The sequence below is a fragment of the Asparagus officinalis genome, chromosome 6, assembly GCF_001876935.1.
Source record: "Asparagus officinalis chromosome 6, Aspof.V1, whole genome shotgun sequence".
NCBI classification, from domain to species: domain Eukaryota; kingdom Viridiplantae; phylum Streptophyta; class Magnoliopsida; order Asparagales; family Asparagaceae; genus Asparagus; species Asparagus officinalis.
The window spans coordinates 4,334,380-4,406,468 of NC_033799.1; the positions used below are offsets into that span (position 1 = coordinate 4,334,380).

At 34.6% G+C, this 72,089-nt stretch overlaps 4 protein-coding genes across 5 annotated transcripts; 3 read left to right on the forward strand and 1 right to left on the reverse strand.

Annotated features, from left to right (window-relative positions):
• Positions 12,568 to 30,823, forward strand: LOC109844783. The gene is made up of 5 exons (XM_020413913.1): positions 12,568 to 12,696; positions 24,556 to 24,686; positions 27,096 to 27,240; positions 30,037 to 30,130; positions 30,205 to 30,823. The coding sequence occupies exons 1-5, from the start codon at positions 12,568 to 12,570 to the stop codon at positions 30,555 to 30,557; spliced, it is 852 nt and encodes a 283-aa protein (XP_020269502.1). The 3' UTR covers positions 30,558 to 30,823.
• On the forward strand, positions 32,799 to 33,817 carry LOC109846383. The gene is made up of 2 exons (XM_020415614.1): positions 32,799 to 32,931; positions 33,312 to 33,817. The coding sequence occupies exons 1-2, from the start codon at positions 32,806 to 32,808 to the stop codon at positions 33,588 to 33,590; spliced, it is 405 nt and encodes a 134-aa protein (XP_020271203.1). The 5' UTR covers positions 32,799 to 32,805; the 3' UTR covers positions 33,591 to 33,817.
• On the forward strand, positions 54,258 to 56,380 carry LOC109844835 (transcription factor bHLH112-like). Of its 2 annotated transcripts, none has more exons than XM_020413982.1 (7): positions 54,258 to 54,536; positions 54,631 to 54,904; positions 54,990 to 55,079; positions 55,218 to 55,283; positions 55,422 to 55,487; positions 55,575 to 55,619; positions 55,865 to 56,380. In XM_020413982.1, exons 1-7 carry the CDS (start codon positions 54,412 to 54,414, stop codon positions 55,997 to 55,999), a joined length of 801 nt encoding a protein of 266 aa, XP_020269571.1. In that variant the 5' UTR covers positions 54,258 to 54,411; the 3' UTR covers positions 56,000 to 56,380. The 2 variants fall into 2 exon arrangements, with proteins under 2 accessions (XP_020269571.1, XP_020269572.1); XM_020413983.1 differs by having other exon boundaries at positions 55,422 to 55,481.
• On the reverse strand, positions 56,965 to 64,309 carry LOC109845209 (NAD(P)H dehydrogenase (quinone) FQR1-like). The gene is made up of 4 exons (XM_020414429.1): positions 64,287 to 64,309; positions 59,949 to 60,042; positions 58,895 to 59,157; positions 56,965 to 57,417 (listed from the first exon to the last, which is right to left on the reverse strand). Exons 1-4 carry the CDS (start codon positions 64,307 to 64,309, stop codon positions 57,186 to 57,188), a joined length of 612 nt encoding a protein of 203 aa, XP_020270018.1. The 3' UTR covers positions 56,965 to 57,185.

The following is a 72,089-nucleotide window of genomic DNA, read 5'->3' on the forward strand; positions in this document are numbered from 1 at the left end:
AAGACGGAGAAAACAATTCCCATGACACCACAGTAGAATGGCGTAATGGAGCGCATGAACAGAACTTTGAATGAACGTGCCAGAAGCATGAGGATACATGCTGGCTTGCCCAAGTTCCTATGGGCTGAAGCTATTAATACTGCAGCCTACCTAATCAATCATGGGCCCTCAGTTCTCTTGGACGGTGGGATACCGGAAGAAGCTTGGAGCAAAAAAGAGGTAAACATTTTGCATTTAAGAGTTTTTGGTTGTATCTCTTATGTACACATAGATTTTGCTGAAAGAAATAAAGATGCCAAATCTAACAAATGTGTTTTTGTTGGTTATGGTGGTGATGAGTTTGGTTACCGGTTTTGGGATTATGAAAATCGAAAGATCATCAGAAGCAGAGATGTCATATTCAATGAGAATGTGATGTACAAGACAGATCAGGTGCAGAATCAAGTAGCTCCAGTACAAAAGCTGAAATCAAGGAATTTATTGAATTTGAGGAGATTTCTAAAAATGATGTTCAGACTAGTCCTGAAGAAGTTCAAGAAGAACCAAGCATGCCAAAAGTGAGACGCTCCTCCAGAATTCCTAAGCCAATCCAGCGTTATTCGCCTTCTTTGCACTACTTGTTGCTGACTGACAGTAGTGAACCAGAGTGTTATGATGAAACAATGCAGGTGAAGGATTCAGTCAAGTAGGAGTCTGCTATGCAAGATGGGATGGACTCGCTTATGTCAAATCAGACGTGGACTTAGCTGAATTACCACCATATAAGAATGCTCTTCATAACAAGTGGATTTACAGGATCAAAGAAGAGTATGATGAGAACAAGCGCTACAAGGCAAGATTGGTTGTCAAAGGCTTTCAAAAAAAGGAATGTATTGACTACAATAAAATTTTCTCTCCGGTCGTGAAACTGACTACAATCAGATTGGTGTTGAAAATTATAGTTGCTGAGAATTTATATCTTGAGCAGTTAGATGTAAAAATAGCTTTCCTTCATGGTGATTTGGAGGAAAAGATCTATATGAAGCAACCAGAAGGCTTCATAAAGGAAGACAAGAAAAATCTAGTATGTCGTTTGAAGAAGAGCTTGTACGAATTAAAACAAGCTCCCAGGCAGTGGTACAAGAAGTTTGACAGCTTTATGGGTAGTAACGGTTTTACTAGATTCCAAGCAGATCATTGTTTCTATCTCAAGAGGTTTGACAATAGCTTCATTATTTTATTGCTCTACGTTGATGACATGCTCGTTACATGGTCAGATCTGCAAGAGATTATAAATTTGAAGCAAAAATTATCAAAATGGTTCGCAATGAAAGATCTTGGCGCTGCAAAGCAGATTCTTTGAATGAGGATCAATAGAGACATTAAGTCTGGGACTTTGATGTTATTACAGGCTGAGTACATCAGCAAAGTACTCTCCAAGTTTAATATGCAAGATGCTAAACCAGTGAGTACACCTTTAGGTATTCATTTCAGACTTTCCAAAAAGCAGTCACCAAAGACAGAGGAAGAGCATGCACACATGGCGAAGGTCTCGTACGCCTCAGCAATTGGAAGTCTGATGTATGTCATGGTTTGTACAAGGCCATATATTGCTCAAGCAGTGGGAACTATTAGCAGGTACATGAATAATCCAGGCAAGGTACACTAGGGAGCAGTCAAATGGATCCTCAGATATCTACGGGGCACCACACGTAAAGTACTTTGTTTCAAAGGTGGAGATACAATACTAACAGGTTATATAGATGTTGATTTAGCAGGAAATATTGATGTCAAAAAGAGCATTACAGGGTATGTCTATACTCTAGGAGATATTACAGTGAGTTGGGTTTCTCAATTGCAGAAGATAGTTGCTCTCTCCATAACTAAAGCAGAATATGTCGTTGTTACAGAAACCAGCAAGGAAATGGTTTAGCTTCAAAGCTTCTTGGATGAATTAAGCAAGAAACAAGAAGACAATGTCTTATATTGCGACAGTTAAAGTGCTATTCATCTGGCGAAGAATCCGTCTTTTCATTCCAGAATGAAGCACATATAGATGCGGTGTCATTTTATCCGGTCACTTTTGGAAAATAAAATTTTAAAACTTGAAAAGATCAGTGAAGCTCAAAATCTGGTAGACATGCTGACAAAGACGGTGACTACTGACAAACTGAAGCTGTGTTCTGCTTCAGTTAGCCTGCAATAGTATTATGTGACGCCCCTGGGTTCACACAAGGCTACAATCTAAGGTAAAACCAGAGATGTCAAACCTTCCATGCACCCACACTGTGCATAAATACGTTTCATCAATCACAACAATATCCTCTAGTGGAACAAAATAGAAGTGCAGGTACAAAACAGGAAAAATAAAGGGAATAAATGCAATAGACATAATATAGAAGAGATATCTCATAAATAAAAAAGAATCATGTCTCAACTATAATACATCTGATATCTTAATAATGAAAATATCTCAATATGAATCAACTAAAAATCGTACTAAGGCACATTGTCTTTACAATATGAAAATAAAACTCTAATGTCTAGATAAAACTCAAAACTACAGTAGAGTCTCTACAAATAAAAATACGCGACGACGATTATGCCAGAACTCCGTCACTCTGCGGCTCTCCGAAACTCCAAACTACCTGAAAAATAATTTAAGAAAAAACAACAACAAGAGTGTCAGAGCGCTGTAGCAAGATTACCTCCATCCGCCCCCAGGGGAGGGGCTGCTAGATGGAGTGAATGCTCTATCTATTAAGCATACTCTACCTAAATTTATTTTTCTCGTATCTAAATGGGATTAACATTTAGAAACCTACAACACGAGACGTAGTACGTCGAGCGAAGTAATCCAAATAAGAAAACCCTCATGTATATACCATAAGTCTTAAACTGTAGATATCTAAATATTGATACCGAACTAAGAAAAGATAATCTAATGGAACCAATAATTAAAAATCCACAACACGAGCGAAATAATCCAAACAAGGAAACCCTCATATATATACAATATGTCTCAAGTTGTGAATCTCTAATCATTGATTCCAACTAAGAAGTAAAGAAAGCAGTAAAAGAATTAAGACATCAACACATCGTATTTATAATATCTTCCACTATCATTGGGGAGATAGAATAAAATACCAACATATAATTTTGTATATTTTTAAAAGCAACGTATCTCGGTCATATAGTTTAGTGATAGGTCGTATTCATAACCGACATCTGCCACACTTAGGCTATCAAGTAATTGTCTCAGTGTGACGAACTATCCCGTAGGTATCCTGAACTGTGTACACGGCTCATTAGTCTCATCGTGATCTTAGTGCATAACATGAGTGTGGGACAGACTACCAAATAGGCATCCTAGAAATACGGCTCACGAGCCTCATCGTACCCTAGTACGGGACAAACAGCTAGATCAAGCCTCCTAAAATCCGACTTAATGGCATGTACATGTTGAATATCGACGCACTACCTCATGTAGTACTGAACTGAGCTCATCAACGATATCCACCTCATATATAAATTGTGTATATCTGGTATGTCGATGCACTATCTTATATAGTACTGAGCTGTGCTCATCAACGACATCCAACATGTGTATGAACGATATCTAATTCAAATATGATCAAATCAAAACTCATCATAATCCTCTTGGGATTCTTAAATGCGTAACATAATATATTCATGACTATACGTGTAATATCAAGCGGCTCAAAACTCCACGAACGCATCTTAAAATGGCGCAACACAGCTCCACAAAACGACCATGAAAATAGACATGACTTCTGTTAGTAAAACGAGCATATCTTTATCTAGGAAAACTATTTTTATAAATGGTTTTCTGTTTTAAAAACTAGATTTACACATCTTTCAAATGGAATAAGTTTGGTTCAGTTTGGAGTTCATTTATTATCCCAAGTCTTCAGTTAAACATTATACATGTGCAGCAGTTTTTCTACAGGATATGTTGTTAGTAAAAAAACATATCTTTTTCTATACAAACTTTTTTTAAGAATGGTTTTCTGTTTTAGAAACTATATACATATAACTTTCATTTTGAACTAGTTTGGTTAAATTTGGAGTTTATTTGCTATTTCAAAATCTTAGTTAAAGATTATACAAGTGCTGTAGTTTTCTGCAGAAAAAATATATTTAGTACATCTCTTAAATTTCTCATATATAAACGAAATTATGAATAACCCTAATGATCATGATTATGATACTATCATAAACAGCAAGAAAAGATTACTAATCTAGTATTGGTTTAAGTTTTAACATAAAAAACTGATTTTTAACATCACAAGTTAAGATTTAAACATGAAAACACATATTAAACATCTAAACCAGTTATTTAACTATATGGATGGGTTTAGATGAAGATAATCTTGCCTCAAACATATTTCTAAGTCTCTGAAATAAACAGCAAGTAATCCATGACCACCAACAACCCGTTCTCCCTTATCACACGTCGAAGATCTCGCCCTCGTGTCGGTATTGTGCTTCACAAAGCTCTCAAAATTCATAAAAAATATCTAGGGTTTTTGAGGGGAGAGGGTGGCTGCTAGGGTTTATAGATATGATAAAAAAGAATAATTTTTATAAAAAATACAGGTATTTATAGAGGCAAACCCGAAACAAACTTGTTTGACCCAAACTAGGAAACCTAGTCTGACTAGGAAAACAAGCTTCTGTATTTTGACCATAACTTTCACGTTAGACCTCGGAATGATGTGATATAAGATTTTTTGGAAATATATTGAAGATACCTACAACTTTGGTCTTTTAAGTTTTTCCATATTCTAAATTCTTAGGTATGTAAAATGCATATACTTTTAACTAATCGTTTTTTCCATATTCAGGCCCATGTACATGTGCATGATATCACTTCTATATTCACATATATACATTGAATTGATCTCAAATAAATTCCTAGCATACTCAAACATTAATAAATATTCATAATATAACATATTTATTATTATTTATTATAAAATATTTAATTTTTTTGGGTTTTACATTCTTTCCCCCTTAAAAGAATTTCGTCCCCAAAATTCTGCAAACTTATCTTAGATATTAATAATACATTAACATAAAAATCTTCAGATATAAAACATTGTAATATCTACACTTAACGATCTAGAATGCGAATATTCACACTTAACCCATAATTAAACGCAACTAGTACGTCTGGCGAAAAATCCAAACAAGGAACCCCACATATATATACCATGTGTTCCGAATGATTAGAAGTTAAGTGTTAACACCCCCATTCTAGCGTTAAATATAAATTTAATCATATGGGTAATCATGAACACCAATCAAAATCAATCAACTTACATGTTCAAACAGGTGCGGGTAGTCGCAATGCATAACATCTTCGCGCTCCCAAGGATCCTCATCGATATCTATATTTAACTATCTAGAATACAAATATTCTTACTTAACCCCTAACTAAGCGGAACAAGTACGTCGGGCAAAAAATCCAAACAAGGAACCCCCATATATATACCATATGTTTCGAATAATTAGGAGCTAAGTGCTTATACCATAATTCTAGCGTTAAGTATAGATATGAGCATATAGATAATCACAAACATAGACAAAATATATACAAACAATTTACTTGCTCAAATAAATGCAAGTAAATATGTGCAAATCGTCGCGATGCATATCCTCATAGCGCCCCAAGAAACTTCCTCACTTTCTGATTCCATTGAACTTTAACTAAAGATATCACTTTGTTTCTAAGTCTCTTGTCCTTCTTGGCAAGAATACACACGGGAATTACAATAATAGTCATATCATCAAGAATCTCAACCTCTGGCGTGTCTAACACTCGCTGCTGCTCCTCGTCACGTAAATAATTTTTAAGTATCAAAACATGGAAGATATCGTGTATACTCGACATCGATGCCGGAAGATCTAGCCGATATGAAACGTCTCCAAAGCGCTTCACTCTCCTGAATCGTGAACTTCCTTGATTGGCGATATTTTCAACAATACATAGTCCCCAACCTGGAACTCTAATGGTCATCGTTTCTAATCTGCATAACTCTTCTGACGACTCTGCGCTGCCAAATGCGCTCCTGAATTATTGCTACTTTTTCTATAGTCTGTCTCACTAATTCCGGTCCAAACAATAGGTTGTCCTCTGGTTTTGCCCAGCAACTAGGCGATCTACAAGGCCTCCCGTACAACGTCTCATACCGTGCCATACCAATTGTCACTTGGTAACTGTTGTTATAAGTGAATTCAATCAATGGGATGTGGTCCTCCCAACTGCCCTGGAAATCTCACTTGGTAACTGTTGTTATAAGTGAATTCAATCAATGGGATGTGGTCCTCCCAACTGCCCTGGAAATCTATAACACAAGCCCGCAACATATCATCAATGGGATGTGGTCCTCCCAACTGCCCTGGAAATCTATAACACAAGCCCGCAACATATCCTCTAACCATTGATTGACTCTCTTCATTTTTCCATCTATCTGGTGGTGAAAACCATAAGAATACGACAACTGGCTACTGGAAGAATTCTGGAAGCTCCTCCAAAAGTGCGAAGTGAAAACTGAACCTTAGTCTGATACAATCGTCTCTGGAACTCCATGTAATCTCACTTTCTCTTGGATGAATATCCTCGCATAAGTCTCCGCCGTGTAAGTTGTCTTTACTGGTATGAAATATGCTGACTTCGTCAACTGATCCACTATTACCTAAATTGAATCATTCCCCTTCTTCGATCTTGGTAATCCTACAATAAAGTTCATATAAATATCTGCAAACTTCCACTCCGGAATGGGTGATAAGACCTTCGTCAATTAGAGAGCTGGTGTATATCCGAAGAGAACTCAGTTTGATCTTATCCTCTTGGTAGAGATGTGTTAGTCTTTGAGTCGTCCTTGTGGTTTGTCGACTAGGTAGTCGAGTGAACTTCTGATCGAGTAAACAGTTGAGTAAGTGGTCGGGCGGACTCTTGAGGAGTCGTCTCGGTTATGAAGGGTCGACCGATTCCGCATTTCGTGTCGGCATGGATAACACGTAGCTTGACGGGTCGACAGAGTTGTCCTTGGCTGGGCTGTAGGCCGCTAAGCTGGTTAGGGCCATATCTTTTAGACCTACGATGACATTATTTCTCCGATACCTTTATCTTCAGATGGTGCATTACCATAACACTGCAGTTTGAGCCTAAAAATAAATTCTTTTGACCCCGAAACTCTTTTAGAGTGCTTCCTAAGCAATCTGAAAATATATTATAATAGTGTTCTTTGAATGGAATTAAAAGTAATTATCTGTTGAAGTTGCACATCTCAATTTCGCTGAAATTATCCAATTTTCTTGGATTATCTGGCTTTGCGTAATCCGATTTCTCTCAAGAAGCATTAGAGATTACCTTTGCACTAATAATCTCATCAACTTTGGAAACTTGAGCAAACTCTCTGAACTTTTCTCACTTAATCCTTCTGCCTAACACCGTAAATGAAATGTGTCATATGACAAGCACCTAACTTAGCCTAAAGGAGGTTTTGTGAGACATCTATTATAGTTGTGGGGGGGTTTGCTAATTAAACCCAAAAAGTTTTGGTCTTGGACCTGGGCCCTTACATGGACAAATATACAGATGTTTGCTCTTACCATCTCCAATGGCAAGGCAAATATTGCCTTTCTCTCTCCTTCCACCTCACTTTATTCTCCCTCCACATCACTTGTCTTTTCCAATTGCCTTTCAACTCCACAACAACTAGTTTTTCAAAAGTTTTTCACTTTATCTTTCCTCCACTTGCTGACACGCGGGGCCCTTGGTGAAATTTAACCGGTAGGCAAATTTTGCCTTTTCTCTCCCCTACTTTTCATTTGCCTATCCACTTGCTTAGCCATTGCACCAAATAATTGTCCCAATTGTTAGCCATTGCACTTGGTCTAGGGCAAGGTGGGTCTTGTATTGAAATGCTAATGGGCATGTTCACCAAAATATTATCCCTTTTAAAAAAAATAAATGTTAAATTCAATGGCAAAGAATAGGAGGAATTCTGGTGATCCTTGTGGGGAGTTGGGTTTATTGGGTTTACATCTTTTATTAGTTTTTTGTACCATCTTTGTATTTTCCTTGGGGTTTTCGTTTAGGGCCTGTTCGTTTGCCTAAAAAAAAGGGAAATCAAAGAAATGGAAAACTATTAAAATAAAGAATTGTTTTTGGAGTGTTTGGTTGGCTAAAAAAGAAGGAAATCAAAGAAATAAAATTGAAATGATGTTAGTTGTCACCTTATTATTGGATGATGTTTGTGATTTTTTAAGAAAACTAGTTTTGGAGTGTTCGGTTGGCGAAAAAAAAAAGGAAATGAATTATAAGAAACCTATTTCCTGTAGTTTCTTGTTTTCTTTTGTTCGATTCATTCTTAAAAATAAGAAATGAAATGAGATGAGATAAGTTGTCATTGTATTATTGGGTGATGTGAAGAAAGATTAAGAAAAGTGTTTTCATAACTTTTTGGGATGAAAATGAAGAAATGAAATGTTAATGAGATGAGGTGAATTGTTATAATATTTTATTGGATGATGTGAGTGATTTGAAATGATGAGAAGAGATGAGTTGAGTGATGTTTGGATGAAAATAATATTTTATTAGATGTGATGGATGAGTTGTTAGATGAAAATAATATTTTATTAGATGTGATGGATGAGTGGTTAGATGAAAATCATATTTTATTAGATGATGTGGATGAGTTGTTGGATGGAAATAATATTTTATTGGATGTTGTGGGTGAGTTTTAGGGATGGAAATGGAGGAAATGGTGAGTTTTGAGATTTTCACCATTTCCATTTCCATTTCTTGGTTTTTAGAAAACAAACCAACAAGCCCTTAGTAGCAAAAGAAAGCAACATGTACCAAATTCTTGCAACAAATCAATGCGCCAAAAGAATTTAATGCCCCAAGAGAATGTCGTCCTCAAATTCAATGAACTAAGATATCATTCGTGTGTAGAGTAGAGGCATCCAATATTATTAGTTCCTTGCATCGCTCTCATTGATCCATGTTTCTATAAATGTGAAGAAAATAATCAAATATGGATCGGATTCAGCGTTGAGCGGTAGATAACGGACAAGGCCATGTGCAGCCCATTGCTCGGACCAAAAGCGTGTGCTCCCAAGAGAGATTGTAGATTTGTAGGCAGGACTGATGCGTGAAGGATATGGCACATGTTTTAACTTTGAAGTCCTTAGAATCTATATACTACTAGTATTCAACCCGTGCTAAGCACGGCATCTTTGAACCTTATTTTTGTGTGCAACTTTTCCTCATCTCATTTTATTTATTTTTGCACGATAAATTTATCTTAAACATACTTATGAATATTATAACAACTTACTTAACATAGATAGGTATTTGTGGACATTATAACAACCTACTTCAGCTTAACTCAGATGGACAAATGAAAAAGAGTGATAAATAATTGGGCTCTGATAAGGAGATATCATATTGACTCACAAAAATACTGGATTAATTTAACATGATAGGTTTTAGAGAATATTAATTTGCTAATAGACTTATATTGATGACATCCTCTCGGACTCTGAGATCTTGATCAGTACTTTGAAAACACGATGTTGCACTGCCGAATAGATACATAGTAAGGCAATTAGTTTATAGATACTGAGATTATTCCATTTCCTTTAAAGTACATTTGAAAATTACAGAAATATTGATTGTTAGATTGATTGAAATTTGTCATTTGTATTTTTGTATTGTAACTCTTATTTCCAATATAAGTTTAAACCATTTATAATATAAAGATATATTTGATTGTTAGATTAAATAGATTGGTATATTTAATTTTTTATCAATTATTGATTTACAAAATTGTCAGATTCTAAGGACTGGATGAATGAGAGATTGCTGTATGAAATAATAATTTGATTGCTGATATTTTCATCAGTCTGAGATTTTTTTTTTGGTCATTTTAGGATAAAAGTTTATCTATATATTTTTTATATCTCAAACATGTCTTTATTTGAGCAGAATAATAGTTGGCCTGCCATCGACAGAGAACAGGGAACTGATTTTGAAGACATTGCTGTCAAATGAAAAGGTAGACGAAGGGCTCGACTATAAGGAACTGGCTACCATGACAGAAGGATACATTGGTAGTGATCTCAAGCTAAGGGCCATGAGATGTGGGACAGAAGAAGGTTTTTACACCTAACCTCATCTGTCTGTCCAATTGCAAAATAAGAGACAATTGTATTGTATATAAGAATTGAAGTAAATGTATGTCTTAAGAGATTAATTGTGCATTGCTAAGATATTTGTTTTGATATAATTACATATTTGATGCAAATATAGTCCGCCCTTTGTTGTTAAAGTTTTGAACATTCAAATATTATATTATGTTAAGAATGAAATGAAGACAGAATACATCCATATGCTATGTAAAGTTCGAATAAACTATGATCGGGTGGCATGGAATGAAGACTAAATAACCGTTTGGACAAAGTTTGTCCAAACGGTTATAAACGTTTGGACTAAACTCTGCCCAAACGGTTTAATCAACTACATGATATTGTTGGTAAATTCTTAATCCCATCTATTGACAACTAAGAGTCATAATCAAAATTTATGAATTAAACAAATATATTTGAATTAAACAAATAACAACCACAAAGATTCCAAATCAAAATTTATGGACAAATTTCATTTGTTTCATGTTGTTTCAGCTGTAATTGAACATACTATTTAACTATTTGAACAGATAATTTCGATGATCAAATTTGATATGTTGGATAGATTTGTTAAAATTTTCCTAGAATATAAAAAGTACACTGGTTGGTACCGAATCTTTCTCATATTCACCTCATCATCAACACGACCAATCTGATCATAAATTGCCATTTTCTCCTCATCTCCAAGAATTTAAATCACCTTCTGCAGCAGCTGAAATTTTTACTTAGCTTCTTGGCATATAAAGAAACAAATGAAGTTAAAGAACAGTCCATATGGCTAGGTCGCTTATAGCATAAGAAATGACTAATACAAAATAAATCAGTAAGCACAATATCACCAGGATTCTTATCTGGATGAAGCAGCAAGGCCAACTTGTAATATGCCTTCTTAATTTGCTGTTGGGTTGCTGTTTTCTCCACACATTCTTAAAACTCTCTGATTTCCCATAAATAATGTCAAACCTGTTAGATTTACCTGGGGGGAAAAATGCCAGAAACATGCTTGCTGAAATGTCTCAGAATGGAAACTAAAACCTTCACCCTGCATCGAAAAATGCCAGAAACATGCTTGCTGAAATGTCTCAGAATGGAAACTAAAACCTTCACCCTGCATCACAACTTCTTAGATCAATACATAAAGATACCAACGTCTCAGAATGGAAACTAAAACCTTCACCCTGCATCACAACTTCTTAGATCAATACATAAAGATACCAACATTTCAAATTGCATGAAGAGTAAATATATCAAAGTGAAAATTATATTCTTAAGTACAACTCCTTACTTCCTTCCAGAGGTTTGTTTTAAAACAAATTTAATTTTGATTGAGTTTCAAAATGTTGAGTGACTTAAGAATGTCAAAAACAGAGAACTTTTTGAAGCTGGAAAAGAGCATGTTATGAAAGGTGGAGATGCATTAGCAAATGTTAGGAGTTACTATTGATGAGTAGAGGATCACAATCCATTATATCCACCACAACAACCGAAGAGGCATCATAAAATAACTCAACAAACTTTGTCATAGTAAACAAAGATGCATAATAAATAGGGCAGTAATCATGCTTAACCACATATTCACATTGAAAGTACTCATGTTTTTGCCTTGCATGTTCAAAGAGGCATAATCACAGCTAAAGGGTCTCTCATTTCCCATCACAAAAAGTGCATGCAACAACTTAGCGAACCCATCATGATTCCTAAGGCTACAATTAATATCCTAAAAAGTCAAAAAAATAAAAAAAATATTATTCATTCATTGTTACCAGGCTCGAATCGCATATGAGGTCAGTTTCATTTCTTGACATTCATTTACCTTGTAAAATCAATCAATTCTTATTTGGGTAAGTTTAAAACATATTCAATGTGATAGCAAAAATGATTAATTTTACGCATTTAGAATAAGATTATTAAAAAATGCAATAAAAAAAGAGGTGTAAAATGGAGCAGGATGTGAGGGGAGGAGAAACTCCAGAGCAAAAATGTAATTGACACAAATTAAGGCAAAAAATATGACGAAAACATACAAATTAGGGCAAAACTTTTTTTTTTTACAATAAATTCATGAAAAGAGGAGAAAGGAGTGAGAAGAAGGGGGAAAAAAGCCCTGAGAAGATGAGCGAGCGAGAGCGAGAGGTTCGAGGTGAATACCTTGATTGGAGACTTCTTGGCTGGGAGACGAAGGTTGGGGAACGACCACGCTATGTAACTCTAAGCACTTGTTTTTGGGCCCAAAAAAAGGCTCAATTGCACTTGAATACCCTATAATTTCGCCTACTTGGCACTTTACATGCTCACACCATCATCAGTGCCATCGCCATCACCGCCATCGACACAGCAAGAAGGACATGGAGAAGATTGTTGAAGATGGAAAGGTCGAGGGAGGAGTTCTTGATTCGAATGGGAAGCAAGAAGGACATGGAGAAGATTGTTGAAGATGGAAAGGTCGAGGGAGGAGTTCTTGATTCGAATGGGAGAGTTGAGGATGGGGAATTGGTGGGCAACTGCAAAAATGAAGTGGGGTGGTTTATTTAGGAACGTGGGCGGTATGAGGGGGTGGGGTGGTTTATTTAGGAAGTTTTTATGTTAGCAGAATAAATAAAAAAATGAAGTGAAATACGTGGATAATGATAAATTTTACTGTTCATTAACACTTTTCTGTTGTTCTCCTTTAGTAATAAAGAAGTAGATTACTAAAAGTTGTTACCTTTCAATTCGCCACTTGACAAAAATGCCACTTGGCAAAAATGACACATACCATTTTAAACAACACTTGGCAAACATATCAATTGCTATCTTCTCGCAAGTGCCACTTGTCAAGTTTCTACAAAAGTTCTTCATATTAAATTTGAAATAAAAAATAAAAAATAAAAAGTCCTCCTTGAGGTTTGAACTAACTCTCCCTGTCTTTTCAATTTTCCAAACAAGATGCTTCGTAAACTGTTTGAATGCTTCATAAACTGTTTGAACTATTTGTACTCTTTTTGCTACATCAATTTTTGTATATTAAACAAATCCGTGCATCGCACGGGCCTGAAACTAGTTCCTTTAAAAAAAAATTAACCAAGAAGATTATAGAGTCATCAATCAATTACAACCACCCCTATATAAACTTGGATTTATGGAATTTATGTCGAGAGGATAAAAACACAACATTCACTCCTTAATCATTTTGATAGCATTCAAAGTTATCGTAAGGATTATAATTTTCTAGTCCCGTATGTTCCAGCAGGTTAAGTGCTTATTCTATCGATTGAAGCCTGAATTGAGAACTGTTATTCTTTTTTAAATGAGTTGTAAATTCATTTTCACTAGCTAAAATTTTGAAGTGGTGATGAGAATTAGAAGTTAACAAAGTTTATAGTCAATCATCAGACAAACGTATATATATGTGGATATTGTGAAGCATGCTGATCGTACAAAATTACAACTCATTCTTCACCATAATCACATAAGCTTAGAGGAACTTCACATCATTAATTAAGCCAGAAATTTCATGCATAAGCTATTAATTTAACTAAATATCTTCTTCATATTTGAGTATAGTTCGGCATTGAAAATAATAAGAAACATATGTGAATAAAGATAAAAGTTGGGATTAATCAATCTCTAATGGCTTAAAACATTTGAGTTAAATTTTGATTCTTAAATTCTATTGACTTTTTCACATTTGAACATTAAAAAAAATCTATGATTTATTCATTAGTTCCTTCAAAAATAACTTAACGCTCCACAGAATGGGTATAATAATAATTCTTTTAAAAATACCCCCATTTCTAAACTGAAGTCATGATTTCTATGAATATATATAAATAGAACAAACCGATCAGCTTAAACAAAGTACCAAACGCTAATTCCCCATTTGTTGCTCCATATCTAGCTAACTCTATAACATTATCAACTTTTTACAACAAACCCCCTACAACTACCAACATTTTCTATTCAGCCCTCCTAGTGACCCTAATGTAGGCGAACACTGCAGCAAAAGTTGCAGTGGCCAACCCCCCAATGATAACCTCACCGCCGGCGATCGACTTATCATGCTTTTCCGACTGGCGATAACTCTCTGGTGCACCGACATGCATCGGGCTCGATGAAGGCAACCGCACCAAGTCCAAACCTGGTATGGGCCTGGTAGCTACTGAGAGGCTGAGGAGGAGGAGGAGGAGAGATGCGAGGAGGAGGAAGAAGATGAAACGAGCCATTGTTGCAAAACTGGAATTTGGTAGAGGGGGTTTTTATAGAGGATTTGGTATTAGCTAGTGATGATGACAGATTAAATATTGCAAGCTGGCAAGTCCTTTGTTGTTATTTGAGAGTTGCTCGACACATGCACCTTTTATTTTGTAGTGACTTTTTTGGCCTTTTAGTTTTACTTTTTTTTTTTTAAATTTTCTTTTTATTTTTTATTTTTAAATTGTGGGGCAGTAAAGATTGGATCATGGGTGGCTTCAGTATTAAGAAATGGAGTTACAAAGGCTGGAATCTAATTTCTTAAAAGTTTAAAGGTGAAAGCCATGACAGTAATTGTAATAGATGACAATAAAAATAAGCAATTATAAAACTTATTTTGTAATAGATGACAGTAATAGATGTGACTTTTGGTCTCTGATAACAAAATCTTCATTCAAACATTTGTTTTTCTTTAAACGAAAGCGTTGAGATGGACAAAGCAAAATTACCTCAAGAAAAGAAAAAAAAAACATTATTTATAGATGAAGAACTATAGGAGATTCTCATATAGCCATCAATTCAACTGAAATGTTTAAACATAACTCTCCCAAGCAAATCATGTTCAATTCGATTTTCACAAAGTGTAGCAACAAAAATTTGTTTAACTCACACGTTCATGACGTGGGCATTATTATACTAATAGAAATTTTATGAAAATTAGAGTTACAACAAATTTACGTATTAAAACAAAACTCCAAATTTTCTACAAGTTGAATAATTGATCAAAATTTACCTTGAAAATTAAATAATTCGCCAAATTGTTCCCACCTCATCATTTCATTTGAACATGGATAATTTTCATAGACCGAATTTCCGAAATAAAAAAAAATGAAATTTAAAATTCTAACACTATTTTCAGTTGTCACCCATTTATGATCTTTTTTTAATACATTTATCATTTATTTATTTTTCCTTCTATGAAAAAGACATGAAATTTGCTCGTTGTTACGAGTTCATTTATTACAAATTACAACGCGTTTTGCTGAGTACGGCAAACAAGTGGTCAGATCTTGCGACACGTGTCCTGACAATTCGGTGATGGCCTCAACTGCTTATAATACAGAAAATTAGCGAGGGTTATCATGGCTTCACGTGCAAATAAAGCGTCGGCAAATGTGAGTTGACCCAAACTTGTTCATTTTGATTTGATCGGTTTATCACTTGAATGAATCCACCCGACTTTACGGGTGGAATAAAAAGAGCGTGGAAGAGAATTGCAGCTCCAAAAAAAAATAAAAAAAAATATAAAGATAGATTTTTTTTATGGAGGGGATATTTATTCTACTCTTATGATTTTTTTTAAACTAGTATTTATGCACATACACTACACGTGCTTAAATATCATAATTATTTATTTTTAGTTTATTTCCTTACTAAAATTTATTCTTCGATTTCAATTTGCTAGTTTTTACTCACTTGTGCATCTAAAATTTAATATTGTGATTATTTATCTTTTTTAATGTTTGTTTGAATGAGATACACCCAATTTTAAGTTTCATATTAATAATTGAATTGACACAAAACTAACGTGAAGCCAATTTGAATATTCGTGTTATTTGGATCGACATGAAAGGATGTTTTATCTATAGAAATATAGTGTTGCAAAAGTAAAAAAAATACTTGAAAAAATAGCATTATAATAACAAGAGGAATAATTAAAGCCAATAAGCCTAGACAATTGGTTAGAAGTAAATAAAATGACACAAAAGAAAATATGGATTTGATTCCTAATCATTGATAGACTTCATTGAAATCATAAACTAAATAATAATGCTAACTCTATTATAATTTTATATGATAAACGTCCACAAAGTAAGTATATAAAAATATTGAAAACTTCGTGAAAATCTCTTCCAAATATTCCTAATTTTACTCAATAAATTAGGCTATTCTATGCAAGATTAAGAAAATATTGTCTTTTATTCTTTCTGTTTTATTTTTTAATGAGCTGAGATCAAGCCTTTTTCATTTTTAATTTTTTTCTAGGATAATTTTGGAGTGGTGTCTTCATCATCTACGTCAATTGTGACATCAGACTGGACCTGAATTCCTCGTGCTATTATCTTTTCCTGGGCTTATTTATCTTTTATTTTCTCATGTAACTTTACAAATAATTGAATGAGAACAAATGTTAATGGAATAAATGTTAATTATATATATATGATAATTTTTCTATGTTTCTAATTTATTATTTAAGTTAAGTTAGGATTGACCTATTTTTTCTTTGCAATGAATTCTTGTGTTGTGCACCTAATAAGAGTTTCTACTGCATTAAACAGTGTTACATTTGCAATGTCTTAAGTCATTAGAGATCTTACAACATTTATCATTTGGACACTCGTTATTAACGTCTATTTCTACCTTTTTGTTGCGGCCTTTGTAAGTGTAAAGCCATAACTCAAGTCTACTTTAACGGGTAGTTTTTTTTTGCCTTAAATGTGCAATATCGTATCTGTATATTGGCAAATTTTAACTAGGTTTGATTGTGTGAATTATGGAGTAGGTTTTTTAAGACCATACCTCTTTTGAATGTTGTAATGCTTGCATAATATCGCTAAGTTAAGTTTTCGTTGCATTGTAAAGAGTCTTGATGGAGATATTTTTTCCCTTGATAGCTTGTTCTAAATGAGCCCTACATATTAATTTAAAAATATAATATTTGTTATTTATTGTGTTATATGGAACGTGCACATGTCCCCAGCGAATTTGAGATGGATATAAGATGAACTTTATGTTTAGTGGCCTCTAATAAGAATTTTTATAATGAAATATATTATCTTCATATTTAGAGTTCATGAAATCCGATAATGCTATTATGAGCTTATATTTGATCATGTCGTAAAGATTTGATCCTTTGTTCATAGTCATGTTCTTAAATAAAGTTACACGTAGAGGCATGCCACAATATAGTAAAAAAGAAAATATCAATTTTGATTTTTTTTTCCTTAAGCTGTGATAAGTAAGTATCATGGATATATATTTTGTCCACTATAGTGATTTCCCATGTTTTGTCTGGCTTGTTAAGTAATTATTATGTGGATACCTTTTGTCAATTATAGTAATTTTCCTCCTCCTGTATTATTTGTTATATCTCGTAATATAGTTGATTAATAGCTTAACGTTAGTTGCTATTGCAATGTCATATATATCTAATTATATAATAAGTTTATGACTCCTTTAGTATTTGAAGAATAAAATATAAAATTTTATAGGACTTACTAATATTTCTTGTATCTTCTATGAAAAATACTTCTTGATTAGAAAATGTTGTTTAATATGTTCTCCAATTTGAAACCAGTTGGCACTTCTTTGATAGATATGTCTCTTGTTAATATCAATTCAAGTAATTCATGTAAGTTTATGAATTTTGGGTTAAATTCGTTCACTTTTCCATTTTAAATGAATACAACTAGATCATTTGAAGGATATCTCTGAATTTTTTAATAGTTTCTCCATACATAACTCATTGTATTTTTTTACCCTGTGAATATTATTAACATCAAAACATATTTTTTTACCCTGCGAATATTACTAACATTAGAGAATAATGTTTATAAAATATATTCAATTAATACTAAGCTATTATATTATGATCTTTTATCAATTTTAAGTAATTTAGTCTTCTACCAACTAATGCTACCTCTGTATTTTTGATACTCTAACTTATGAGTAAAATTATATGTAATTAATTTTATTTAGACAATGATATTAAATTTTAATCTGCCAATATATTTTTCAAATTTCATCATTTTTTTATAATTTTAAACTTTTGAGGGTGTTTTTATAATTTTTAAAACTTTGGGGGTGTTAATCGTAAATTTTAAATTTTAGGGGGCTACTACTAATTTCTAAATTTATGTTTGTTATTTTAAGTTTTGAAAAGTCAAGATGTTTTGTGTAATTTTGAACTATTAAGGGTGTTTTGTGTAATTTTTAAAACTTTTTAGTTTTTTAACAATAATTCATGTATTATCTTTCTCTATCATCCTTGAGGCTTAATTGATGCGACAAAGAACTTTTTATAGTGGAGAAAAGGGAATCTATGTTCAAATTTGATGGTGATCTCTAGAGTTCATCTATGTTTTTCGCAAGTTTTGAGGGTGTTTGTTTATAATTTAAACTTTTGAGGGTGTTTATATAATTTTTGAAATGCTGAGTGTGTTAATTATAAATTTTAAATTCTTCAGAGGATACTGTTAATTTTCAAATTTCATGTTTGTTATTTCAAGTTTTGATATGTGATGGTGTTTTGTGTAATTTTGATTATTTAAGAGTATTTTATGCAATTTTTGAATTTTTTTGGGTTTTTTGTTATTGTTGTAATATTTTATGTAAATTATTAATCTTTTTTTAATTATTAAGCTATAAGTAATTCACATGTGATTAGGATAGGATATAATTATGAGTGATTAGGATAGGATATAATTATGATTATGATAGATTAAGATTTAAATAAAATATTTAAAAAAGGGAAGGGTAATATTGACCAAGAAAAGATTTTTCCAAAATCATGAAATTGTTTTTTTAGATCTCTACTCGATGATGTAATATTGTTTGTGAGTTTTCTTAATATTCATATTTATGTACCTTTAATTTTCACTTTAACTTTTATTTTATGTGGTTGTGATCGTAAGCAATATAAGTAACAAATCATTCGAAAAGATCAGTTACTCATATGGCAACCAGTTTCCTCAATGACTCATATCTAATAATAATGGGTGATATATAATTTCTTATAAAGTAAAAACAATCTTCTATGTTAATCCCTAATGGATATAGAATAAGAAAACTTATCAGCATTAAGTAAAATCTCTTAATAAGTTTACGAACATAACAACATTCAACTATTAAGTTACTCAATTCTTATTATTTTAAAATTAATTCATCAAATCATTAAAAATAGCTATTACATCCCAATTGTAAGTTTTTTTATATTAACTTCCCAAATCAATAGTTAAAAAAGCAATTAGAGGGAAATTATCCCCTCATATTACTATTATACCATTGATGAATTTGAAGGACTAATTTCAAAATAAATTACAAACTAAAATAGCTAATAATAATTTCAATGCTTTGACGGACTATTTTCAAAATATGAAAGATTTAAGGGACTAATACAAAAAATCTTTTGATCAATCAATTGTTGTTAATAAATAAATTAATTTCATAATTTGGTATCAATTAGTTGGTTGATATTTATACATGCAATGCGTGTTATGTTTACAATGCTAATGCCCTGTAAGATTCTTTCTACTCTTTACTTGTCAACCATTTTTAATTAGATCGGTTTTTTATTATTTAGTTTTGAATGAAAAGAGATTTAATTTAGAAGTTTAATTTTGACTTAATAGCTTTAGTTGGCAACCAATTATAATTAGAATAAGAATACTAATATTTAATAAGATTAGGGATAAAATTGATCAAGTAAAGTTTTCCTAGAACTTCCACTTTTAAAGAGAGTATGATATGATATGATATGATATGATTGCTTATCAACTGACTTGATTTACACATTACAGTTAATCTCTTTAAAGAGATATCTCAAATCTAAATTGCACACTAATCTGAGTTATTATAATAATAGGACTTGTTATTTAAATAGAACACTCCCACAGAATTTCTATTTAAATAACGCGGAAAGAGATTCATACTCCTAACTATGATAAGACTTCTACTCCTAATACAAATAGGAATCATACTCTTAATTGCAACAAGACTTATATTCCTAATTATAACAATACTTATAGTCCTAAAATAAATATTACTTAGCATTCCTAGTTATAACAGGACTCATAACCCTAATTGTAAAATTACAATAGGACTCTACAATATACAATAATTTTCAATCTCCTTACAATCATAGAAGTTTATCTTGGATCACATGTGGGTCCGATTGACTCAATCTCAACAGGCTTGGTTCATACTTGAGTTCACGAGTTCAGTGAACAAGAGGGAAAGAAATAAAAGTCAAATCAAAACATAAATCCCTTAAACTATAGACCTAAACATGAATACAGAATGGTTGAGACCAAACATAAAGCACTAAAATAAAATCATACTCCCTTTAAAAGTACGAGTTTAGGAAAATCTTTTCATGGTTAATATTACTCTTAACTTTTTTTGAATATTACATTATTATTCTAATCTATTTTAATTATCTTATCTTTTTTGAATTGGTAATTAAATAATTTATCCTATTTATAATGATATTTAACATGTATTAGATAAAGGAGATACATTTGATATAATTCAAATCCTTTACTTATTTCAGTTTACAGAGAAATCTAAAAAAACATATGCTAGCCAGCACCTAAAATTTTTTAGACTTTGTAAGAAGTATCCTCTAAGTTTTTTAAATTGTAAAAACACCCCTACAAATTCAAAGTTTTATTAAAACATATTGAAAATTATAAATTTTACTTATTTTAATTTAGTGAGAAATCTGGAAAACATATCCTAAATAGAAACTAAAAGTTTTTTAACTTTGGAGAAAATATTTTATAAGTTTTTAAAATTGTAAAAACACCACTAAAAATTCAAAAATTATAAAAAGCACCTATAAAGATACTAAAAACTTATAAATAACACAAACAAACCCCAAAAATTTATGAAATATACAATAAACACTCTAAACTTTTTACAAATTATAAATTAAAACCCTCAAAATTGTAAAATTTATAAAAATACTGATAATTTCCAACCTAACATTACACTAAAATATAAGAATTGTAAATATTCCCTATATAATTTATAATTTATAGAAAACACCCTTAAAGTTTCAAAAATTACAAATAAAAACTCAAAATTAAAATTTTATAAAAAAAAACATCTTAAGAATTACAAACACATTAGTATATTGAAAACAAATGGATTATAAATAGTCTATAAAAAAATTATGTAGAAATGGCATATATGCTTAAAAAATTACAAAAACCCCTAAAATTTATAATTTTCAAAAAAACACCATGATAATTTATAATGTATAGACACTAAAATGAATAAACAAACTTACTAACAACCCCTAGAAAATTAAAAAATTATAAAAATATTATACTCTCTTTAAAAGTATAGGTTTAGGAAATACTTTTCATGGTCCATATTAGCCTTAACTTTATTGGAAAGAACATAACTAATTAAAAATCTATTAAATTTAAAATTTATAAAAACATCCTAAAAGTTTAGTACATTGCAAATTGCCCTCCAAAGTTTGAAAATTTTCAATGATTTTTTGTAATTCCTTGATTTCAATGTAATATTTAATAGTTTTGTATATTTATAAATTACAAATTTTTAGGGTATTTTTTATAATTTTTAAAACTTTAAAGGTGTTTCTTTTGTAGTTTTCTAACTTATTATTGTGTTTTTAGTGTAATGCATATATTCATCAATTAATAATGATGATGAAGAGTAATTCATTCTTAAGATGTATTTGGGCAAAGTTAAGTACACATCACTCTTCCTAAGCAGTATAGTTTATATATACAAATATTTTCAGACAATCTATATAGTGGTTAAAATAATTTTAACTTTAATGTACTATTTTTTATAAATTATATTTAATGTGAACCCACCATATAATTTTGACTGTTGTCATCATAATTTTAATACGTTTAATTGATTGACTAAATAGATATATAGACCATAGATTACTTTACTTTCTCACATGAACTAATATTTGGTGCTTAATAATTTAAATTATATATATATATATATATAATTATAATTTATTAAAAATGATCATATAATCTTATATAATAAAATTGATTTAATACTAAATAGTAGTATCGTTGTAATAATATTGTTATTAGGGTAAATTCTTTATGAACCAGTATGTTCTTTACAATATATAAGCTATACACTCTAAATTATTGTGTATTTTATAGAGCCAAAAAATTTGAATACAAGCTTCTAACATTTTGCTATAGCAACAACAAAACCCACTTAACATATGTGGATATTCGAGATGAGTTATATGTCCTATATACAATACAATTGCTCTAGGCAAGTAAGTTATAATAGTATTTTTCATTCACATTATTTGGAGCAAGATATGATAGAGACTTTGCATAAATTTTTTTTATATTTAGAGTACATGGGGAAATATATCATAATCTCCCCGATCTAATTTTGTAAAAAATAATTCTTCATACTTTCAATTTTATTTTTATGATACGGAGAATGTTGAACCATAACTTGATGATATTATTCTTTGTAATATTTTTCAAAGAATAAAAGTTGATCAATTCTTCAAGTTCAAGTGTTGTTCCTCAACTACTTCTTTGTAATATTTTTAAGGTGTTTGTAATTTACAGTTTTACTTCGGTTTGATAAAACTTTATTAAAGTTTTACTTTATTTTCTTTTTTATTTTTATTCTATTTTTACCAATTTAAATATTTATGATATTCAACCACGTGCATTGCACGTATATCTCAACCACTAAAATAAAAAAAATCATCAATAAAAAAATTGCGGCAATGATAGTTTGCTATAGAGGATTTTGGGGTTCGAAGCCATGTCAAACGGGTAGACCCAATTTGACATATCATGGAGCTTGAAAATAGATTTTTCGTCTATTCCGGATCATTTTGACACTTGAATCAAAATTCATGGTTTTTTTAATCTTATAAGTGTGTAAATGGACTTTCCTGTTTTCCTCTATTCTAATAAGAAGTATAAAAAATATAAAAAAAAACTAGCACTTTCATAAATATTTGTGTCCTGTACTCTTGACCAGAAGTTTTAAGCTTTTGCTTTCATATCTCGATTTGAAAAGAAAATCAAGGGGGAAAAAAGTGTCTGTAGACTGTAGATGATGCAATTGTTCGCCTATGCATTGTAGAACATCCTAACACATATAATTTTATTTTTATTTTTTATAATAAAGTTATCGGAAATTGAATCTAAGTCTGAGGAAGCCATATCGAAAGGAAAACGCTAGAGACACGTTTTTAAACCACGCTTCCAATAACACTCCTCTATCGTTACAGTGCACTGGGACCAATATGAGAATTTAAAAAAATTCTCATGTCGGCCCCAGTAAATTGTAACAAGAGAGGAGTGTGGTTAAGGGTATGATTTAGGACGTGACTGTAGCATCTCTCATATCAAAACTTCTTAGAGGCTGTTTGGATTGATTTTTTAGATAGGTAAAAGAGGGGAAAGCTGCCAAAAATGTCAGTTTTTTGGCAGCTTTCTCCCAAAATTACCTTTATAGAGATGATTTTGAGGGAAAACTGTCAAAAAGCTGACATTTTTGACAGCTTTCCCCTCTTTTACCTATCCAAAAAATCAATCCAAACAGCCCCTTACCGTCCGGATCACCAGCGATGCTCATGCCACATAATTGGTCAGCTTGAAGCAAAATAGTCAAACTGAAGAGTGCTGCTACGGGAACCCAAAATATAGGACCAAGGGAGGGGACAGATGAGGTGTCCCCTTCCTATTGCATAATGAGTTGGCCATGCCAACTCATTATGCAATAGGGAGGAGACACATCACATGTCCCCTCAATTGGTCGCATATTTTGGGTCCTTAAATCATTTTTTCAAACTGAACCCTATTGCAGAATGAGTTGGTCATGCCAACTCATTATGCAATAGGGAAGGGACACATCCCCTATCCCCTTCATTGATCCCATATTTTGGGTCCTTAAATCATTTTTCCAAACTGAAAATAGTACCCTCAACTTGAAATCTGTATCCCAAAGCATAAATTATCCACCATCATAATTGTAGGGTCTTTTTATATTCTGTGACTGTGAGATTGTACCTATCTAGAACGTTAGTCTGAAATCATTGGGATTAATTAACTACAAATCTAAGGACACCAGGAGGCGCACCCTCTCTCTCACGCCTCTTGGACCCCACATTCGCGGCATCTTTCGGAGTCGGTTTGTTTCCCCCTTTCATCTTCGTCCTCCTCCCATCTAAAATTTTATCCTCTCCTCACTCCTCAGAAACAAAAAAATCTGCCCTTTACAGTTTCCCAAATCTAGGGTTAGGGTCTACTCCCTCGATCGATCAATAAAAAAATGGGAGGAGGAGCTATTAAGACCGCTCGGAGAAGAACGGCGGGGCTTCGCGGGGGTGGTTCATGTGCGCGCGGGTGGGAGCTTGGATGACTGGGAGTTCGGCGGAGGGATGGGAGGGAGAGGCGGTGGTTCGGAGCGCCACCGAGATTGGTGTTTGGACCTGCTCCGACTTTGCAGGAGGCCGAGGAGGCGACGGCGGATCTTAAGGAAGCAATTGAGAAGTGAGATCTCCTTATTTCTGTTTTTGTTTAGGTTATCATTTGAGTAGATGCTCGTGAAATCCTTCTTATTCTCATAATTATATATTCCTAGTACAATTTTGATATGGTATTATTTTGATAGGTGATCATCTAGTACATTAGTTTTAGTTCATGCGCATGCGAACAAAAGATTGCATTTTGCACATGACCGTGTGAGAAAAATAGGATTTTGAACGTGTTGAATGCACACATTGAAATTAGTTGGGATATGCATTTTCTTGTGGAGTTATCGTTTGGGCAAAAAATACCGAATTGGTATATTTTGTTTACCCTAGTGACAATTGATATATATATTATTTTCGGCGATATATTGGTATATTATTTTTTCTCCGGCGACAAATGGGCCTCAAATTTCGCCGGACCCAAATTTTCGGCGAAATTTCTCACGTGACGACTCATGTGGTGCGAACGTGACTGCCTTTTAGCGTCACAAATCAGCTCCAATCCCAAACCCTAGCCCCTCAATCTCCTTCCTCCGCCTCTTCCTCTCCTCCGCTCCTCTTGCCTCTCCGACGCCTCCAGACCTTCAACCTCTTCAAATCCTCCCTTGACTCTCGACCCGCTGCCTCCCTTTACAACATCCTCATCTCCGCCTTCACCAAACACAACCAACACCAACAAGCTCTACAATGGTACCACACCATGATCCAAGATCGAGTCAAGCCCGATGTATACACTTTTAACATCCTCATCGGTAGCTCGAATCGTTTTCGGTAGCGACTTGCGAGATTTTGATCAATGGGCTTTGTAGAGAAGTGAGAGCTTTAGAAATGTGCGAGATTTTGATGGATTTCTTAGCGGAAGGAGCGGTGCATGATGGGTTTGATTGCCTCGTGTTAGTCGGAGCTTTATGCAACTACGGGAATGAGGATAGAGCTGTTGTGACTTGTAGCTCATTAATGGAGAGCTTGAAGAAATGTGGGAAGATAGATGAAGCTATTGAGTTTATTTGAGAGAGTGATGGAGAAGGGGATGGTTTTGAATGGGATTAGTTGTAATTGTTTGACACTGGGAGCCACGCTGGCAGTCATGTTCACATCAAGTGAGACGTCACTTGAGAAATTTTGCCAGAAATTTGGTTCCGACCAAATTTGAGGCCCATTTGTCGCCGGAGAAAAAATAATATACTAATATGTCGCTGGAGAAAAAAATAATATACTAATATGTCGTTGGAAAAAAAATATACCAAACTGTCACTAAGGGTAAACAGAATATGCCGTTTTGATATTTTTGACTTATCATTTGTGATTTGTGAATAGTGTAATGTTTGCAATTTCTAATTGTGTTTTGATTGCTTTCCTGAATCTATGTTAACTAGAACCAAACTTTATGCATGTCCCTTGTCCTGAATCTATGTTTGTTTTGATTGCTTTCCTGTATGCAGCTCATTTTATATATACTCTTTACTGCTCTTTATTGTAAATACTCAATCAGTAATTCTTCCACATGTTAAAGCAATTTAATATATATGATTTAGATTATGATTGCTCTCATATCCAGCTTTCTTGTTTCAGCCCGAATTCATTTGTCTTGGACATCTGTTAGGAGGAAATTAAAATTACTTCCTTTCTACAATTAGTGAAGACTTCAAATTGATAGCTGGTGTTATCTGTGCTTTGTTTCTTGTCTAATTAAGGCGGGTAACAGGATAAATCATACCGTCCTCTCCCTTGTGGGGAAAATTTCCCTTGAACTTGTAGAGTTCCTGGAGCGAGCTAATTCCTCTGCTAATATGCCAAGTTCCTTTTTCGCCTCTGTATTACATTCCTTAGGTTTATGACCACGAGAACAGCATTGTCAGTTTGTATAGAGATGATAACTATTCCTATGTACAGTTGGAATGCATTTTCTCGCATAAATTTGTGCTGTTAAACTGAGATAACTTCGAGGAATATCATAATTATAGGCAATGTTATCCATCAACCATTCCGTATGCGCAGTAATAGTTGTCTCTCATTTTAGCAAATGTGTTTGCATAGTAAATAGCAGACCGATGTTTCATCACGCATAATTGTTTAGCACATTAATTAACTATGATCCTGTTTGCTGTATTTATTTTACTCAGTCATTTAGATTTGACCTGTTCTCAGTTATTTTAGTAAAACTTATGGATATGGTTGAATTACATGGAGATGGCCAAATTGCTAATCAATATTTTCCTGGGTCAAGGCCAGTCAAAATCTTAATTTTCTCATCTGAATATTGAACTGCTTTTGGTAGAAAATGGAATTTCGCATCATGGTTGCTATTTTAATATTCTCCTTGTTCACAAAATTCTTTTCATGTAGGCATTGCAGAAGCCACTTTTAATTGCCAAGTTGCATATTGTTATGAATTTCAGTTGATGAAAAGCTGTTGCTATTTTTTCAGGGTATACTTCTCTTCTGCTATAGCTGAGGACTCCATCAAGGCTAGCCAGGTGTCAAATGTTGGAGAAAGTGCGGCAGTAGTTCCTTCAGTGTCCAAACATGTTGTTCAAGCTTTCTCGTTACTGCAAGGAAGCCCTGAGGCTCAAGTATATATTTTTTATTTTTCTATTGTTATATATTTTTTTATTTGGTGGTGAATATATTGATTGAACCAGATCTTAACTTTTTCAGTGAGATTTTGCTTATATAAATTCATAAAATCTGGTGCATGAATGCATATGCCATCTTGATTCATAGCTTAGAAGTTCCATTATCTTTTTCTTTAGAGCTTATAGTTATTTGGTTGATTGTTACCTTCTAATGAAATACATTTTATCATGAATTGTTGAGTTCTATTGAAGAGCAACGTGGACAGACAGACCTTGATTTCTTTAGTTCAGCTTATGCTAGTATAACTTCATAAAAATGTGACGTTACCGTATGAAGAGTAATCCCTAGATTGTTCAGGGGGTCTATGCTAGTGTGCATTCATAGAATGGCCTGTGTGGATACTTTAACCATACCATCTTGATTCATAGATCAGATATCAACTGTTTGTGTTTTAGACATTTGCGTGATCTTTATTAGAGTATTTTTAGTTGTTAACGCCGCACATGTTATGATGTGAAATTGTTGAACTTTATTCATATGAAATATTAAAAAAGAAAAGTGTGTCTCACTTTCATGCACCTCAATAGGAGTGCATCCCTTTAAATTGTAGCATCCATGCATATCAGATGTAGTTTGTCAATTTGTTCAAAGCAATGTTTCCATCGCATCTGACATTCTGTAGACAGCCACATATTCCCTACATTTTTATAACCAAAATATGCAAAAGAAATTATCTATGCTAGGTAGCATGGACACGGGTGCGGACATGGACACAAATACAGAAACATGACATGATAAATTTGTTAAATGTAGGATACAGGGACATGACTATATATACATATACATACATACATATATATGTACATATATATACATATATCTACATAGATATATATGTACATATACAAACGTACACACACACATATATGAGTAAAGCTCCTATAAACTTAAAGTGGATAGGAGCTCTTTGTGCACTAACTTTTTTGTCCATTGATTTTGCATTGAGATTTGTGCTAACATGTGATACAAACGAAGGCACATATCTCAAAATTTGGTTGAAAAGTGCTCGTATCCATTAAGTTTGTAGGAGCTTTACCTATACACACACACACAAACACACACACACACACACACATATGTATGTGTGTGTGTGTGTGTTTAACATTAGATCAAATATTGAATTAAAATACCTATAACATTTGTATGTTTCTTTCTATTATGTATAACAATTAAGAATCAAGTTAAATCAAACTAATGACAAGGTTTAACAATAAGAGTTTAGGTTTGATCACATGGGATGATACGATGTGTATTTTCTAGGTTATTCAAACACGGGATTTTGAATGCCTTGTCCATGTCCGACATGTGTCGGACACCGATTCTCCGTGGACACGCCATGAACACGTGTGGTTGAAAGCAAAACTCGATATCTCCATTACTTATACCTTGAACTAGTTTCTTTGGTAATATCTCGGGTTCAAAACCAATCGGTTTTTGAACCCGAAAACTAAAATCTATTACTTGAATGTTTAAAAAACACCCATCATATTATCCCATGCGATCAAAACTAAAATTTTGTTGTTAGAACTATTCTTAGTTTGATTTAACTTGATTCTTAATTGTTATACATAATAGAAATAAAAAATACAAATGTTGTAGATATTTTAATTCAATATTTGACCTAATGTAAATTATATATATCTAACATTTTACAAATTTGTTATGTCCCCATATGCTACATTTTGAAAATTTGCCGTGTCCACTGTTCGTGCTACCGGGGGTATTTTTTAAATTCAAGTGATGAGTTTCAGTTTTCGGGTTTAAAAACCTATTGGTTTTGAACCTGTTATTACCAAAGAAACTAGTTTAGGATATAATTAATGAGGAAATCGGGTTTTATTTTGAACCACACCTGTCCATGGCGTGTCTGCGGAGGACACAGAGACGACACTTAAGACGCCGTGTCGGACACGGAGACGACACTTAAGACGACGTGTCTGAGTAACATAGTATCTATACTTAATTTGAACATACTAGTTAACTTTGTCAAAACTTATAGATTGCGTATGTAACTATAGTAAATTGATTGGAAGATGCTTTATCAACAGTTTCTTCGTAGATAACTACTGAAGAAAATTTTCGTAGATCTACTTGCTGAATTTATATTCGCATATACAAGCACATGCTATCATGAATATTAAGTTTTGTACTGATCTTGTTGAAAAAGTAGGCGCAATGAATCTTGTAATTTGTAGGGTTGTAGATGTGAGTGCAAGCATATATAGGATGTAATGTGTTTCTTTTCACATCTGGATGGAAGCATGTGGAGAATCATGTCGAATTCAGCTGCCATCTCGTGTTCAATTGTCTTATAATTCTTATTTTATGAGTTAGTCCCCTGGTTTGGAAGTTAAAACGGAGTGGTCAATTTCAGGAAATTTGGTATTAAAATTGATGAAACATTCTGGGTGTGAGAAGGACATGAAGGGATATGAAGGATGTTAATAAGAGTCTGAAATTCTTATACATTAGAGTAACTTCAATTTCTGTAGTAATGACCTTTAACTGAATTGTAAGCCATTCAAACACAAAATGTGAAAGGTATAATTTCCTGAACAATCAAAATAAGCAGTATTTCTGACATTTATATGTACATTAGTATCTTTGGACCATCACAAGGAAATAAAACAAGCATTGGGAATTGTTTATGTGTTTATTCATTTATTTACTTGTGATATGTGCATATCCTTGAATTATGGAGAAATTTATTAAAATCTCGTTTCAATCTGCAGTCTGTTGTTGCTTCACTTGCTTGTGATAAGAATGTCTGGGATGCCGTTATGAAAAATGATAAGGTTATGGAATTCTACAACAAACATCAGACAGGTGAGCATTTCAATTTACTTATCTATAACACACTCATTCTATATTCCGATTGATTGGGATATTTTTATTTGCAGTCATTCTCTCTTCTGAAACAAACGTTGCTCCTGAAGAATTCACCGAAGAAAATGTAATCAACCTTGAAGGACTATTCGCTGAAACCATGGAATCTCACGAGAAAGAAACATCTGAAGATTCTGCATTCTTCACTGATATCATGCAGAATATCAAAGTGAAGGTCTCCGAAATCGTGAGCAAGATAACTGGATTCCTTCAAGATTTCGTGGGAGGCTTATCTGAGAGCCAGGACACAACAAACCCTAGGACCACTACAAGCACCTGGGATAAGTATGGAGATCTTCCTATTGGTGCTTCCTTCCTAGCATTAGCTGTTGCTGCTATTCTAGTCATTTTGGTTAAGAGGGGATAATTCAGAAACCTCATAGAATGAAATAAAAAACCCGTCGACAATATCTTATATTAGTACTTGTGTGTGGATTCTGAAATTTTGTACATATATATGTTTCTATGGTCTATATTTTTATTCAAGGAATGTGAATCTTTTGTACATGGAATATGTTTCTATCGGAATGTTATGCCGTGAGTTCTGGTATATGGAATACAATCTAGTGTTAATATGTACTCTGATGGTCAGAGAGTTGTGGGCTTGTGGCTAATGATTTATTTAATCAGTTATCTTTTAGTTATCAGATGATTGTTGTAATTGTATTTCGCTGATTAATTCGTTTCTACTGAATGTTCTGCAAATATTTGTTTGTGTTGTGTTGCTTTATGTTATATCATGAACGTGATAATTTCAGCACCAAATGCTGTCCCATTGTATTTTCAGTGAATGTTTTTTTTTTCAACGCATAGTGTTTTTTTTCAATGCAGTCTTAAGTATTCTATAAAATTAAATTCTTGTGGGGGCTAGGATTCAAATCTAAGAACTTGAATTATTACTCATAGGTAGCTTAACAACGCAGCTAGTTCTTGTTGGGTAGAAACTTTTAATTTTGTATATAAATACATTCTGTATCATCGTTGAGGACAGGAGTTTGAGCTAACTTGATTCATAGGTGCATCCCAAGCTTGATTCACAATCCTGAACGCCGTCTCTGCAGCAACATTCAAATTCCCGACAGAAATCGTCCGTTTGCACAGTACGCGATACTTGTTCTTCACAACCTCGAAACTGTCTGTCTTCTTGGATTCAAGAATAGCATGCCATGCCGAATTATCAGAGGGCACAATGGTCATCCTCTGACGAACAGCGAGAATGCGAAGGTCGACGATGAAGTTGTCGGGGCCAGGGAGAAGAGGGTAAAGTTTGTATGCTCTTTGCGCTAGTACTATCGCTTCCACTATCTGGTTTGCTTCGAATCTCTCCTTGGCTTCTGCCCTCGCTCTCTTTTTGCCTCTTCTAGGTTTAACTCGGTTGCAGTAGTAGTACTGTTTTTGACCTTTGGTTTGTTGTTGAGGGCGTTCCGGGCTTGATGCACGAGTTTAAACGCTGGGTGAGTTTGGATGCAGAATTTGCGATACTTGTGTTTTATGGCATGGATGGTGTCGGTGGGTTTTGGTGCCGAGGATGGAGTGATGGGAGGAGTCGTTTGGGGGCGGTGAGGCATAACGGGCTGTGGAGAGAACGCGGAGGGTGACGATGAAGTTGGAGAGGTCAGGGAGAGATGGGTAGGGAGACTGTGCTCATTTCGCAAAGTTGCGTTGCGCCGAATAAGTCATCGGATTTGAATCTTTCCTGGGCTTCCGACATGGATTTATCGGCCTCTTCTCGGTTGAGCTCCATTGAGATGAAGGAAAACGCAGGGCTCAAGAGAGAGAGAGAGAGATTGATAGAGGAGTACGTAGGGTGTTCTGTCAGTCGTCATAACACCCTACATCCTTGATAAGCCACTATGACTTAATTTCTCCATGAACACACAGCAAACAAAATAGTATGCCTCTGCATGATTGAAGCATCATCCAAGCCTACAAGGGCAAAATCATGCTACTATGTGTTTGTACTTCTAGTATCTTTGTACATTGAACTATAATATGAACAAAAGACTAGCTATCAGATCATAATTTTATCTCAAATTATTCAAAGCTGTCCTGGTCATCCATATAAAAGAGGCATTTTTATAGTAAAACGAGGGTTTTTTTATAATTTGGTGATTGGGTTTCAAACTTTCAGATAGTAGGCATGAAATTTTAGTCTAGGTTCCTTCAAACAAACATACCTAGAGGATATTAGTCTTTCCTGCTTTAAAATTTAGAATTTACCGGATATTTTAATTATGTAATTTTTGTAAACATCTTTTGGATAGAGACCTGTCAAAGGATTTTTTTTTTCCGATAAGAAAAAAGAAGAGCACAAGAACACATATTTAGGAATCTAATAACGTTGGAGGTGATCACTAAATCACAATAGATCATGTTTTAGAAAACAATGATAATATCCAGTAGTAATTAATCACACAAGAAAAAGAAAATGCAAGGGCAAAAAAAAAAAAACTAGACTTTATTCATTTTCAAACAAAGATCTAAACCCATAATGAATGAAAACAAAAACAACTTTTAATCGAAGCTAAAAGTATGGATCCGAGTTCTGCCGTCAGCTCAGCTCGAGTACTCATCCTCAGGAATGCCGACAATGGTGCCGGTGGAGTGCCATACGGATGACGAATATAGTTAGCGTTCACAGTAGTAACTCGAACTCGATCCCTGAGCGCATCCCAAGCTTGGTTCACGAGCCTAAACGCAGCCTCAGCAGCAGCGTTCAGATTCCTGTCAGGATTCGTCAGGTCGCAGAGTTCACGATGCTTGTTCTTGACAACCTCGAAGCAGTCGGTGGAGTTGGATCCGAGAACAGCATGCCACAACGAGTCGTTCCTCGGCATGCAGCCAGCGATGAGGACGACGCGGAGGGCGACGATGAAGCTGTCGAGGTGAGGGAGAAAAGGGTAGAGAGTTTTCGCCTTTTGGGCTAGTACCATTGCTTCGAGCAATTGGCTGGCTTTGAATCTTTCCGCGGCTTCTGCCATCGCTTTCTTTGCTCCTTTTAGGCTGGTGCAGTACTCTGTCGAATCTGTGTTCTCCGTTGCATCGATCCTTGGTTTGCTGTTGAGGGCGTCCCAGGCTTGATGCACGAGCTTGAAGGCTGGGTCTGCGGCGGGAGCGTCAGGTCGCAGAGTTCACGATGCTTGTTCTTGACAACCTCGAAGCAGTCGGTGGAGTTGGATCCGAGAACAGCATGCCACAACGAGTCGTTCCTCGGCATGCAGCCAGCGATGAGGACGACGCGGAGGGCGACGATGAAGTTGGAGAGGTGAGGGAGGGATGGGTAGAGACATTGCGCTTTTTTCGCAAGTTGGATTGCGCCCAATACGTCATCGGATTTGAATCTTTCCTCGGCTTCTGCCATAGATTTCTTGGCTTCTTCTTCTCGGCGGAACTCCATTGAGATGAAGAAAAGGGAGGGAAGAGATGATCACGAGAGACAAACAGGCATCAAGGGTATTTATATGAGCACTAAAATTTGGGATCGGTTAGGATTCTTTCAATCAAAGCATAAACTAGAATTAAATTCCTGACAAAGTTCGGATAGAGAATTTGAAGATAACTTGATATCTATCTTAAAAAAAAATAAAAAAAAAATCCTTGAAACTGTCAGTTTATGAAACAAGTACAATTCTTGCTAGTAATTGTAACCCGAGTCTGTTAGGATCCAGATACCCGAGTCTTCTCTGATCAAAAAGAGCTTCAAATTTTCTCATAACTAGTTCTCGTCTATGCATGTCTACGTGACATCACAATGGATTTTGAACAGAGTCCTCAACTTCGCGCCAACGGCTGTGGTACAAAAGACTTCACCCTCAGTAGTCAGCAAGAGGCCGAAGCCTCTGAGCATCACTGCTCAGTCGAAGATCAGCCAGAAATCGACTAACGTTGATTCTGATGCTGTTGAGACCTAACGTCGTGGTTGCTGCAACAAGAGGTTGAGGCTTGCATCGAGATTTCAACGCCGATGTGGGTTGATGTACCGTCCAACTCATCGGTATATGCCAGTTAGATTACATGGGGTTGATTTCGGTGTCGATGAGGGTTGATGTGCTGTGCGGCTCATCGGCATCCTGAATATCATGGGTGACATTTTGATCATAAGGGGATGGGGAGGGATTTGACTGCTAAATCTGATCCTCCTCTGAAAAGCTAATAAGTCGAAGGGAGTTTGAATGTTTTCTGCCTTTTTTTTTTATATTTACTTTGTTTATTTTTGTTAGTGAATTCGGGATAATGATTTAGGATTTTGGATGTCTGGTTTGCTAGGGATGAAGAACTTGTTACGGTCGAAGTTCAATTTTATTTTGTGACAACGTTTTAAACAGATACATTGAAGTTTATTTGTCATCATTGATAATATGTATTTGTGTTTGATATTACCACGTTTTAGTTTAAAAACAAAACAAAACATTTGTTGTTATAACTCAAATTTAAAATCAAGAGTTATTTTGCGATAAATCCCCTGTAACTTTTTCACTCTCCTTACACTCAGAGCAAGAGAATTTTTTTCCTTTATAAGGTAATTTTGTGACTAATTAGTAATTACTGTTCTGATATGATTTCCATCACTTTTTCACTTTCAATCAAATGAGTTTAACACTATGTTCAGTAATTACTGTTCTGATATGATTTCCATCACTTTTTCACTTTCAATCAAATGAGTTTAACACTATGTTCAGTTTAAAAATATCTAGGATTCAATCTTGTTTTCACTTTCAATCAAATGAGTTTAACACTATGTTCAGTTTAAAAATATCTAGGATTCAATCTTGCCTATACTATAGTCTTCTTCTCCCTTAAAAAAACAAACCCCAAAATATCAGATGTGCAAGATTCTCTCAACAAGTATTCTCACGAACAGCTAAACATGCTCTGTCTGAAGATCATGCCAATCATTGGCTTAATAAAAAAAAACTATGAATTATGCACAATTTTATATAATAAATTTGAAAGAATACAACTAATACCGATGACTTGCAAACAAAATGACAACATGGGAAATTATCAATCCTCATGCACTGGTGACAACCTGGCAAATACTTTAAAAAACCAAACATTCTACTACTTGTCACAAGACAATATTAATATGTACATCCTTCAAGCAAACATTTGACACAATGCTCAACTCCAACGAACCAAGATATTGTAATTGTAAATATTTAGGGGAAATTTACACACTTTTATGAGATGGGCACACATATAAGAAACAAAATATTTCCATTGATAAGAGCGGAAAATACAAGAAAAACAGGGACACGCTTGAAAACTGTTGGAACCTCTTCTTTTTTTTTTGTGCTTTGGGGGAGGGGGGGGGGGGGGGGTTTCCACCTCTGCTCCTGAATCCAACTTGGTTATGGTTCAGGTCTGCAATACAAAATATACGATGTACAATTAGTTACATGGTTAAAGAGATAGATAATGGTACTGTATTGTCTTTTACTTTTTCAAAAGAGTGAGCATCTCTAGAGTTATGAAATGAGATCGCCAAAAAATTTCATACTACAACCTCAATTTAGAAAAAAAAACATTGAAAATTATTAGCGATTATGACAAGGGCTTAATGGAAAAATGCCCATAAAATCATCAACGCGACCATTAGCTTAATAAATAAAAACAAGTAAGTCATGGAAAATAAATTAATTGGACAAGTAAATTCAAGACTAAAAGTATTGCAGGCAAAAAATTTAATAAGCTTCACCTTGTAAATAATTCATAAAAGAAAGAACACCCTTTTATACGTTGAAATGCAAATTCAAGATAAAAAATTTAAGCCCCAGAGCAAGAATCCCCAAACCCATAGCCCAACCCTGGAAAACCCCCCGGGCCCCGACATCACTTCAAAATCCGGCACCAGAAACAAAAAAAAAAAAAAACCCTTAATTCAAGCCCCAAACCCCATCAAATCCAAATCAAACCAAAACCCACATCGAATCGGCGCCAACGAGCAAAACCCCTCAATCAAAATCCGATCTTTACCTCGATCCTCCTTACAATCCGGCGGGTTCTCGAAGACCGAGACCGACATCTGCTTGTGAGCCATCCCGATGTCCAACAGGATGACCCCGGATTTGGGGTCGGAGACGAGGATCTCCCTGATGGGCAGCCAGAGAAAGAGCTCCTCCTGGGTCAAGCCCCTGACCCCCTTCAGGCCGCCGAAGGTGAGGTTGGCGTTGATCTGCTGATCGAACCGGACGGGGCTCCGGTCGTACTCGGCGATGCAGGGGCTGTCGAGGTTGACGGTGAGGAGGGCGGTGGCGGGGTCGAGGGAGAAGAGCGGACGTTTTGGGAGGAGGCCGGCGGGAGGCCGTGCGAGCGCGAGGAGAGAGTGGACGGAGTCGTGGAGAAAGCCAGGGAGGAAAGAGAGGGAGGAGAGAGAGAGGAAGGCCTGGCCATTTGGGGGGGGGGGGTGGATCGAAGAGGGAATTGAAATTTGAGCCTTGGAGCGGAGAATCGAAGAGAGAGAAGAGAGAGGAGGCTGCTTCTCTGTTTTTTTTTTTTTTTGGCCTTTTTCGTTCTGGAGCTTTTTAGTTGAGTAAGTAGTTGGTGGGATTGAGGAGTTACAAATATGCCCCTCGAAGGAAGAAGTTAGTATGACAGTAATGTTGTTGTTTGTTAAATAGAACAATTTTTCAAAACAGCCTTATTTTAATTTTTTTTTAAATTGATCGTTTTTTATTTACTAAAACCGGTCCGTTTTTTGTCACGTTAGTCTAATTATTTTCTTATAATTTTTTAGGGTTTAAGGTTTCTAATTGGGATTTAACACCCTCCTAACCCCGATTATTTAGGAAAGTGATTAAGTTGACGTGACATAAAACGAGTCAGTTTTGATAAAAAAAAAATCGGTCGATTTAAAAAAAAAAATTGAAACGGGGCTATTTTGAAAAATTCTTCTTTGTTAATATTATGATGATGCCACAAATGCATATTCAAAGTTAATCATCTTTAATAATATTTTTCATCAAAACCAAATAGTTAAACAGGTTCGGTATTTTTTTAAAAAAATAAAAAGTGAGCTAGATATGAATATATCATAGAAGCAAGAAGGGGATGGATATAATAATTTTTTGCTAGACGCACAGTTTAGGAATGACTAGCACATGTTGCATTCTTACTATTAATTCCGCTATTTTATTTAAAAGTTATAGATAGATATTGTATTTTCAATTTGATTTTTTTCCAAAACTTATTATACTTTTATTTGAGTTTTCTTTGGTAATATAAAATACAGCAAACAAAACTTTCATGTTTGTTCACAGTTTTAGTTTGTGTATCACAGACCTGACACAAATCTAGACTATTAATCGTGATCTAAATACGTCCATGATCTGCATTATAAGGAATTTTTTTTAAAAATAGACTGATTTTGCTAAATCAGTCATTTTTCTAAATATTTAGCAAAATCGACTTCTTTTTTGCCAACATGTCAAAAAGAGATCAATTTTAAAAAACACCTCCCAGAAAACATACGGGACTACTAGTCCCGTATTTTTTCAGTGTGCTAATCACGGAGTAGTGCTTTCAGAAAACATACGAGACTGCTAGTCCCGTATGTTTTCTAGGAGATTAGTGCCTTTGAAAACATACAGGACTACTAGTAACGCATGCTTTCAGCTGGACGTTTTTTTAAAATCGACCTCTTTTTGGTCTGGCCAAAAAGATGTCGATTTTGGTAAATATTTAGTAAAAAGATCGATTTTACTAAATATTTAACAAAATCGTTCTATTTAAAAAAAAATCCGCATTATAAAGTATAAATGTGTAGAAAGCACAAGTGTACACTCCTGCTCTTTCACTCTGTGCAACAAGTATATATGAAGCAAGGATAAAAGGAGTTAGCTCAATCGTCCCAAGATAACACTTGTCATAATATCTTGAGCGGCGGCTAAGTTTTTTTTTAAAACGGGAGTTTTTGGGGTATGTTAGAATATGAAATTATAATCTTTGAAGCTTATCATAACGTCAGAGTTTTGGTCTAATGGTTAGAAGCGGTGGACTCAATTTAAGATAATATCAAAACAATCCAGATTCAAATCTCACGGTCCACAAACTTAAAACAGATTTTTTAAAAATTAATACCGTCGTGTGAGTCTAGGTTTTGACCCATATAAAAGGGCACTCAACCTGCAGGGGTATGTTAAAATTACTATAAAACTACAAACTTCAACTCTCATCATAACTTTAAAAGTTTTGATCTAATAATTAGAGAGAACTTTAAAAATTAGTAATAGCCATTTTGAGATTTGTTAGATATTTTGTTAACAAAAGGCATTTTTGCCTTCATGAATTATAATAAATATTGTAATTAAAACATGCAATTAAAATATGTGTAACGGATATATAATTATGGGGAACGTTATAAAATTTATGACGAACGTTACAGAATTAATTACGGGTTTTGTAACGTCTTTTCCAACCCTATATATATATCCATATGTTGAGCTCAAAATAATAAGAAAAAATATATAACAAGTTTCTCTTGTTTTTCTTCTCTCCCCTACATATTATTTTCATCTACATCTTAGTTTTATTTTATGGGCAACTTCCTTCATCTGAGCTGAAGCTCTGCACTCTCGCCCGAGTGTAGGGGCCGGCCGTTTCCGGGGGTTTTTACCGCTAGGGGGAGGGAACCATCTGCGCCAGGGCGATAGGCGGGTTCTCAATCTTCTAGGGCAGTGAATACACGACTGCTCCCGTTCAGGCCAGTTTTAATTGTTTAATTTTTCGGATTTATCTACATGCTATAATCTTTATTTATTTGATAAATTTCCAACAAGATTAAGATAGATTTCAGAAAGTTCCAATTTAATCCAGATATTTCGTATGACAAACTTGTACTATATATCATATATTTCTTTACAAATTAGGACGTCTCACGTCGGGTTGTACAATTTATCAAGCGAAGCTTCGCTTAGCAGCCCACCCTCTAATTATTTTTTGCCCACAAGAAAAGAATCACATGCAACTAAGAGAGTGGTTGTGAAGATAAAGAAAATGATAGATTTGGTAATGTCTCTAATGAGGTTATGCTCAAGTTTATCAGTTTTTTTTAATTCATTTATATAATTTTTTATTGTATACTTCACACTAATCACATGTTCAAGTTAAGCATATCAAGTTACAGATTTTTAACGATGCCATTTTGGTCTTGAAGAAGGACAAATATTGAGATAAGAATAAAAGGTAGCATATCTTTTCTGAGGCAACATATTATGTTAGTTTCTCCTATTTGATAACATGAAAAACACTAATTTTATTTCAAAGGAAAATTTTCTTAGATGTAATTGTTCTATGTGGATAATCTCATAAAATTCTTTTTGTACGTAAAAATTTTCGTGAGATTAATTATTAGGATAGTTCCTAATCTTTGGTTTAGTTGGAATAAGTGAGTAGGGTGAGGAAGTAGAAGGAGGTTTAGCTTCAATTGTAGAGGGTGCCAAACATTAGACAGCTAAGAGAGAGCTTAGGTGCACTTCTTATCTCATGCGTTAGCATGTTACTATCATTTGGAGATTACAAGATATACATTATGTTATTCCCTTCAAAATGCAAACGCCTCCATATTTATTTGTGTCACTAAGATTTTGCTTATATGATTTTTTAAAAGTAAAACTAGGACGAGATGCCTTGTCAAAAGATATATTGTGCATCTGATACGAGTCGTCGTGCGAGTACCATTTGGTCCCGGAATTACCAAAAGGTGGGTTGAGAAGAAGACAACTAAAACACAAGAACAATTCAACATGACGAAGGAAAATACATTCTCTAGATTATGAAGAATCAATTATTACAAAGAAGAATTTTTCAAAACAGACCCATTCCCCCTTTTTTTTTAAAACCGACCCATTTTTTTTATTTATCAAAACTGACCCAATTTTGTAATTAGCTCCTTAATTACCTTCCTAAACAGTCGGGGTTGCCAACCCCGACTATTTAGGAATGTGTTAAACCCTAATTAGAAGCTTTAAACCCTAAAAATTAATATCCTAAATAGTCGGGGTTGCCAACCCCGACTGTTTAGGAAGGTAATTAAGGAGCTAATTACAAAATCGGGTCGGTTTTGGTAAATAAAAAAAATGGGTCGGTTTTTTTTTAAAAAAGGGGGAACGGGTCTGTTTTGAAAAATTCTTCTTATTACAAATCTCTCCCTCACAATCTCATTAGAATCGAAAACAACATCTCAATCCTCTCTAAACCCTAATACAATGATTAGAATCTCTCTTAATTACCTCTGATTGCTTAGAAACCCTAAAACAATCCTTTATATAGGTGTACAAACGTGGATGGCAATCTGGTAAATAACCAAGCCCAAAATCAACAGGAATTCGTGTGAACAAAAACCCAACCAAACCAGGAAATCGTCGATGAGTCGACTTATGACACATGGGTCGACTCATAAACTGATGAGTCGACTGAGCAGAAACTTTTGACAAAACGGTTGGGTTTCATGAGTCGACTCATGACAGTCATGAGTCGACTCAACCCGATGAGTCGACTCATGTTCATGTATGAGTCGACTCACGAGCTGAAAACTGGATTCTTCGAATCTGCTGCTCGTCGTCTCGTTTCACGCTTCTACCTGCGTTCCACTGTACTGTTTTACACCCATATTCTCATGCTATCATGAGAATCATCTATCCTCAAGCTTCCATGAGGATCGCTAAGCTCCCGAAGAGAAGATACACTCGTATCACGGGTCCCCTCTTTAGGAACTTGAAGTCCCGTTCAAGTTAGAACTTTTGTTGAGGAAACTCTCGAGCTCCTCCATCTTTTCTGCACCATCTGGCCTTGCTAGGAGCCTGGTCTCGACGTCCGATCGGAAACATCTCATCCATCCCGCGTCTCGTCGTAATCACCTTTCGCCCCAAGTTGTAATCTTTTATCGATGGCTTTTCTGGTAGTCTAATGCACAGCGAGACAAACTTCTTGCTTACATTCACCAGTCTCTTCGCTCGCGTCATCGTCCCTAAGCTTGTCTCCCTCGGAAGAGATGCCGAACGAAATATGAACTTTTCACCATCCTTAGTGAAGGTGTACTTCTGAGCCCGCCACTCGTAGATCGCATATCTATCCTATAAGTACGGATTGCCAAGTATAATCTGACAAACATCCAATGGAACGACGTCGCACGTGACCTTGTCAATATACAACTCGTGGAGCATAAATCTGACAGTGCATTGATCAACTACACTCAGTTTCTCCTCCTTCTGAATCTACCCCAATGGATAGGGTTTCAGATGCTTGACCGTCTTCAGACCCAGCTTCTGAACCAATGCCTCGGATATCAAATTCTTCTCGCTGCCCGAATCAACAATGGCATCAACCAAACTGGTCTTCACTTGCAACTTAAAAACAAAGAGTTGCTCTCTCGGGTCATCGTCCTCTTTCGTGATCTGCTTCCCCATCATAAGGTTGAGGCTGCTGTTGGGCTCTGTTATTTCCGGGACTTCTTTCGGACCTTGAGCTATCATGTATGTATTTTTCTCCTCCTTCTTCTTCAACCCTCTTGGCTTGAGATGATGATACTTCTCCCAGCACCGATCAGCTGTGTGCCCTGTCTTCTCGCAGTGACTATAAATCAGTCCTGTCTTCCCTGGATCACCCTTTTTCTTCTCCTCCTTAGATTGAGAACCACTAGACTCGCCTCCCGTCTGTTTGGAGTCTCCCTTAGCCTCGTTGCCCTTCTTTTGCTTGCCCTCGAGGGCAATAGCCTTCACGCTCGCCTCTGCAATTGATTCCACCGTGAATAGCTTCATCTCCTTTCGAATGTAATCGCTCAATCCCGCCATATACTTCATAAACACGGAATATTCCTCTGTCGCAATGTTAAGGACCATCGCCTGCTACTGGAACTCCGTGGTGTATTCTTGAACGGTTTGATTAACCCTTTAGCGCAAGCCGTACCACTTGTACCAACGCTCTTCAAGGAATCCCACCGGGTAGAACCGTTTCCTCAATAACTCCTTGAACTTGTTCCACGACACCGCCTTCTTCTCCTACTTACAGTAGGATTTCCACCACGTCAACTCGTTCCCTGAAAGCTTCAAAGTCGCGAACACAATCTTTTCTTTTGACGAATAGCCATAAAGAGTAAAATATGTCTCCAACCGCTCGATCTAGTCATCAAGCCTCTCGACGTCAACATTCCCATCATAAACATGAATTTCCACCTTGAAGTCAATCTTCAGGTTCTGATAAGAATTCTTACCCCCTTGCTATAATGCAGCCTTAACGGTCTCCTCCTCCTTGTCAGAATCTGAATCTACTCTCTCCACATCCGACTCAATAATTTTCTTCGAAGAAGATTCACCTTGTTTGCCACCTCCATGGATAAGACCGACGAGTTGTGTGAGAGTCGAACCTATCGTCTTGATCTGCTTCTCCAATGCATCAATCCTCGTGGAATTGTCTCCTTCAGTCATCTTCTTCCTCCTTAAAACCTAGACTCCTTCCAATGAAATAAGGATCTCGCTAAGCTTCTTGTATTGCGATCGAGTCAGGACCATACATAGGATGCCCCTTCACCGGATCTGATTGCTCTGATACCAACTTGATACGAGTCGCCGTGCGAGCACCCTTTGGTCGCGGAATTACCAAAAGGTGGGTTGAGAAGAAGACAACTAAAACACAAGAACAATTCAGTATGGCGAAGGAAAATACATTCTCTAGATTACAATTCAGTATGGCGAAGGAAAATACATTCTCTAGATTATGAAGAATCAATTATTACAAATCTCTCCCTTACAATCTCACTAGAATCGAAAACAACCTCTCAATCCTCTCTAAACCCTAATACAATGATTAAAATCTCTCTTAATTACCTCTGATTGCTTAGAAACCCTAAAATAATCCTTTATATAAGTGTACAAACATGGATGACAATCTGGTAAATAACCAAGCCCAAAACCAACATGAATTCATGTGAACAGAAACCTAACCAAACCAGGAAATCGTCGATGAGTCGACTCATGACAGAGATGAGTCGACTCATGACACATGGGTCGACTCATAAACTGATGAGTCGACCTAGCAGAAACTTTTGACAAAACGGCTGGGTTTCGTGAGTCGACTCATGATAGTCATGAGTCGACTCAACCTGATGAGTCGACTCATGTTCATGTATGAGTCGACTCACGAGCTGAAAACTGGATTCTTCGAATCTGCTGCTTGTTGTCTCGTTCCACGCTTCCACCTACGTTCCACTGTACTGTTTTACACCCCTATTCTCATGCTATCATGAGAATCATCTATCCTCAAGCTCCCATGAGGATCGCTAAGCTCCCGAAGAGAAGATACACCCGTATCAGCATCGCTCTTAGTAGTTTAATTATATCAGTTTTTGCAACTTATTTCCTAGCAGCATAACGAGAGTTAGAAAGAGGAGCAGACCATCGTCATCACTCTTTACATCAGTCCCATTAGACCACTAGAGTAGAGATTTTGCATATATGATAAGAAGTTGGGCTATGGAAAGTGCATAAGTTTAAGATCAAACAATCAACTATTAAAAATGGATACGTATATATTTATTAGATGGGGGATAGTATGATACTATATATTCGTGTCTTCAGTAATTTTAGCATATTAAAATCGGAAAGCACCATATTTTTTTAACCATGTTTTCGTATTGACTATGGCACAGAGGTAAACGGTAGATTAAGATTTAATTTAATGATTAAAATGAACAAAAACCAAGCGGAAAAGAATAGAAAGGGCTAAAAGACCCATTAAGCTAAGGGTTAATGGTTATGGGCTGAACCTAAGTTAACTTATATAAGAGCCTATAGGATTTTAGCAAATGAAGGCAAAAGTCCTGCCTTAAAAAAAAAAAAACTTTTCTTTAAAGGGCCTTAGTTTGCCCTGGTAAAGAAAAGTGAATATATAATAAGTTAAGGAAAGTTAATGCAACATGTAAAACTTATTTATCAATTTAGTAAGTACAATCAAGAAGAACTTATTTCACCCCGTTTCGAAAGTTTAATAAAGTGAGGGAATGTATGAGAATATATGTGAATTTACATAAATAATCTTACGTGTTATTTCACCAATTTGGATATCATCTTAATGCAAGGGTAAACTTGTCTTAATGTAACATTATCTTTTTTCAAGAGTTTCATTCCGCCCCATTACACCCCCATTTTTTGAGGGGTACAAAATCTTAAATTTTTTTCTCTCTATTATCTTAACTTCCCCCTCATTACCGACCTTAAATAAATTTTCAAGACAAGATTAATGTGCCCCAATCCAAAGAGGCCCCAAGGGAAATTGAAAAAAAAATCTTAAAATTACATTAAATACTAAAAAGAAAGTTGGAATAGGATGGACGCAATATGGTTCATTGACAACAATAAGCTTGTATGGACTATGTCTTAGGCTAAATGTTAAGAGCTATCTCTATAATGGGCCTTTGGCCTGGGCCTCATTCACAACTGAAAATGCACAAACGGAAACTTATAAGGACTAGTGCTTCGAAAGTTTGCCAATTCACAAAAATATTAAATGGGTCATGTCATTCACAAAACGTCACCGTTTTATTTGGTGGATGATCAATGAATTTATAAATCTTCTTCTAAGGGAAAAAAAAAGATGGATTTATCAATAAATAGTTCTACGTCGTTTTTGCCCAAAAGAATTAATTTTTGCTTATGGGATGTCAGAGAAAATCAACAGAATACAATTTCAGAAAATTTAGAAGCAATTAGTGATTCAATAAAGTTTTGCTGAAGGTCGAATCACTGATTTGTTAAAGATTGAGAAATGCCAAAGAGAGAATATTCATTTATTAATATTAATTTGAAAAACTATGGATAACATTGTATTATGATTTCTCAGATCAAAATATCAGATATCCTCTCTGGCCTATGTATTGTTATGCCACACACTAATGTTAATAAAGCAGTCACATCTTTTTATGTACTTCTTTTTCCATACACACTAGTAGAAAAACGATCAACTTAGACGGAAAAAAAACTGTCTAGGTTGCCGACAAGTAGAAAAACTATGGATAACATTGTACATATTTGTTCATGATGCAACCATGTTCTATTGGATTTAAAATTAGCATTCATTTGAACAAATTTTTTATTGCGGTTGAGTACAAACTACAAAAATTTATCTAATACATGAAAATACAAATTCATTCATACTAAAAAACCTTCAGAATCACAAAATAATTGATGGATGTCAGGGCAAAACTGGATATACTTAAATCATTTTCTATGTTAAAAGAAGTTGCTATGTAGATAAAATTTCCAACTTCTTTTTTTCATAGCTTTAAATAATAATATTTTAATCATATTTTTAAACATATAATTTGTTCTTACTATCCATATCAATACCATATATTCTATTATATAGTTTTCACTTTTTCATTGACATATAATAGTCTAATTGGTAATTTATCACACAAAAAAAAATCTAGTTAGTAGGATATAATTATATCCTATTTCTTTCAACAATAGAACTTTAAATATCTACATACGATTGCAGGCCATGCAGTTGTACTCTTCATGTTGGATCTGATAGGAATTTTGTTGCTACAGCTTCAACTAACTCCTAATTAATTAACATTAATTCTTAATTAAGCACAAACAGGTCATGATCTTTGCTGTCATGTGCCACATAATCCAAAGCGGTTTGGTAATCCAAACCCCTTGACGATTTTTCTGTCGCTCGAAGCACATTATTTGAGGTAATACTTGAAATTCGTCAAATAGGTCAACACATTGTCAAACAGTTTGAGGTCATCTCGACACTAAATTAAGAAGGGTTTACTAACTCAACCAACGAGCCAACTAAACCAACTTTATCAATCTCCAGGCTTAGAAATTGTCACTATATGCAAAACGTGGAAATTAAGGACGTTAACATCTAAGTAATAACCCGAAAGAATGCAATTATTCTACGAGCGGCTCATATTATGCTAAAACTTTAAAGTTATGACGAGATTAAAGTGCTATAATTTTACGGCTTTACAGCTTAATTAAACATATATAGTTTCTAGCTAGTAGTTGTATTTTAATCGTTTTTCAATATCATTTAAAACTCTTATTTGTTATGTCATAATTTTAAAGTTATTATAAAGATTAAAGTTTGCAAATACATGCACTAATCCAATCACACTTCCATTTAAACTATAACAAAGTTCATTAATTAAAGCAGAGCAACTTCGGAAAGAATGCGTTACGATCTACTTATAACCATGAAATGATGGGCAAGAGAAAGTAGGGAAAAGAGTAGGTCACTAACTGCATGTGCAAAACTCTTTCCAAAGTAATGAGATAGGATAGGGACTTTTTCAATGATTACATGGGAATGAGGGGTATTTCTCTAAAAATTTCTGATCAATTTAATTAGGGTTGACAATTTGTTTTTTGGTTATGATGTCATCCAAGCATCACAACTCTCATCAACTATGCTGACCAAGAACTAACCCACTTTGGCAAATCAAGAACTTATAAAGATGGAAGTTTGGAGGGTTTTTTTTTCCTGGTTTTCTAAACTATAGTAGTTATTTTAAATTTAAGTTACATGCTTTTTAAGTTTGCAAATTTGTTTTACGTTCTTATTAGACCTCTATAAAAATGTTTCTTATTGAAAAAAAAAGAAGAGGAAACGAAAAAAAGAAAGAAAGAAAGAAAGGAAACTCTCTTTTTTGAAATGATTTATATGTACTTAACAATTTTATTTTTAATGAATCAAATAATGTATATATAACTATCAAAGCTTTCCCCTCTACATACACATGACAAAGGAAGTAGTAGGCACCCACTCTCCTCTCTCTATGTACTTACCCATTTCTGATTAAATACAAACCCACTTATCGACAATTTGTTGCTCTTGTGTCACAAAATCAACTCACAAATCATTGTGGAATTTGGTTGCCTTAACAAAACAACAAAGGCTTCTGAAAGTTTTCAACTCAAATGAAAACAATGTTCAATTAGTCAATCTCAAGACTCATCGAGTCTTCCAAGCAACCAAATGTCCACAGAATGCATCCAAGCCAGTAGAATTTATAAGTTAGGCCTTTTACCTACATACCCATCACAGCTATCTTATTTGCATATTTACCATCAAATATATGAATATTTAGTAATATATCCCTATGTTGATTCACAATGAGTTAAAATGCCCCTCTCGTCTAACAATGCCAAAGTTTGATTTCTAATTTTACAATGAGTTAAAATACCCCTCTCATCTAACTAATGCCAAAGTTTGACAAAACCATCCACTCTCTTAACAGATTTCTGCCATGTATATATCCTTCACATCTATCATATTTCCAAATTTACCATTGTAGGGATTTTTAGATCTCTCAAAAAACCTGAAAAACCACCAAACGCATCAAATAAAATCACACAAGATTTAACGTGGAAAACCCTCAACAGGGAAAAACCATGGGATCAAAATCAATCCACTATCACCTCCAAATTATAATCTTTTACACGGACAAAGACTGCCAAACCCTCTCTCACACAATACCCTTGAACTCGGTTACACTCTCTAAAACCTTGATTACAAGAATATTATCTCTCTCCTTCTCTCTACTCTAAACCCTAGAATAGGAGGCCTTATTTAAAGACACCCATGACTAGCCCGCCAAGTTAACTTGGCATCTACGAAAACTACTAGGATTGGACCTAGCCTTCAAACCCGCATCCGACGTGGAGTTTGAGTTGGTACCCAACAACCCTCCCCTCCCAAATATGTTGGTTTACCCTTAGGGACTGTTTGGTTTGATTTCTATAAAAATAAATAAAGGGAAATGAAAAATACCCAAAATTTGGTATTCATGTATTTCAAAATATTAAAAAAAAACTTTTTCTTTGTTTGGTTCAAAATATGAAAAGAGGATACCTACCTAGTCTACCTTTAGGGCCTGTTCGTTTATTTCCTAAAAACCAAGAAATGGAAATGGAAAAGGTGGAAATCTCAAAATAACCCATTTCTTCCATTTCCATCCCTAAAACTCACCCACAACATCCAATAAAATATTATTTTCATCCAACAACTCATCCACATTATCTAATAAAATATTATTTTCATCTAACCACTCATCCACCACATCTAATAAAATATTATTTTCATCTAACAACTCATCCATCACATCTAATAAAATATTATTTTCATCCAAACATCACTCAACTCATCTCTTTTCATCATTTCAAATCACTCACATCATCGAATAAAATATTATAACAATTCACCTCATCTCATTAACATTTCATTTCTTAGTTTTCATCCCAAAAAGTTGTGAAAACACTTTTCTTAATCTTTCTTCACATCACCCAATAATACAATGACAACTCATCTCATCTCATTTCATTTCTTATTTTTAAGAATGAACCAAACAAAAGAAAACAACAAAACTACAGGAAATATGTTTCTTATAATTCATTTCCTTATTTTTTTCGCCAACCGAACAACAACAAAACTATTTTTCTTAAAAAATCACTCACATCATCCAATAATAATGTGACAACTCATCTCATCTCATCTCCATTTCTTTGATTTCCTTTTTTTTAGCCAACCAAACAATTCAAAAACCCATTTTTCTTAGAAATAGTTTTCTATTTCTTTGATTTCCCATTTTTTTAAGGCAAACGAACAGGTTGAGGAGTTAAAAGTGGAAAGTTTTGTACAAAAATTATTATGTAATTCAATCTGGTGGATTTCTAAGCAATTCCTACTCATACGGAAAGAAAGTTTCTATAAAATACCCTCATTTTCACTACTATATTGAAAACATTTCTATAAATTTTGAATGAACCAATCAGAGTTTAAAGAAACCTACTTAAAACTATTATTTACAAAAATGTCACTGTCAAGCATTTTCTCAAAACTTTTCTATAAAATAAGTGAACCAAACAACTCCTTATAAGAGCTCAATACTCGAGGATGTGAGGGAAAGCTAGCAAATTTATTGACTTTGGGTGCATTTGCGAATAGAATAGATTTGGAGGGTATACAGCCAAAAAAGAACCTTGTAAGTTTAAATAGGTTAAAGAGGAATACGTAGCCATATGAGAAAAGAGCCTTCTATGAATCAAATTCCTTTGATAGCTCAGTTTATTCTAAAGACAAGCGTGCTTCATACTTGATCTTTTCTTACTCTAAAGTCCTACCTCTACTTAAGTGCTTTTTCAACTAGACTTGTAGACTATGGCTGTGTTGTCAACATAGAATTTGTTCTTCTCTTTAAAAAGCTACCAAACTAATTAAAAGAGAATCTCACCCTTCTTCTTCTTCTTATGTCTCCTCTTTTTCTTTTCTTTTCTTTCTTTCTTTTTTGTGTGGAGGGGAGGGGGGGGGGGGGTGGGAGGGGGTACCCAGTGGGTGTTTGTGTAATATATCTTAGTTGACAATGAATGAAAGTCAACTCCGTGTGTTTTTTAGGTGGTTTGATGGCAAAATCTACCAAATATGTAATAACCACTTAAGGATTTTAGTGAGAACATAATCCCAAAGTGAATATATATACATAGAAATGGGTATGCTTGGTACCAAACATAAAAAATTATGTTTGGTAATGAGATGACATAATCCCCTCTACTAATTCAAATGATTGGATATCCTCATGCACTCCTCAACCCATGTGAATGTGATCCCTCATTTGAATGAGTGGAGAGGATTGTGCCACATCACTACCAAGCACACCCATATTTCTCATATATATATATGAGATTAATGAGTATCCTTATCATAGGAGGGGATTTACTCCTTGACGCCTATGTGGCACAATCTCCACAATCCTCATAAAGTAGGAGAGAGAGAGTGAGTTGATGGGGATTTGTGCCTACTTTATGAGGATGGTGGGAATTGTGCCACATAGGCGACAAGGAGGAAAATCCCCTCCTATAACAAGGATACCCATTAATCTCTCTCTCTCTCTCTCTCTCTATATATATATATATATATATATATATATATATATTATATATATATATATATAATATATATTATATATATTGAATATATGAGAAAATGGGTATGCTTGGTACCAAGCACAAAAAGTTATGCTTGGTAGTTATGTGGTATAATCCCCTCACACTCATTCAAATGGTTGCATATTCATATGGCACTACTCAACCCATGTGAATGTTGATCACCCATTTGAATGAGTGGAGGGATTGGTCACCTCACTATCAATCACAAAATTTGTGCTTGGTACGTACCAAGCATACCCATATTTCTCTCTTCTCTCTCTCTCTCTCTCTATATATATATATAATATTATATATAATATATTATATATATATATATATATATATTATATGTATATATGATATATATAAGAGAAGAGAGAGAGAGAGAGAGAGAGAGAGAGAGAGAGAGAGAGAGAAATAGAGAAACTTGGTACCAAGTTGCTCTAAGCAACTTGGTAGCGATATGGTCTAATCTTGTCCTTATATTTACATTGGAGTTGGTGAAGGGTGGTTGAGGCTCTATCTTCAAGATGTGATGTAGGGGTAAGATTAGGTCACATCACTATCAAGTTGCTTTAAGCAACTTGGTACCAATGTTCTCCATTTTTCTCATGTATATATGAGAGAAATGAAGAAACTTGGTACCAGTGGAGCAACTTGGTAGTGATGTGGTCTAATCTTGTCCCTATATTTATATTGGAGTTGGTGAAGGATGGTTGAGGCTCTATCTTCGAGATGTGATGTAGGGGCAAGATTAGTGGCAATGAAACAATTCATACTTAGAATATGGAGAGGACCATAGCCATCACCTATTACTAAAGTTATAGACATTTCATTAAAACTAACCCAAGACAAAAAAAAAAAACACATGGAAAAGAGCTATATACAAAATAAAGAGTTAATCAAGTTCTTATGAGCTCACATACACAACTAGAGTCTGAGAAACAAAGTAATATGAACAAAGTATTTACAATAAGACTTGCAAACTGCTACCAAGTCATTGATCCGAGTTCCCCTTTGATGTAGAGTTTCCTGTCCATAAAAGGATGAAGTGTGTAGAGTTAGATGTCAGTATATAAGAAGAGCAGACATTTGTTGTCACTCTACACAGCTAGGGATGAACCAAAGAAAGCAGTCATAGATATCAGATAAAGCTATACATGAGGAATAGTAAATGAACAATAAGTATATAAGAGGTACAAAAATAAACTATCCAAATAAAAGTTTGTGTTCATTCCAAAAGCTGGAGAGAGACAGCTGACTAAGGGTTTCCTGCAACATCATTGCTATCTTCGTTGGAAGAGAGGAGCTCAGAGATACCCTTCTCTTGAACGAGAGCTTTCAGCTTCTAGCCCATTTTGCAGGCCGGATAACCTATCCAGAAAAGGAGAAAGTGGACCATGGAAGCTAACTTAGAGCTTGGGGTACTTGCCTTGAGAAGATGAGGTTGTTACGAGCTCTCCACAATGACCAGTAGATTGTAGAAAAGCAAAACAACCACAGATTCTGAGCCTTACTGTCAATAGATGTGATCCTAGACTCGCTTAGCGAAAGTGCATTTAAGGAAGAGGTGATTGGGAGTTTCCAGATTATGGTTGCATAGAGAGTAGAAAGGGTCACCTGACCAGCCTTTGGTGATGAACCTATCCTAGAAAAGCAAAACGACCATAGATTCCGAGTCTTACTGTCAGTGGATGTATCAGCACAGATGGTATCTTGGGGCAATGAGGGAACACCAATCTCAGGGAGAAAAAGGTCTCACCCTTGCTTAGCAAAACAGCATTTAAATATTATTATTTGAGATGAATTTTGAAAGAGAATGATAAGAAAAGGTGAAACAAAAGAAATTTAAGGGGCCCTTGAACTACTTCTAAACTTTGGCGTGTCTCACATAATACCAAAGCTTAAACTTTTCTAAACAGATCTTCTGATCATAATTTGCAAATAATAAACATATTTTTGAGAGGAAAAACCTCAATTGAAGGGAGGGCTTGGATGAAATGACTCAAATAAGGGTTTTCTCTCAAGACCATTTAATTATTTATCCTTCTCATTGGTTTTCTGGGGAAGGGTTGGAACACTAAAATTCAGGGGGTTTTGTGGGATACGAAAGATGAGGGGGCCATGTGTAAAACCCCAAAAGGGGGGGAAATTATTCCTATGTAAAACAGTCGCTTTTAGCTTGGACCCGTGTTGGGCGGCGGCGGCCTAAATGCCGCGGCACGCGGTGCGGGACCAACGTTGACTTACTACCTTACGCCTCACGTTCTCAACCGTAAGTGCTCCATTGACACGTGCGACGACCTTGTTATTTATAGTAATTATTTTGGGCTAGCGGTTTTAGATATTCGTCCCTTACTTCTTTAATATATCGAACTAGCCCCGAAATCATGTAAATGCTATTTGGTCCCTCAAGTCATAAGGTATTTCCGAATTAGTCCTTCAAATCATTAAAACTGCTATAAGTTCCCTTAAATTTAAAATCAGTTCCGCTATTCAAGAGGAAAAGTATCAATTAGAGAGAAATTATCCCTTAAATCATCTATACTTCTATTTCGCATGTCACACAATTCTCATAAGTTGTTTCAATCTGATCCCCTTAATTACTAATTATACTATTGATTTGAAGGATTAATTTCAAAATAGCTTAAGAACTAGAGGATGTGATAGCAACTTCATTCATTTGAGGGACTAATTTTAAAATATGTTATGAATTGAGGGATTTAATAGCAACTTCCATGGTTTGAGGGATTAAAATATGAAAGATTTAAGGGGTTAATATAATAAAACGAACAATTACATTCCGAAGTTCCATAGTGTAATTTCACTGCTAACACTAAAGTATGCGCATCTACAATGATAGCTCTGCAATTGGTGATTGCAAGTACACAAGTAATCTTAGGGGCTGTTAGTCAATTTGGACATTTTCATGTAAAATGAGATAATTGTTAAAGTTGAATAATTTTTTGTTAGTGGGATATTTTAGTGGGATAAATAGAAACAATTTTGTGAAGCGGGATATTTTGATAAAATAACATGAGATAAACTTTTATAATCATGAAATATATATTTATGTATTTTGAAGATATAAATACTATTTATGTATTTTAAACTTACTATTATTGATTGACAATTGCTTACAAGAATGTTCTTTACTATTAAATAACTTTTGGTTAAACTATAAGATATTGATAATTATTATTATAATAATGGTCTAATGATGGTGATAACCATAATAGGAAAGAAGTAAAAAAAAAGAGATATAAAAAATAACAAAATAAATATGAGTTCTAGTTTTTTACCACCTAGTTCCAAGCTAAAACTTGGAATAATTTGAGAGACTAGAACTCTCATTTTTGTATAGAAAAATAAAAAAATTGGGATGATTTTGTATCATTATCCCAATTCTAGTTTTGTTAGAGTTTTACTTGGCTAACATTATAAAATTTTGTTTTATTTTTAGTTCTATGTGACTAACACCTTAAAAATTCATCCCACATATTACCTCAGTTCCAATTCTAAGTTCTAGGTGACTAACCCCCTTAGCAACTTTAGTATATGTCAACAAATTAATACTATTTTCCCCTTCTTTATTTGAAGTTTTTGTTTAAAGTCGATTACCTTTAGAATTCATAGCAACTTTAGTTTATGTTTCTTATAGAAAGCAACCTTAATTTTTTATTCTCGATTTAGTTGGGAAAAACTAAATTGCAGTCCAAAGGAAATTAATGTCGTGCGAAATTTAAGGAGCATAAATGACTACAACCTTGCCAAGGGTAGGGTTCAGTTCAGAGAATTTAACTGGTAATGAAATAATTTAGATGGTATAAGTGCCTATACAATGCATAGGATTAGGATGTATATGTGTAATTAAGCCTAAAATAAATTGAAGTATGCTAATGCTAATTAATTAGCTAGGTACCCCTATATTTATTAAAGGAGGGATCATGATCACTTTGAGCTAACTTTAGCCACATAATTCAAAGTTAAACAAAAGCTATATTTTAATTCTAAATTCTAATCAATTAATTAATTAATTAGAAACATACTTTATACTAGTCCCCCCACTTGACCTCCACATGAATTATATAAAGGAAGCATAACATACATAGATAATGATCATCTTTCCTCATCTCCCAAAAGCTCACAAGTCAAACAAGCTTACTTCATTCTCTCTTCAACCTCTACCTCATCTCTTAACCCTAAACCGTTCTATATAAAGACCAACCTCTACAACCTTAACCCTTCAAATAAACTTTAAAAAGAAAGAAAAGGAGAAAAATTTGGTAAGTCATGGCAGATAATCTCTCCACAGGCCTATACAGTTCTATGAGCTGCTGGAGCACAATAAGGAACACCTCCTCCTTGGACATGAGAGACATCGGCAATGAAGCTTTCAATTGGAACCAACCCTTTTTGTATGTGATCATCTTCTCCCAGCTTGTTCTCTAAATTCTTTCCATGTTTTCATAACTTTTATTAACTCAAGATATCATGTTTTGATATACGCAGACCTGTAGAGCACTTCGGTGGAATCCAGACGGGTTTCGGGAATTCATTACCGGGTCTGTTTGAATCTGTAGACCCGTTAAAGGACATGAATGATTCATGGGCTAATAAGTTTGGTAGCTCTGAGGTCTCTAGGGTTTCTTCCACTTCAAAGCAACAGTTGAATTTCTCCAACAACACTCCCTTTTGGAATCCTTCAGCCATTTCAGCTCCTGTAAATTTACCCGAACCGATATTTGGGAATGAATCCAGTAGTAGCGATTTGATCACAGTGAAGGCAGGACATGAATTTTCAGTACTTCTACGATAATTAGGGTTTTCCAAGTAAAATCATCTAAATATTTTGTTTGATTTTGAATCAGTCCTCTGAAAGAAAGAGGCCAACTGTAAGTGATCAACCTGCATCAAAGAAGCCAAGAATCCCCACACCGTCGCCTTTGCCAACATTTAAGGTGAATTATATTGCTATGGTGATCCTAAAGCGCTAGAATTTCATTATTTCATTTTTGTTAGAAAACTAATGTTTCTTTCTCTTTACTCTTTGGAGCCTGCAATGATGAGAGTTTTCTTTGTTCTTGGATTGTTTTTAGGTGAGGAAAGAAAAGCTCGGGGACAGAATCACCGCACTGCAGCAGCTGGTTTCCCCTTTTGGAAAGGTCCCATATCTTCTTGAATCAAATCATTAATTTTTTTTATTTTTTGTTTAAGATTTTAGTTAGATTAATTTACTGTATATATTAATATTAGCTTTGATCAGTTGAAGCATCTAAACTGCAATGTTCTTCTTTAATCAGACTGATACTGCTTCAGTGCTCCAGGAGGCAATAGACTACATCAAGTTTCTTCATGGCCAAGTGGGTGTAAGTCCCACTAATGGTTAACTGTACTTTGTTGATTAATAAGAAATTAATTATTAGTATTAAATAATTTTAATCTCTCTCTCTCAGGCTCTAAGTACTCCCTACTTGAAGAATGGCATTCAACAACAAAAGGTACGTGCTTACGGTTAACAATATACTTCACTCTGTTGATTTATATGAATTACTTAAAACCATCCCATTATCTTTATATTAATGGATAGTTGGTGCATAGGGGAATAAGTACTTTTGTGTCAATATCTTAATCTCCACTCTCCTTGTTTCGTACTGATCTAAAGGCAGACGGATCCTTGTTGCAGCAACTATATATCCAATGAACATAAAATCATCTAATAAGTTCTTGATGTGGTTCTTGATAGGATTCTGAGAAGGATGAAGGCCTCCAAGATCTAAGGAGCCTAGGGCTCTGTTTGGTTCCAATATCGAGCACATTCGCAGTGGCGAGCGAGTCGCCTATGGATTTCTGGGCTCCTTCCTTCTTTGGAAGCTATTGATGAAGAGGTTCATATGCAGAAGACAGATACAGCTTTACTCTCAAATAAATATATATGATCAAATAGATGGAGGCAAGACTTAGTAACTCCTACTTTCTCATGACATTTTAGTATAATTGATTTGAATCACAAAGTAAGTTGGGTTAGCTATTGTTAGAATCAATATAAAACTACAATCCTTGATCAAGGATGGTAGTTTTGTATTGATTCTAACAGCTACAACAAGAATGGATTGAGGCTGGCTAGCCATGGATTAGAAAAGAGTTGGAGGAGGATGTTATTGTATTGTTTTTGTGTATGATGTTGTGTTAGGAGAGAAAAGATAAAAGTGGAGAAATAATTGAAGTCTTGAAAAGATGGACAAATTTATAGTTATCTTTGTGTTTGGTGGTGCAACTTTGAGTTTTGTTTATAATGTAGGTTTAAATTAAGTTTAAGAAAAGATGGACAAATTTATAGTTATCTTTGTGTTTGGTGGTGCAACTTTGAAAATATGATAATAGTTCTGCTCTTAATACACGAATGAATTTATTTAGTTATAGATTTGATGTGGTTAATGGAGTTAGAATCAAGAACCATAAAAGATGAGTCATTCATACTTCAAATGGATTTGGTTGTTATCTCTATATTTGTAAATTAATACGAATACCTTCTCTAATTTTTTTTGAGGTAAAAACAAACTAAAAGTTTTTGTTTGTCATACACATTTGAGATAATTAAATATCTTTGAAGAGTTCATCACTTTGTCTTAGACATAGTGCATCTTATATCTAAGATCTATAAAGATGCAATCCCTCTCTTTCTTGTACAAAAGAAAAGTACCGTGTCATTAACAAATATGCATGATATAATTGATACTATGTGAGTCACGCTCAGAATCATGTAACATGCATGTTGACCTCCCTTGACAAGTTCAGAAGCAAGCAGACTCCAAAACTGAGCATTCAAACTGACTCATGAGGATAGGGGCACTAATATACATGCCTCTGATTTCATCAACAAAGGTTTATTTAAATATTCGAATGAGTAATACCGTCCACAATCATCACTAAAGTTTTATAATCTAGTGCAATTTACTGATAAAACACAAGAGATGAAGATACAAATTGAACAATGTATGACATCTCTCACAAATACACAGATTACATAAGGAATATTGCAACCCCAGATTCTTGTATAGAATGATTCAAGAGGATGACTTGAGCTTTTTGGCAACACCAGCGAAGTACTGGCCCTGATGGAAAGCGAGCCCGAGCTCAGGCTCAGTTGGGACCCTGGTTCCATCACCAGCATAGGTACCAGCACCATAAGGGCTTCCGCCTTTCACACTCCCCATCTCGAACATGCCAGCACCAAAAGTGTAGCCAACGGGCACAAAGATCATTCCGTGGTGAACCAGTTGAGTTATCGCTGTCAAACTGCAGACAAAAATAAGGGGGGATTCTTTAAAAAAAAGAGGATAAAATGTTGTCTTCTACGTTGAAGGTAATAAAAAAGTATACTAATTTTCATGTGATTCTGCCATGGCAACTCAATCAAATTGGGGGGAAATAATGACGTCCGGGGTTCAGTAGCTACGCGACTGTAGTGCAGGAGATCGATGTATCTCAAACTAACTCTAATTTAAATGCTGTATGATTTTGATTGTGATCTTGTAGGTTCTAGCCATTTGCAATTTAGTTGGAACGAAGGAGCGGTGACGTGTGAAAAAAATGACTGAACATAGGGACTTAAGTGAAGGCAATCATGATGATACTGTAGGATCATGTACAGAATGTTCGCATTTGCATTTACGATATAGATAGCTTTTAATGTGAGCAAATAATAGATATAATGCCTATAAAACAAGTTTAGCTGAACTCCAAATTAGCAGTGAGATGAGAGAGAACCAAGAACTAGGGACAAATGGACTGGATATTAGTCTTGTGATAATATTATGTTTCCGATATCAGTTATCAGATACACATCCGCAGATTGGGTACTCTTTGGAAAAGAATACTGATACCCATACTCGATAGAAATAGTGTGGGTTGGTCGGATGACAACCATAATCAGCACACAGGTGTGATAAGTTTGGTGATGGTTGACCACATAAACTCAATATCAAATAGAAACTCCAATCCCAGGTTCAACATGCTACTTCATCCCAATGTTAGCTTGTAGGAAAAAGCTAATACACACCGCTCATCTTGATCCATACATGATACATGATATGTTAAAAAGAAAAACGCATGTTGTCAAAAGCTGATAAACATGTATCAAAACTCTTTTAATGATAGAACAAAAGAACTGTACGTGTTCATGATCTAGAACCAATTGAATTTGAAGATCAAATCATGACAAATAGAAAGGTCTTTCAACTACTGCTACTTAGTCTATGGTTGAATGATGACGATCAAAAGAAAAATTTTATGAAAAAAGACCATTTGTAAAAAAAAACATTAGCAAAATCGACCTTATTTAAAATATTTAGCGAAATCGACCTCTTTTTGGCCACTTCATCTCGGTTGGCCAAAATGAGGTCGATTTTGCAACATACCAGCTTTAAAATACACGAGACTAGTAGTCCCGTGTAATTAGTGGTTTCTTTGCTAATCAAGGTTAATCTGAAATTGTAGTCCTGTGTAGTTTGTGCTAAAATAGTCAAGGTTTAATTAATGAGAACTAATTACACGGGACTACTAGACCCGTGTATTTTAAAGTTGATATTTTGCAAAAACGACCTCTTTTTAGCCAGGTCAATTTTTCCTAATATTTTCACAAAAGGGTGGATTTTGCTAATTATTTTTTAGCAATAATTCTCCTGATAAAAAACTTTCCCTTTTTTTTCCTCCAAATTCAACATCCTAACATATACAATTAATTTGGAAATCAATAAAGGAAGAAAGAGCTTACGGAGTGGTCTCTTGTCCACCACCTTGAGATCCAGTACTGTAGAAAAGCCCTGCAGGCTTGCCTGCAAGCTGCTGGCTTCTCCAAAGCCCACCAGTAGCATCAAGAAATGCCTTGAATTGTGCTGCCATCATCCCGAACCTAGTTGGAAAGCCAAATATAAACCCATCAGCCTCAGTGAGCTCATTCGGGGTGATGATCGGCACATCACTCTTTGGAGGTGCTCCCATTTTGCCGAGGACCTCCTCTGGGAGAGTCTCCGGTACCTATACAGAAACATAACTGAATTTTATTTTCGTGATGATTTTCAATGATATTATTCAGAATGGGAAAAATAGACTGAGCTGCAAAATGACACAAGGGTACTAGTCAAGTGCAAAGTGATGCAAGGGTTCTTTGAGCAAATAAGGATGCTAGCTATGGAGCTTTTTTTTTTTTTTGAAGATTAATTGCTATACAAAATCTCCAAGATGGTAGTATGTCAGAATGTTTAAAAGAAAGGGAATTAAATAAATTATATTAGGCACCAAAATACAGAGGTCCCAATCCTGAATGTGCACCTCAGTGTACCTATATCTCAGTAAAAGGCTTATAATTAAGTAAATAAAGAAAGAAAACCATGGTTCTCCTTTACATAAGTAGGATGTAAATAACAATACTTCAGGTAATTGGAGAGGGGAGAAAGTAATAAGCCAAATGTGAAGAAGAAGGAAATAAAAAATAAAAAGGCTCTGCTAGGATTAGATAAGAATCTTTTATTTTTTTTCGTTTTCATTCATCGACTATAATGATTATATGTGGAAAAAAAACTTTAAAAGGTGTGAAATCATTCGTCATGAAGCTTTCCATGGAATTAAAAAAAAAAGATAAACCACAGAGCCGTGTATGTACATATGACGACACAGCCAAAGCCATTCCATCCACAACTTACAAAGCTTCATTTATAACTCTTGTGTTAGGTCAACATTACTCAAAAAGTAATTGAGCAGAACAAAAAAAAAAGAAGACTTATGCACAATAATGGTCTGAGAACAGGACATAATTTGGAAACACAAACCTGCCATAGTTTAGCTTCCACTCCTTCAACAGATGAGGCACCTTTCTTAATTTCTTCTGCTAACTTCTCAACATGCCCATATGTGGAGTAATACCTGTGTAAATATAGTATCAATTGCTACCGCAAGTATATGTTAAAATTCACTGTAATTATACTATAAACGGATAAAAAAATATGAATTATTGGCTGGTTCTAGCCTTTCACACCTTTTCAGTGCATGACACACAGAAACGGTAACATGGTCTGCTAGCACAACAAGAATGAGAGAGAAATTCAAAGAAATAACATAAAGAAATGGACCATCATCTTGTTGGGGAATTTCACTCTCCCCGCCTACTACAATATGCGCAACTCCAAAGCCAACCCACAATCAACAAGATATAAAACGATCACAATCAAGCAAAAAATACACCGGGATTTACGTGGTTTGGTCGACCAACTTCCACCTACGTCCACGGGGCAACAATACGAAAAATTCACTATGTATCAGGGAGAACTACAAGAGGAACCACTCAACTCTCGTCTCTCAATTACTCAATCTCACATACATAATCAACTCTCATATTTTCTCCAAAGCTCACTCCTTGTAATCTTTTGCACGAATAAATATCACGAAACTCTCGCCTCTCGCACAATATTCTTGAATTAGGCTACGCTCTCTGCTAACCCTAGATTACAAAAATATTGGCTCTCTCTACTACATCTTCTCTCTACTCTCTTCTTCTTAGTTTTTCCTCCAACAATAGAAGAATATATATAGAAAAACCAAAACCATATCTCTAGCCTAACTTCCTAATTATAATAGGATTCAAACTTCTAATCATGATGGAACCCAAACTTCTAATCATGATAGATCTCTAATCCTATCTAATTCTCATAAAGTTCTACAAAGAATTAAAGACACAATCCAAACATTTCCACCTTGGATTTGATTCCCAAACTCCCTTGAAAATATATCATTGTCGTCTTGAAACTTTGCCTCTCCTGCTAGATTCTTCTATTTCTTTCCGCACTTCAAATCAAAGCACATATGACCCTCACTTTTATCTGTCTTGCTGTGACGCCTCCACCTCCCTTGTGCGCACCAAGAGATCTTCGCCACCTCTGACAATAAAAGCAAATAAATCATGCTTGTCCTCCAAACTTGAGCCTGACAATAGCTTCCCCCTACTTGTTGTCCTTGTGCTCCACCTGCATCGCTCGCCTCGAATCATATTGGTGTACCTCTCCTCCTCCACACTACGAGCTGGATGTCTCTATCTCCTCCATCACTTGGCTTGGACCGAATATGAGCATTCATCATCTTCAAGTCCAATGCCACAATCTCCATTACCCTGTGTGTCACTCGATCATGCTAGCTTGCAAGCTTCACCTAATCTGACAATATCCTCCTCGAGTCTACACACCAACCAACTAGTGCTTCCATGATGGCTTTGAATAATTATATACTAATAACTCTACTGTTAGAATCACATCTGATTCTCTACATCAGTCTCATCTGTCGCATACTCATTTACCCTATCTGCCATGAGATCTGTCTTACCGTTGAATAACAGAATATCGAACTTCGGATCCGAAGAAATCATCATTCTCTAACCATGATCAAAATTTAAATCAGTCACTATAGAGATTAAATTTGATAAAACCGATGCTAAAAACAAACTCAAAACGTCGAAAAACTCTAGGAACGACTCTTGGATCACCAAAATCCTCCTCCAAATCCTCGATTAAAAGATAAATCAATCTCAACCGTTGGATCTGTGTGAATAATACCTGCCACACGCTATAATGTTCCTGCTTAAGTATCCAGCTACAGATCTCGACCGCTATAGTATGTCGTTGTTATAGCAAATTTTTTCTTTTTCTTTTTCTTTTTCTTTTTATCATGATTCTTGTAACGCCGATCTTCGATCTTGCACGACGTCGTCTTCTATCTTGCGAATTCGCTCCCGAATCCATCATCATCGCTCTGATACCACTTATTGGGGAATTTTATTCTCCCCGCCTACTACAATATGTGCAACTTCGAAGCCAACCCACAATCAACAAGATATAAAACGACTACAATCAAGAAAAAAGAATATCGAGATTTACATGGTTCGGTCGACCAACTTCGACCTACGTCCACGGAGCAACAATATAAAAAATTCACTATGTATCAAGGAGAACTACAAGAGGAACCACTCAACTCTCGTCTTTTAATCTCTCAACCTCACATATATAATCAACTCTCATATTCTCTCCAAAACTCACTCATTGTAATCTTTTGTACGGATAAAGATCACGAAACCCTAGCCTCTCGCACAATATTCTTGAATCAGACTATGTTCTCTGCTAACCCTAGATTATAAGAATATTTGACTCTCTCTCTCTCTCTACTACATTTCTCTCTACTCTCTTCTTCTTAATTTTTCTTCTAACAATAGAAGAATATATATAGGGAAACCAAAACCCTATATCTAGCCTAACTTCCTAATTAGAATAGGATTCAAACTCCTAATCATGATGGAACCAAAACTCTTAATTATGATAGATCTCTAACCTTATCTAATTCTCATAAAGTTCTACAAAGAATCAAAGACACAATCCCAACACATCTACCGTAGAGAATTACAGCGCATGAACTTAAAGGCAGATTTCTGAGGATGAGCCTGAAGGAAACAAGTTGTTAAGGCTTCTCACCTACCCCAAAGAAACAATCTTGCAGCAGGACGACAACTCCACATGGATGAAATGTCAACAAAACGGACTTGGGCAATCATGGATCAGGTCATGGAATCATGATTTAGACACCATTTCCTTAAGATTTGGGATAGCATTATGGATTAATCTCTAAAGTCAGTCAAATTTTAACCAGTGAAAATTATGAAATGCTTGAGAATTTGACAAATGTCAACTCGTGATTTATTAAGAGAAACCATTTCATAGGGTAAATTAAGTCATGCTACTTATTTAAACCCTTTACACTAGAAAGCATTAAAACTGTTGACCAAATGATAAAAAGTTATAACTACATATTTTCCTTTTCCTTTGAACATAAAAGTGGTCCCTTCAACCTTTCTCCCAATAAAAAGGAGAAAACTCCTCATCAATGTGTTAGTTTTAACAAGACTTCAATTCATGACCTCCTTATCACAATACCATGCCTTATGAACTCTTGAGATCCTCTTTTAATTAGATCTATATATCATTTGCACGCGCTTTCCATCAATACATAAATGGTTATGAAGAACAATGTTAAAGCATTTATTTCAACTTCTATTGCCACCTATTCATCTATAGAGACCATGCACCCTTTCCTAAAATGCTTGGTAGCAAGAGAAAGTATCAAAGGGTCCCGATCTATTGCATTAACGGCGCACTAATCTAAGGAAAGATATCCCTTTTGGTAGCGTTCGTTTTATAGACCGAGACCATTGGATACTTTCTCTAGCTAGCATGTAAAAACCTTACTAGAAGCTAAGTTTAAGAATTAAGAACCATCTTCCATATTTCCTCAAAGCGCCATTATTCCTCAAAACAGAAACAGAATTCGGCAAGCAATTTCTTTCACCTCTGACTTATGCAATACAAGTGAAAGTGTATGTTAACATGTTTATTAGAAAATAAATAAAAAAATTGTATGGAGTTTTACGTAATAAAGTACCTAATTATAGATGTATCTAGAAACTAGGTGCTCCACTAAGTTAAGGTGCAAAAGGTTATCAATATATGTGGATCAAGGAGGTGCATAGGAAGTGTATACCTATCTAAATTTCAAGAATGCACTGATCAGTTCACATCAATATGCATTAAAGCAAAGAGACAGCATCAAGGTTATATTTCAAAAAGATTATAAGAAAAGGAACTCAGAAAGTGACATAAAGATTCACGTCCATCTTTTAGGGTAATTGGCCCTCTCCATTAAACCTACCACCTTGGATGGAGACAGCCATTCAACTACCATTAATCACAAACTACACAACCTTAACGCAATATCTCCTTTACAAATCCTTTCCCTGTTCTCTAATTTTTTTCTAGTTTATAAATTATTTCTGTACAAATTAACCTTGCAATAGAGAATCAATTAAAAAAAAGATGTGCAAATTTCGCTTCAAGATTGAATGTAAGAACTGGGTTTTATCAAATAAGCACTTAGCTAACCAAAAGATTGCTCTAAATCGCTCAACAAAATCCCATTTTGATTCAGCCCTCTTCAAATGGGTCAAGAGCAATAAACCCAAATAAACAAACAAAACTACAATTCGAATGAAGACGAGCAAATTGGCCACACTAATCAACAAGGAGAGAAAAAAAAATCTATACACATAAAAGAAGAGCAAGGGAGGGAGAGCTTACACGATGTAAATTTTTGTCGCCATTGATGGAGGTCTTGAGAGCTCGAAAGATATTGCAGCAAAGATTCAAGAGAGAAAGCAAGAGTTGAGACTGAGAGGCCCAAAGGCCAAATATTTATAGAGCAGAATATTTTGACGATACGCAATTTCAAATTGGATTTATATGGGGCCCACTTGGTGAAGAATTGGGGTGTATTTTATTTGGTATTTAATCATCTTAACTGGTATTTTGAGAATTTAAGTCTTAAATGTTCATAATAAACATTATATTAAATAAATCTTAATAAGAAGCATTTATGTATTAATTGCTGATGATTTTTTTTCCCTCTTTTTAGTTGCTAGCCGGAAGATTATGTAATGAGTACATGTGCTTGAGGTAGCCATATTGAAATTTTCTAATCGTTCGGATCATCCCCATGGGTAGTACATATTTTACTTTTAATATAAATTTTTTTGCAACCCTCTAACAATTTAGACCCTCTAATTAAAATTAATTATAATACTATAAGAATGAGTTTATTATTGTCTTCCCTCCAAAGATATCGTATTTTTATATGTATGACATTTATATTGATTTTGGTTGAAGCCAACACTTGGACGTGCGTACTATTGTGTTGAGATTCTAAAATCATATATAGACTAGTGCGCACCCCGTGCAAAGCACGGCCCCCTAATTTTTTAAGCACTGTATTTTAAACTTGTCTCCTTCTAAGTTCTAATACATTTGACTTAATTATTGTATGCTTCATATCTACTCCTCTATACTTAAAGAATAATTCAAGTTTTAATACATTCAATTTAGAAACCATATTTACTCTTCTATACTTAAAAAAGGATCTAAGTTTTAATACATTTGATTTAGAAATCATATCTACTCCTCTATACTTAAAGAAGGATCTTAGTTTTAATATATTTGATTTAGAAATCATATCTACTCTTCTATACATAAAGAATGATCCAAATTTTAATACATTTGATTTGTTTTATTGTTTATAATACAGTAAAAATACTATAGTATAAGTAGTAACTTCAAGTATGGAGGAGCAAATTCGATTTACTGTTTATGCTACAGTAAAATACTATAGTATAAACAGTAATTTCGAGTGCAGAGGACCGGGTTTGGTTTATTGTTTATACTACAGTATTTTATTATAGCATGAACAGTAATTCTTTGGATTCTCCTTTAGCTATAGAGGAGTAAATTCATCATTATGACCTTTAAGGGAAAAAAATTCTATTCCTTCTCTTTTCTATTTTATGTAAGCAAATTTATATATACCTGACCTTGTGTTTTTGAATTTTCATAAGATAATGGTTGTACTTTAATTAGTGGCATAGCCAGGATTATTTTTTGCCCTGGGCGAAAAATAAAGATGGTCTACGAGTATATTGTGAGGGAGAGGAGTGAGGTGCATGAGAGGGAGGAGGGCTGGGGATTGTTGAGATGGAGGTCCTGAAAGAGGAGGGAGAGGAGGTTGGATCTGTGGGAGAGGAAGGTGAAGTGGCGGGAGAGGAGGGGAAGCGAGGGGAAGAGGGAGAGATCATGGTAGAGGCGGAGTTTCTTGCCCTGGGCAGCTGCCCAGGGCAAGCAAGCTCTGGCTACGCCCCTGACTTTAATGCTAAGCAAAATTTATAGCATCAAAAGTTCACCTAATTTAATGATCCAAAAGGTAATATCTCTTTGCTACATCATTAACTTTATAGGCCAAGAGCACGGAATACTTTCTTGTTGACCTTAAAAAAAAGACAAAGTTAATCCAATGGCTAGATGGAGAATAATGAATATTCCAAGGATATTACTCAAATTTTATAAGTGGGAAAGTTTTTGTCGCTAAAAATATAAATATAGCTTAAAAGTTTTTTAGACAGGTCATAAATTTTGAGAGAGGTACCAAAGTGAGGCAGATGTTAGAAAGAGGGTATATTTTAAAAGTCCATTGATAAAACAATTGTCTATATTTTTAAAAGCTTTTTCATGGACAACTTTTCAAAAATTGTACTTACTTGATGGCTTCAAGTTCAAATAAGATGATGTCCCCCTCAAAAGAAGAAAAAAGAGGAGGAAGAAGAATTTTAAATAGGTAGTAGAAGAATTAATTTCCCCCTTTTTTGCAAATTAAATATCTGTTTCAAACTCATTGAATAAGGAATTTTGCATGAAAAAGACTCCAAACTATTAGTCATACTAAGATTTCGTACAAATAGATGGTTAGAATCATTTTGAGTCAGCCAAAAGCTGCATAATATTGTCAAAGTTTTTTTATAAATCCTATAGCAAAATTGACTAGATAACCAATTTAAATAAATCAGTAGAAGATTCCGGTGACGCATAAGATGATGATTTTTCATTCGGAAATTTGTACTTCTTCAGAAAAAATTAGCATGCCAGCGGCTTTCTCTATTCACGCGATGTGTTGATGCAATTGATAACTTGTGTCAACTTAAGTGGATAGTGAATAGTGTGTCCACCAAACTTTATATCCACTCATTTAACATATAAAAAGTCACTTCATATCATGCAAGGATCCCTAGGAAACATCCAAGGGTTAAAAAGTTTGGTGGATGTCCACTTAAGTGGACACAAGTTTTGGTCATATATATATATATATATATAGTATAACAAAAAAGTGATATTAAGGGAAAACTCTTAACGGAAATTTTGGATTAATTTTCAAATGAAAAACACCCTAAAATAGACTAGTGCATGTGCCATCCTCATTCCTCACCTCAATATAAATCTTCAAAATCTGTCTCATTGTATCTCCATTTGAGTACATCTTAACTTATGGATGAAGAAAGTTTCTTTATCTGTAAATTGATGAACATAGAGTGCAAGTGATCTGCTATTTACTTAACCTAATCTCCTAGGAAAACTCTAATCGTATTAGTCTCTCCTAATCTTATCTATATGTACGATATTTTAATTTAGAATTGTAATTTTAATATTTCATACTTAGAACTATAACCTAATTCTGGAGGCTACAAGAATTCATCTAGAGTTTGATGAGTTCAACATTCCCTCATGAAAGTTCCTTGTGGTGGATTTTTGGGGGGAGAAATTTTCTCATGACAAAGGCATTGTTTGGCAATAAGAGATTGTGTCTTATTTAAGAGATTGTGTCTTATTGATTTAGTCAATAAGCTAGTAGAGCCGTTTGGTGACCAAAAATAAGGAGGAAATTATTTTGGAGATTGTGTCTTTTACAAGTAGTTTTTGGAAAGCTACCTTAAGTAGTGTTTGTCTTTGGGAAGGAGCTGCCAATTTTTTTCTTCCGTTTTTGCCCCTAATAATTCTAATTTTATATCAATAATATTGCATATTATTTTTAGTCATTTAACAAATTTAAGCTAGTTGTGTACAGCTACTTTTTCTAAACAGCTCTAGTCAATCAGCTAGCTACATAACTATCAGCTTTCAGCTATAATTTCACAGCTTTCAGCTAGCTTAATAGCTTTCAGCTATAATCTCGTAGCTTTCAGCTAGTTTTGCCAAACAGAGCCAAAGTCGACGTTGCAGTTAAAAGAGGTCACACTAATAGCACTATTTCCAACTGTAACACTCTTGCTCATGTAAATGCAAGCAAAGCATGACGGATTCAACATGAGGAGAGGAATTAATGGATCTCCTTTATGTTTTAAAATTTCGGTCTTTGGAGAATAATTTTGATAATATTTCCAAAATAAAAAAAGGGAAAGGAAACAAGAAAAGAAAAAGAAAAAGAAACACGGGAATTAGATTGCCTTTTAACATGTTTGGCATATACCTGCCCTAACCGAAATCATTCTCATCCATCCAAGTAAAAACTCAGCACAAAAGGCATGTTATACTCTTCGTATAACTTGATTGGATGCACGTGTGCATTGCACGTGGTTAAACATCATTATCTTTTTTTTCTTACTTAACTCGCTTGTGAAATATTTATTTGAATTTCACGTGGAAAAATAAAATAATTGTTGTCTATATACCTATATAGTTAATCAAAAGTATTAAAATTACCTTAACTAAACTCAAAATTACACAGTCAATTTGCATTAAGCACAATTTACAATAAATAGTACATGAAGGTAAAGATCCTTTTATGGAAAAAATAATTTTTATGGAAATAATTTCATTCTGATCACAATCCCATGTTTTTCATCTTATAATTTGTACGAATTCACGGTATTTGACACCCTTTACAATTTTAATGATTAATTTTCACTTTAATGTGATTGTTTTCGTTGAAAACTGCCTTCATCATTGATTTCATTAAACTTCAATCGCTACAAATGAATTCAAATAACGAAAATAAAACAATTACAACTCTCTTGAAAATAAACACAAGATCCGTTTATCGTCTCTTGCTTGCGTGGGTTCTTCGCCGGTGTCGGGGTTTATCCGTGGACGACCGCGAATCAGATCCGGTTGTCGAAAAATTAGGCAGAGCTCCTACCTCACCAAGGAGGTATTTGCTTGAAGCGCTAAAATCGACTAAGCGAAATCAGTAGCTCTTCTCGAGATTAAGACAAAGCCTAATCTCAAGGAACGGACGTACGGGCTTCAGATCCTTCTAATAACTCCTCCTTCATGCCGAAGTTCGTCGGGATCTCGTTTGCCTTTGCTAAAATTTCGTGCTCCTTGACTCTTCAATCCAGCAGCACCTCGTCCTCTTGATCAAATTCCAAATCTCGAAAATGAAGGCTTTGGGCTGATATTTATAGGCCTCGGGTGCGGTTATTTGGATAAGAATAAGTGATTTGGCTCTATCTTCGGTTAACAACAGCCTAACCACATTTGTGGATGATATCAAATCAGTTAGGAACCCTTGGAACAGATAAAACCTGCGAAAAACCGCTTTGGTACAACAGCCTAACCTGAGAATATTCATTTTTGGTGCAAAAAATGGTGCAATGGGTTGGAGATGATTTACTGTTAGATGTGACTTTTGCACCATTTTGGTGCAAAATTTGCACCATTTTGGTGCGATGGGTTGGAGATGCCCTAAACATAGGACGGAGTGTTGTACATGCACATGACATGACATGACACTAGCCAATATATCTTGGGCCCCACATCAGATTTTTTTTTAAAAATCTGATGTGAGGCCCCCTGCACTGTAGATAGAGAGGAGGTGTGGTTGGTAGTGTGCCTGAGGGTGTGCCTGTAGCGTCTCCCTTTTCGTTTGCAAACAAATTATTTATAAAATTCAAATTCTTTCGCGTTATTACCGAAAGCTTTAACTAAAAAGTTCATTTATAAAATTCAAATTCTTTCGCGTTATTATCGGAAGCTTTAACTAAGGGTCTGTTTATTTCGTAAAAAAATGCAGAAAGTAGGGGAAAGAAAATTGATATAGGTGAATTTTGATATTTGCCTCCACTTTCAGATGTTTGGTTTGTCAAAGCTATAAAAGAAAGTGGGGGAGAAAATGAGTTGTCATAATATTATTGGATGAGATGAGTAATTTTTGATGTTTTCCTCTACTTTCCTTGTTTTTTTGGAGAAAATGGATGGAAGGAAAATTTTAATGAGATGAGATGAGTTGTCACCATATTATTGGATGATGTGAGTAATTTTTAAAGATGGTAGAAAGTGAAGAAAAATGGGGTGAGGTGAGTTGGATGAGTTCATTGATGTGGCACATTTCTTGTGTTTAGTGTATTTTTAAAAGTAAGAAATGAGATGAGATGAGATGGGTTGTCACCATATTATTGGTTGACGTGGGAGATTTGTAAAGATAAAAAATGATGAAAGTGAAGGAAAATGATGAAAGTGAAGAAAAACGGGTTTTGGAAAGTAAAGAAAACGAACCAAACAGACCCTTAAAAAGAAACTATTGCTTGAGTCATCATGGCTCATTGTTCCTTGATTGAACGTTTTCTCTGATATTTAATACATATTTCAATAAAAACCAAGTTATAATACTCCAAAACAAATTAGACAACGCATTTGACTTGAATAACTTAAAAACAAACAATTCTAGAGAAAAGAAAGATCCTCCGAATTTGATAAGCTCCAATATTTCCGTAACAAATTAAGAAGCCCTTACTTCTCAAATACCTACCTCAATTCCGCATATTTTAATGGTTACATGCATGGTTGGTGTTAAAATTCTTCGTTCCAACTCAAATATTTCCGTAAACACGGCAAAAGTTTAGCATTTAAAAGTTAAGCTCATCTACAAGCTGATGTCATCTTCGTAGAAATATGTTCGTCATAAAACCCATTACCCAAAAAATCAAAAAGATATGCTTGTTTGTTTAAATTCTTGAAAATAGTTACCTTATCCAGCACAAACTCATGTTATTTCTTTTCATTGATGACAATGTGATTGATAGGATATATATTTCCTTTATTCAAAAGTATCCCATAGTTAATTTATACAAATAGTAGATTCATTTTCTTCTTTACCTCAATGTAAATATACAGAGATGCAAGTAGGAACTGAGAAAAATATTGAATTATTGATCAGACATCATTTTTCCCCCCCTCATTGTAAGTGGGGCCTCCCATAAACCAAGGCATCATCACAAGCGTGTTCCTTCCAATTGCGCTTGTCATCAAATCTTCCAAATATTTCATCGCATTCACGCATTATTCATAATTATTATGTTCGGATGATCACTTTACTTCGCTTTGAACATACTTATGGTGTGATTAATGATTACTCACAATGCGCTAACTAATTATGTAGTTAAGTTAACTATGTAATTCTTATAAGACCTTAGCTATTAATTTGATCATGACCTAAAGTAGATTGTGATTTATAATGATGACAATGCGTTAACTAATTATGTAGTTAATCATCTAATTCTAGTTTATAATAGTGACAATGTGCTAACTAATTATGTACTTAACCATCTAATTCTTTATAAAGCTTAATTTAGCTATTTGATCATGAGCTTAAGTAGATTGTAGTTTAGGCCCTTTTAAGCAGTTTGACTGGATGTAATGTAGAAAGTTGCAAGGACAAATGTCATTTTTCATTTCTAGATTATATGTAAACTAACTTTAAAACACATCTTTCATTTCTAATTTCTAATTTATATGTAAATGACCTTTTAATATAAGCACTGAGTGTAGCGCAATATTTAGCTCAAACAACTAGTAAAATCGATTAGCCGATACTACATTTAAGTCTTAGATTTATCTATTTAAGTTATTAAAATTTCTCATACTTTTCCGACATAGAACTAATATTATTTAGGACACTAGAGTGGGTGGGGGTGACTTTGCTATTTTTTATACTTTTTGGGTTTAGATGTATGGAAACAATGGTTAAAATATGGTTTAGGGCTGGTTAGGATAAGAATCTCATGTGAAAAAAGGTGAGTAGGTAAAGCCATAAAGGTATTATTGGGTTTTAGGATAAAAATGTGGGTCCAAGTGATTGATTGGAGCAAAAACACACATTAAAAGTGGTTGACATATAAATTAGAAATGAAAGATGGTTTCATGTACTTACCCTTATTTTTATTTTTTATTTTTTGATCGAGGAAAAAAAAGCAATAAGCTGAAGTAGATGGTAGATAACTGATCTCCTTTTCGAACAAATATCTAGTGGATATGAATTGAAGGTTTGTTCAAGGTTGATGAAGATGAAGTTATCATAAAAGTATTATGATAACCCGAATTCTATTTCAGAGAACTCCCTTCAGGCTTTAGTTTTAACTTTAGAAAATCGTATAGGGGATCCATTACGCTGCTATACGTACTCAAGGTTGTGCTCACATATGAAAGAAAGTTCTATAAACTTATTTTATTTTATTTTATTTTGTTGTTTTATTGGTTGTTTTTGTGGATGTTAGAGCATGTGCAGCAAGC

Excerpts from the sequence above, each read along its gene's own strand:
- LOC109845209 (XM_020414429.1), bottom strand. The coding sequence starts at position 64,309 with ATGGCGACAAAAATTTACATCGT. Across the intron at positions 60,043-64,286 it reads GCGACAAAAATTTACATCGT|GTATTACTCCACATATGGGC; the intron begins GTAAGCTCTCCC and ends ATATTTACACAG. Across the intron at positions 57,418-58,894 it reads GGTGGACAAGAGACCACTCC|TTTGACAGCGATAACTCAAC; the intron begins GTAAGCTCTTTC and ends TTTTGTCTGCAG.
- LOC109846383 (XM_020415614.1), top strand. The coding sequence starts at position 32,806 with ATGACGAATATAGTTAGCGTTCACAGTAGTAACTCGAACTCGATCCCT. Across the intron at positions 32,932-33,311 it reads TTCCTGTCAGGATTCGTCAG|GTCGCAGAGTTCACGATGCT; the intron begins GTCGCAGAGTTC and ends CGGGAGCGTCAG.
- LOC109844783 (XM_020413913.1), top strand. The coding sequence starts at position 12,568 with ATGGAAAGGTCGAGGGAGGAGTTCTTGATTCGAATGGGAAGCAAGAAG. Across the intron at positions 27,241-30,036 it reads AAGGAAGCCCTGAGGCTCAA|TCTGTTGTTGCTTCACTTGC; the intron begins GTATATATTTTT and ends TTCAATCTGCAG. Across the intron at positions 30,131-30,204 it reads CTACAACAAACATCAGACAG|TCATTCTCTCTTCTGAAACA; the intron begins GTGAGCATTTCA and ends TTTTATTTGCAG.
- LOC109844835 (XM_020413982.1), top strand. The coding sequence starts at position 54,412 with ATGGCAGATAATCTCTCCACAGGCCTATACAGTTCTATGAGCTGCTGG. Across the intron at positions 54,537-54,630 it reads AATTGGAACCAACCCTTTTT|ACCTGTAGAGCACTTCGGTG; the intron begins GTATGTGATCAT and ends TGATATACGCAG. Across the intron at positions 55,488-55,574 it reads TTCTTCATGGCCAAGTGGGT|GCTCTAAGTACTCCCTACTT; the intron begins GTAAGTCCCACT and ends TCTCTCTCTCAG.